At 42.5% G+C, this 72,089-nt stretch overlaps 2 protein-coding genes and 1 long non-coding RNA gene across 17 annotated transcripts; 1 reads left to right on the plus strand and 2 right to left on the minus strand.

Moving 5' to 3' along the window:
- Positions 1-1,299: 1,299 nt before the first annotated feature.
- LOC310709259 lies at positions 1,300-16,446 on the plus strand. Its single transcript, XR_014527430.1, has 3 exons — positions 1,300-1,422; positions 4,837-4,954; positions 16,379-16,446. It is a non-coding gene; the product is annotated as an uncharacterized lncRNA (long non-coding RNA).
- IGFN1 (immunoglobulin like and fibronectin type III domain containing 1) lies at positions 5,653-51,919 on the minus strand. 15 transcript variants are annotated; one of them, XM_083508502.1, is made up of 28 exons: positions 51,583-51,919; positions 36,926-36,995; positions 36,110-36,232; positions 35,398-35,537; positions 34,284-34,383; positions 33,243-33,290; positions 33,054-33,099; positions 31,848-32,025; positions 31,144-31,260; positions 29,124-29,295; positions 26,925-27,197; positions 25,190-26,158; positions 24,947-25,135; positions 23,141-24,886; positions 22,958-23,053; positions 21,917-22,777; positions 21,309-21,433; positions 20,880-21,021; positions 19,644-19,940; positions 18,157-18,456; positions 17,777-17,950; positions 16,398-16,526; positions 15,293-15,595; positions 13,863-13,951; positions 12,655-12,850; positions 11,267-11,566; positions 10,150-10,476; positions 5,653-9,023 (listed from the first exon to the last, which is right to left on the minus strand). In XM_083508502.1, exons 2-28 carry the CDS (start codon positions 36,942-36,944, stop codon positions 9,010-9,012), a joined length of 7,473 nt encoding a protein of 2,490 aa, XP_083364628.1. In that variant the 5' UTR covers positions 36,945-36,995; positions 51,583-51,919; the 3' UTR covers positions 5,653-9,009. The 15 variants fall into 15 exon arrangements, with proteins under 15 accessions (XP_083364628.1, XP_083364627.1, XP_083364621.1 ...); XM_083508501.1 differs by having other exon boundaries at positions 21,917-23,053; positions 23,126-24,883; positions 24,998-25,015; ... (1 more) ...; positions 25,220-26,158; positions 51,583-51,918; XM_083508495.1 differs by lacking the exon at positions 22,958-23,053 and having other exon boundaries at positions 21,917-22,687; positions 23,276-24,886; positions 51,583-51,918.
- A 5,089-nt stretch (positions 51,920-57,008) lies between these two features.
- On the minus strand, positions 57,009-70,511 carry LOC310709797 (uncharacterized protein; the record flags this gene model as incomplete). Its single annotated transcript, XM_083509837.1, has 7 exons — positions 57,009-57,402; positions 58,068-58,152; positions 59,340-59,501; positions 61,406-61,465; positions 64,564-64,681; positions 69,532-69,577; positions 70,502-70,511. The coding sequence occupies 7 exons, from the start codon at positions 70,509-70,511 to the stop codon at positions 57,146-57,148; spliced, it is 738 nt and encodes a 245-aa protein (XP_083365963.1). The 3' UTR covers positions 57,009-57,145.
- Positions 70,512-72,089: the final 1,578 nt, after the last annotated feature.

The following is a 72,089-nucleotide window of genomic DNA, read 5'->3' on the forward strand; positions in this document are numbered from 1 at the left end:
TGGGGGGAAATGGATGGATAGGTGAACAGACCGATAGATCTGCTATACAGAATAAAGGTAATGTAACATGAACAGAAAAGAAATAACAATAATCTATATTCACTTAATACAATTAATACTTAAAATATAAATGAGAAAAGGTACAGCAACAGCAACACAGAAAACAACATGGTTCATAGTATCAGGATATTATTCCAGAAGTTGATCAACAAAAAACATTTTCCTGTAAACTTACCTGAGACTTTCAGTAACTCCTTGTATAATATTGTCAGTAAGCTATCACCCTTATTTTTAAAGTCATTAGAAATCAGAGTGATTTGTGAAATTTTCCAGTGATAACAATAATAGATATTTATTTGACAAACGAATGTTTAAATCTCGCTCTGTAGGAGGCCAAACAATACCTTACCAATATATTCTTGTTCTTCTTCTACTGTTTGGTCAGCTTTATGCCAATCATAAAGAAAAGCCAATTTCACTAGTACATGATAATACCAGGTGATGTTTGGGAACTCAAAACCCTCCTCTTAAATGTTTATAAGAAAACATTCTAGCTGAGAGGCTTATTTAACTAATGACATTCATAATAATCTCTTGTCATTGATTCTGGAAGTGTTTGATCCACACCTAGGGGTGCCTGAAAGTTATAGTATTGACATTCTAGAGCCACATTTCCCCCTTGATAATAGCTATGAACCACAATATTATGAATTGTATTGAGGTAAGCTTTATTCAGAGGAGACCCATTGAAATGAATGGACCTAAGTTAATCATTTCAATGTGTCTACTCTAAGTAAAAGGGACGCGGGTGGCGCTGTGGGTAAAACCTCAGCGCCTAGGACCTGCCGATCGCATGGTCGGCGGTTTGAATCCCCGCGGCGGGGTGTGCTCCCGTCGCTTGGTCCCAGCGCCTGCCAACCTAGCAGTTTGAAAGCACCCCCGGGTGCAAGTAGATAAATAGGGACCGCTTACCAGCGGGAAGGTAAATGACGTTCCGTGTGCTGCGCTGGCTCGCCAGATGCAGCTTGTCACGCTGGCCACCTGACCCCAGAAGTGTCTGCGGACAGCGCTGGCTCCCGGCCTACAGAGTGAGATGAGCGCACAACCCTAGAGTCTGGCAAGACTGGCCCGTACGGGCAGGGGTACCTTTACCTTTTTACTCTAAGTAAAAGTTAGTAGACTACAACCCTATGTTACTGTTTTCTCGTTTGGTTATAACCCAGTTTCTCTGCTTGCTGCGAAGCAAGTGCCTGCATGTCTGGTTGTGCCTTGCATAATCTTGCAACAATGTGAGCAGCAGTCATTGCCATGAAAGATACCCTACGCTGGAATTCTTGCAGTGAGACTACTTGATACATTCCCCAGGGAATCTAAGGCCTTGCTCAGTCACCTCCTTTATTCCACTGGAACCAAGGCGTTCAGGTCTGTTATTTGATTCTTTTATGTTACATTTATGGGGAATCTCCTCACTTCCTTGCCCACAGCATTCTCTTCTCAAATCAAAGGCAGCTTGTCCTCTGCTTGCTGCAATTGAGCAATACAGTCCTCCTGGGAAATCTCTGTGGCTTTCAGGTATTATTAGACAAGTCATGTGAAAGCAGCTCCTCGGGAATTGCCACATCTGCGCTTGCATGTTATATTCTGCCCCGTCCATGTTCTGATCTCAGCTGCCTGTAAATTAGGCTTTGCTAATGGCTTTGTTCTCTTTGCCGTACAGGCAGTCAATGACTGCGAAAGCCACTCAATGCCACACTAAGCAACACGAGAGGAAAACTTTCGTCAGACTTAGGCGTGGCTGTGACATCCACCCAATTTGTCATGAGCTTGGTAGGAGCAGAGAGAGCAAGGAAATAGGATTTTGGTAGAAGGCCAATATGGGCCCCATCTGCACCATACATTTAAAGCAGTATCACACCACTTTGAACAGTCTATAGTTTGTGAAGGGTACTAAGAGTTGTTAGGAGACCCCTATCCACCTCACAGAGCTTTAGTTGTCAGAGTGGTTAACAGCCAATCCCTCTTCCCAGGGAACTCTGGGAATTGTGGCTCTGTAAGAGGAACAGGGGGCTTCCTAACAACTCTCAACCCCATTAGTAAACTATGGTTTCCAAGATTTGTTTGGTGGAAATCATGGCTATTTAAAGCGGTATGATACTGCTTTAATTGCACAGTCCAGATGAGGCCGTGCTGCTTCGGTTCAAGTTGGTTCCACACCAGCTCACAGTTTTTGTGGCACGCTGACTTCATACTACTGTGCAAGACAGATGATACCTTGGAGCTGACAACATTTGGGCCCTATCTTTATTGTCCAAAACCTGCACAACTTTGAGGACTCAGTTGTAGGATGTATTTAATTCCTAAAAAATCTGTAAATTCAAAAATGTATACCCCTTTCTCCTAGCTTATGGAAGACAACAAACCAATATTAATTATTACGCAGAGCAGTATCAGTGTTCTGGTGGTTGTGATGGTTGTTTACATGACCTACCCAAGTAGGGGACAGCACAATCATCTTGCCTAAATTGTATACACAATGCTTATTCCAAACTAGAACTGTGAAATGACTTGAAGTTGGGCAAGTTAGGCTTCCCCACCAAAAATGTGTCATTTTAAAGTAGGAAACCAAGAGCCACACATACGGGGCTAAAGAAAGGATAAGGAGCTGGACTGGCTTTTGCTCTTGATTAAGGTACCAATCCTGGTACTCTTGTTACTGACAGTGATGTTTCTTTTTAAGCTGGTGCTGCAAGATATTACACCATGTCTGGAATGTATCACCTTATTTGCAATACCCTTTCTCGGGAACTAATGACCAAGAGCACCAGGAGAAGAATGACCTTGGGGGAGCTTTGAGACAACCTGCGATTGAGCACGGCACACATTTCTCTATAACAAGGCATAAGTAAAAGCCAGAGGTTCTGAAGAGTGTTTTCTGATGTCAGCAAATATTTTAAGAAGATGCCAGGAAGACATTATACCAGCCTAAGCTCCTTGGTTTAGAGCAGCATCTGCAAATGTTCCCCGTAGGAAGCAACAAAACGAGGTAACTCCCATTGCAGCAAGGAATGCATGAGATGCCCCACCCCATGCTTTTATATAATCACCACTCATATCTTGCAGGAAGACTATCAGACTTTAACATTATGCTAACTTGATAATATATCACACCATATATTGTTATGGCATATAATATCACTGAGTGTTGAAAATATTTGAACAATAAACAAGCAGGCAGGCAGGGTGGACCCTTCATGTATAGCTTTGGTCCTTAGTATTCTAAAGCGGCATCTTGAGTCTCACATTGGTGGAAACAGGGGAGCTGGATCCTCCAATCAGGCATGGCCACTTGGGGCTGGGCACACTTCTAGAGGAAGAGTTTTGACCCCAGCCCCATGGCAGGTCAGTACGTGAGCAGAAGGCTACCGGCTCCTTTCAACAATCCAAGATGTTGTAAGCAAAAGGTCAGAACTGGGAGAGGTTTCCAATCTACTCCTGGTAGATAGAAAGGGGAGTGTTCTGTCTGGGAGCATGAAGAATATTTGAATGTGGCAGATAAAAAATGGAGAAGTTACATAGTATTTTTTAATTTTATTTTTTTGAATAAGATTATGAAGAAGAAGGTGCTTTATTCCCAGGCTTTTCTCCACACTAGTCTCCCAAGTCAAGGTAGTGACAGGCTGAAAGGTGTGGGGAGGGGCAGAGAAACAAGGCTGGGTTTGCAATAATGAGAGCCAACGCCCAGCTTCTGAGCTGGAATGTTGGCATGAATGCCAAGAGCAATATTTTCCCCTCTCCCATAGGAATAACACATTGGTCTCAATTTTGGGATGTGCTCCTTTTCAAAAGGAACTGGGGAAATTCCCAGAATGTGTTCACCTGCTTTCTGTAACTAGCCTCAGAGACCCAACCGTTTAGGGTGGAAGCTGAGCGCGAGAATTGTTCTGAGAACTGCTGCAACGATTGTTTTCCTCTCCGCCCAACCAAAGTGTTTGTAGGGAAGAGTTCTGTTGCTTCTCTCCTTGTGGCTGGCTTCCTCTTGCCTGGCTGAGCATGTCCTGATTCAGGGTGAAACAGAACTCACGTGGCTGCCTTGTGACACAACCTCTTGCCGATTTTATAGGATTGGCATTAGAACTTTAATTAGCTGTTTGCAAAGTGCTTGAGAATGGCCAGATGAAAGGGCAGTGTTCTGTATCCATCAAGCAGAGCATTTTGGCTGATGAGATCAAAGATGGGAAGGAAAGTGGTGTCAGAAGGGAGTTGCTCCTGAAGCAGGCTTTTGTCTTGCAGTGTTGCATGGATGGAAGAAACAAGAGGACTCATAGAGGCATCTTGGGTGGAGAATTAATTAGGAAGGATGAGGAAATTCTGCAGTCCAAGGTGGCTGTGCTGGATAACCAGCTAGCAACTGCCTAGTTCTATCCCTTGAAAATCCCCTCTTTTCTCAAATAAAAGCACTAACCCCAAGTCCAGCCTTTTACAACCTGGTGCCTTTTAGGTGTTTTGTACTATGGTTCCCACCCGCATTGGGCAGCATGGCTAATGATCAAGGGTGATGGGTCTTGTAGTAGTCCACAATCTGGAGGGCACCAGGATGGGGATAGCTGCCATAGTCCAAACACTGGGTTTAGCACATCATTTCCTGGCAGTCTTCACTTGCCCTTCAACATCACAGAGATGAGAAATTAGTGCACTGGTTTCATGTTATACAAACGAGAGAGTAAAAATAGAACAGAAAGCAAGCTGACTGCATGACTTGCTTGCAGGAGATCTAGTAGTATATCCTGAATTAAGACTTCTGGACTATTAAGACTTTTGGACTACTTGACTATGCAGGCAACCCCAGACCAAAGCAGCTGCTACCTTTCATGGCTTTTAAGAGCTGAAATGGCCATATGGTTGTGTGGAGGTTCTCCAGTATAAAGGGAAATGACCTGACATAGACCTGGAGCAGGTATGTTCTCTCTTTAAACCATAACTTTACAGATTTGCAAATGGGAATATTAAGATCATTTACTGAAAATTTTGTACAACATAGCAAATGTTACATTTGATCCAGCTTACATAGACTGAAGCTGGCGTAAAGGACCATTTTGCATATTCCATGGTGGCAAACCTGTCTTTGCCTCCTAAAGGCTCAGTTATTGGGAATCTGTGGTGAAACCCAACTGAATGCATAAGGGGGAATGCATAAAATACATGCATTTCTTAGTCAGGGTTCCTACTTCACTCCAGCAAGGCTATTTTTACAAAACTATTTGCCTTTCTAACTAAATGTTAAAAGTTGCAGTTTAATTGGCTGGATATATTCAGTGTATTTTGCAAATTGAGCCTATGCAGTCAGAAGTAAGCACCACTGAGTTTAACGGAGCTTACTCTCTTGGGAAACTTTGCACAGGGTTATAGATTTACTGAACCTTTTAAATTGGGTATTATGCTATATACTCCCCCTCCACTCTCTCTGTGGAATCCTCAAAGCTGTCTGCATTTTTGGACTCCCTTTTTGGCTATGGGAGCAGCTCCTGTACTTTAGAATTTACCGCTACTGCACTGGCCAGTCTGGATGAGTGATAAAAAGGGAGCTTTCCCCTTCCTCCTTGAAAGATGAGAAGGACCAAGTTCTGTCAGAGCAGGGTAAGTAATAAGCACAAACACATTTGGTTGATTTTTATTGCTGTGGCTCACTGCTGGTCAAGTTAAAATGGGTAAATTGTCATTTAATTAAATGAATTGACATGCAAACAACAGGCAACAAGTTAGCCAGCGTATAATCAACGGCTAAGGAATTTTAATTTTTCATCTGTGAGAAAGACAGTAGTTCTAGTACATAGCCATCACACTTTTAGCAAAAAATGACTGCTCCCTGTGGAACTGTGTGGATACTGCTGCCAGCAATGCAACCAATTTGCATGTACTTCTGCTACACCAAGCCCACCGAGACAGACATGATATAATGCAAATTTGCTTGTTAAGGGGTATTAATTTCTGATAGCATGCTCACCAATACTATCACAACAAAAAGAACACCTGCAGCTGCTCCAGAAGCATGATTGTGGTATTTTTATTAAACAAAATGGGTGGAAATGACTTCTACACGTGTGTGCCTGTGTTATGTTGTAGAAACACTAAACATGAAAAGCCACAGGCTTTAATGTAGTAGATGTGCAGATGTAGTCTGAGTTCATCCCTTCCTGTTTTTGCTAACTCCCTCACCAGCGTCCTTGCATTTTTCTCATTCACATCCACTGGTTAATAATTTAAAGACAAGAAAGCCTCAACGAGAAAAGACATTTGCTTATGATCTCAACCATATACTTTTTCTTCCCCACACCAAGTTTATTGAAGTCAGTTTTGACATTTCATGTTGATTCTAGTCTTACAAAAACTTTATTATGACCATCTAAAGTTGGTTACAGTGCACATCTGATTTTTTAAAAAAATAAATAAATGCCTTAGCTGAAGTTTTTCATCTGTTTATGCATCCAGGAACAGGCTTTCCGTTCCCACTAAAAAAAAAAATGAACAGGAGAAGCAAACCACTGTCATGACTTACTCATTTTTTCAGTAGAGAAAACAACTAACATCAGAAACGCCAGTTTCTGGCTGCTGCATATGGCCAGTATTACTGCACTTAGAATGAGTCCCCCTAGTGGGGAAATTTGGATTCTTTTCCTTCCTGGTTACATCTCTGCTAGGGATGCCAAAGGGTGGATGTTTTAACTTTTCAGATACGTGACTGCCTTTTAGTCAGTTTGAATTTACCGTATGTATTTTGCATACTTCTGTTGTACTGATGTGACACCTTGAGACCCTTATGGTGTAAGGAATCAAAATAATAACACAGCCTGGGTTACGTTTTGAAGCAGGAAGATTTATAATCAGTCCTACCTTTTCTAAAAAAACACTTGGGAGTCTGCATGTTTTTGTTCTGTTAGTGAAACTCAAGTGCTGAGATACAACAACGATGAGTTGATAAACTAATGTACTAATACCCTGAATGGGCATAATGGGCAGAGAAGCAGCACTGAAACACGCAGGCTTTGTTCAATACCATATTGACCCATATATAGCCCACACTGCTCCCTCCCCCCGCCCCCAAAACCTGGCTTGTATGAAATATGTGTGCAGCCTATATTTGCGTCAATATGGTAACTATTATTCAAGAAGGACCATAGCTCAGTGGTTTATAGGGTCCCAAGTTCACTCCTTGAGATCTCCAGTTAAAGGGTTTTAGGTAGTTGTGTTGGGAAAGATCCCTCCCTCCGTGAGGGCTGCTGCCAGTCCAAGTATTCAGTACAGGGCTAAAAAAGATGATCCAGCCGTTTGAGTTCCTGACGATGCTGGTTGTTTATTTAAGTCGTGTTTATTCAGGTTCAATATTAAGTTTTCACTTGCCTTTGGCCCATAAAGTGCAGTTCCTTGGTAGGGAAAATGCTGAAACAAATGAAAACCTTGCACACAGACTCTTGTGCACAAGACGGCAATAGTCTAAGGCCACAATAGCCCCCCCCACCTTCTCCCTGCCCCCACCCAGGCGATCCAATATTATCACTTAGCAATACAATTAGCATTAAGGATCCAATGTGATACCTGTGTATATTAATCACTTCATATCTGCTTTTCGAACATCAATCATTCAGTGTGCTTTCACTAGACTTTGGTGGTTCTGACATCTCATAGAAAATCCACTAAAATAATGGAAATTCTGTCTTGGAGAAATTCAGCAACAGATATGTCCTTGGTTAATTCTGAGTGCAGACAAAGATTTGGATATTATTCCCTAGAGATGTCTTGTGACATGTCAGTTAAATCTGTCACTACAATACTTTTGCTAAAGAGTCCATCTGCTACTGAACTTGCATTTGACTTATATTTGCATTTGACTTTTTCTGGACTTTCCTTATATTGCCTTACTAAACATCTTTTGCTGTTCTTGATTAGGAAACTGTTAACTGAATACTTTTTAAAAAATAATAATAGCAAGCTATTTTTCACAGCGTAAGTGAAAAACACAGAGGGCAGATATCTTTGGCAGAGGCCTCATTTCATTGAGACATTTTGAAAAGTATGAGGCTGAAACTCAGTGTTGAGCAAACACAAAAGTATAGTCTTGCTTTGATTCTTGTTGATGAGGCAATTGCTGTAGGCCCAGGAAAAAAACTTATCTTAAAACAAACTTTTCTGTTTCAAGGTTAAACTAATCTTGTTCAAGCTTCCATCTTCAATCCTATGAATACTGAATAGGTGGCATTGTCCCACTTCAATTCTTTGTTAAGCTTTCTAAAATTATAGTTGGTTAAAACCCAAATGATGCTTGAAATTAGTAAGACATCTCATACATAAAATTTGGTGTTCTTGACAGAAGGATCCCAACTAGTTATAAACTCTTCTACTCCCAATACATTAATAAAGCTCATGTTCTAATACAGCCACTGCGGGCACAGCCAAGCTATTTGAAATTCATTTGCCAAGGGGCTGGTTCCAAGTATTTTCTCTCACAATATCTTTATCCTACAAATAAACAATCTCAGCTACAGCCCAGTGGATATGAATATAAAATCCATCATTACTTCAGGACTATCTTTCCTTGTCATGAGGTTCAGAGGGGTAGCCATGTTAGCCAGATGCAGCAGAAACAAAACAGAAAGTCCTGTGGTACCTTAAAGACCAATAAATTCGTTGTGAGGATGATGACTGTGGTGGATCACAACAACTTTACTTCCATTAAAGTTATCATATTTCCATTAAAGTCTCAGATAAGTATACTGGGATTCTGCTCTTTGAAGGACCATTGGACAGAATTGCATACGTGTTTTCAAAGGGCTTTCCTGTTACGGAAAACTGTAAAGAAAAGAACAGTTGCTGTTTTGACCTCACTTGCCTCACCAGATAGAATCTTCAGGCTGCTTAACAGAACAGTAAATATGTATTTTTCAGTAATGGTGTCTGTTTTACAGGAAAACGTTGTCACGCCACAGACGGTGCAAAGCTGGTTCCATGCAGACCATTCTAAAAAGCAGGTTCTTCCACAGGAAAAAAGAGGAGAGAGAAAGAGACACATCACTTGACATTTCTAGATTTTATATGATTAAAAGTGGAAAGTGCACAGAAAGGAATTGCATAGATTAGTTAAAGTCCACTGATTTATTTTTTAAAAAATAGGATGTAGCCTATAAATTGCCTTAACATAAGACATGTACACTGATCATCCTAGGAATTAGGACACATACACAAGCAAATATGTTTGGTATGTATGGGGTTGGGGTGGGGGACAAGTATACGAAGACTATTCCATGTATTATTGACTTGCAGGTGCAGGAACTTTATCTTGTATTTTGCAGCTGTAAGCAACCAATAGAACAGTCTGCATTATTGGGGGAAGTCAAAAGGAACTATGAAGGCACAGAATGAAGAAAGAAAACATTGCATTGAATCCAATGAAGTCACTTTCCTTTCCTGAATGCAACCTCACCTTAAATGCTTTGGAGAGTTGGGGTAGCCTGAGCCTGAGCAGATTTACGGGGTAATTGGGGCATATGGGGGAGGAGAGGGAGGGGAAGTGCTGTTGCCTAGGTGGAGGTTGTTCTGCTCACACAATGGCTTCATTGGAATGGTGCCCATTGTGACCTTCATGTCTTGGTTTGAAAAATCTTCCAATTTCCTACTTATGTTCTCGTCCCAGCTGTCATCCACTCCCCGTCTTCTGCTATTATTGGGTGAAATCTAATTTCTGCAGGACTGTGGCACAATTCTCAGAAAGACTCATGATGAGGGAAGGTCACAGGCTCTCATCAAAGGACCTTTTGTCTCATGGGAAGTTTCACTGTGAGGCAATCAACCAAGCAGAGACAGAACAGCAATTGAACAAAACTAATTGCTGAAGCTGGATAGTTTCCTGTTGTTGGGTCAGGATTTGCCAGGGTGCTTTTAAACACCCTGTCCACACCTTAAAAAGTATTGCCACCATAGAATTAATAGCTGAAATCAGGGAAGGGCTCTAGTTTGGACCAATAATATACAGTACCAATATATAGGGTGGCAAAATGCCCCAAGGCCAGACATTAAATGCTTATTTGCTTCATAGAGGTATACCGAGTGACTGGGATATGGGCTAAGCATGCCACACCCCACCCACTCTTTAGTCCTTACCTTTTATGGTGACTTCAGCTTTGCTGACTGCTTGGCCTAGTTCATTGATGGCCACCACCTTGTACTGGCCTCCATCTGATGCTGTGACTCCTAGGATCACAAGAGAGCAGACCCCAAAGTCATTTTTGCTGAAGAAGGTAGGATCCTGAGAGATATTCTTGCCATCTTTATACCACATTACTTGAGGGACTGGATATCCAGTCACAGCACAACTCATGTGACAGTCAAATCCTAGAGTTACCACATGAGGTCTCAATGGGACAAGGAATCTTGGAGGCTGACATTGGTTGATCCCCTTGTATTTTGGGCTTCTGACTGCAAATTTACCTGTAAGATGCACAAAATGCTGAGTTAAGAGAATGACCATCACACAGTATACTTAACATTCATGTCTCATATGAAACTGGCAATATTGGCTAAAAACGGGGAGGATGCAGTAGTTTCTTTGGCAAAGTTCTGAGGTTCTACCAATAAAAAGCCAACAAGTTTGTTGACACTTTCTGCATGGTACGCAGAACACAATGACCAGAAACTTTCCCAAATGACCTCAGACACATGGAAATGCCATTATTTGACCGTGCCTACAGTTCAGGTCTGCACCTTTCCATTTGGCTTTAGTGTATACTGAGACAGGTCATTGTCCATCTAGTTCCATATTGTCTCCATTGCCATGCAGTAGCTCTCTAGGGCAGGAATAGCCAACTAGGTGCCCTCTAGGTATTGTGGTCTACAACTGCCATTATTCCTGGCCAGTGGACATGCTGGATGGGGCTGATGGGACTGAGAGTCTGAAACATCTGGAGTGAAAAATGCTGGCTAATGGGTTCTAGAGTTTCAGGCAAGAGTCTTTACCAGCCCTAATATGTCAGAGATTGAAACTGAGAGCTTCTGCCTTCAATGCAGGGCTTTTTTTTCATTGGGAACTCACTGGAACCAATTTCTGGCACCTCTCAGGTGAGTGCCATTGCCATTATAAGAAAACAAGGTGAGTTCTGGCACTTCTTTTTCTAGAAAAAGCTTCAAATGCTTCAAAGCATCACTTTATTTATCTATATGATACAGTGAATACACAGAGAGTGAACCAACAAGTACTGGTTTGCTTTCAAAGCCTGTTTACCCTTTTCCCTGTGAATGATCCAGGGTTGCACTGTTTCAGAGGGCTCGCTGATTCCCATGCAATTCTTTGCCTGAACTCTGAAGTAGTATTCCCGGCCTGGGACAAAATTTGAGACAGTGCACTTGTTGGTGTAAATCAGGTCAGACACCAGTTGCCAAGATCCTTTGTAGGAGTCACGTCTCATGACCATATAATTCAGGGTGCCCTCTCTCTTCTCTGTTGGTGAGGGCTCCCAAATCAGAGTCACCGTGTCAGGGACCTTCTCAATTAGCTGTATAGGACCAGGAGATTCTGGGACATCTGCAAAGTGAAAATAAATAAAATCAGAAGGCAGAGCCAGAATTTTAAGATGGTGCGGTATAATAAGGTACAAGATTATTGAAAAGAGGAAATCATGCCCATAGAATTTAGTCACTCGTGCTGATGGTCATCCCTGATACAGTTAAGTGAAGAAAAATGTGTATTGCAAACCTCATTTTAAGCTTGATATCTGCTGCAATTACACTGCTGAAATGGATAAAGTGGACTGAGATGGGTAACCAAGAGCTCGTTTTTGTATAGATGGCCTATGAAGTCCATTTAGTTCTGGTGCTCAAAACAAATTCCTGAGCTTAAAATTCTTTCCTTGAAGTATTGCAAGTCTTTTACACCAGGCTCTAGTTTGGATTCTAGTAAAAAAACAACAACCCGAAAGGAGATCCCGCAATCCTGAAGTCTGTCCAAATCTACCCTAGTTTTTTCCAGGCCAGTTTGCCTATGTAGTCTAGCTGACAAACTACTTTCAGATGACCTAAACTACTGGCTACAACCAGCTACTGTCATCATCTTCTTGTTGTTGTTAGTTAGTTAGTTAATGGTCAGCCTTGTTAAAAGTGAGGCATATAATTACCTCAAAGTTTTCACAATGCTATTGTTAGTCTTAATATGCTGCCCACCCTAAGCTGCAGAGGTAAGGAGGGCTCAGCATTTCATTTAAAAGGAATAAAAGCCAGGCAACACTAGCTTGGAGCTTGCTTGTGGAAGGAAGCCAGCTTTCACCCTCTTTGTCTCCCAGACAGAAATGCCCGTTGACAGTTGGTACAGCCATTTTTTGTAAACTGTAAATGGAGGGGCTGACAGACTGTGATGCTTGCAGCTGGTGTCTTATTCCATTGCTGACAGTTGCCCATGAAGGACTCCTATGACATGTGATCCATGGTCCTTTTTTGGCATTGCTAAATATGCTGACTTGTGACCTTTCAATGCCCCCATGGGCTGTATCTCCCCTCATGGACAATAGACACCTGTCTAGCTGAAGGATTATAGAGAGTATGGTATTGAACGAATTTTCCAAAAAAGGGAATTCGAATGCAGATTGCGCATTTGGAAACGCCTTGCATGGTCCTTACCTAGAACTTGGACTAGGAAGCTGAAAGTCTCTTTATTTCCACGCTCAGTTTGGAGGGTGATGCTATAATGGCCACTGTCAGAAAAGTCAGCTCCTGGGATGATGAGTTGGCTCAGGCCTTCTCTAGTAGCTATTGTGGCTTTTGCGGGCAGAGTAAGACCATCCTTTAGCCAAACCACTTCAAGAGGTGGGGAAGCCTGGTGAACAGAAAAGAGATAGTAAAACTTTTGTAACTGGGCTGTGGAAGAATTCAGTTTTTGCAAATTCTGGTATAAACTATCCAGACACAAACCTCCTGGACTAATGTGTAGGTCAGAACATAGTTATTTTTCAGATTTTGTGCTAAACTGAATTTTGCAATGCACTTTTTGGCTCAAAAATGTATCAAAATCCATTTGAAATGGATATTTTGAGATAAAATACATCTAGAAATGTGTATTGTGTGAGAAAATGCATTCAAATATACAATTTTAAATATATATTTAAGATGTGAATCTTCATGTAGATTTAAAAAAAAAAAATCAATGGGAGAATGGGAGGAAACAGATTTATGAACAAACACATGCAAACATGACATAGATGAGAATCAGCCTGAGCCATTATCCCTATTTTTCAGCTTCTGTTTTGACTTGAAATGTTCATTTTGGGCTTCTCAGAAGTACGTAAAGAAAAGAAGTGCTGGGGGGGGGGGGATGAAAAGTGTCGGAACTGTATTCCAGCTGAAAAAAGAAGAAGCACTAAGTAACAAATACTGTGTACATAGGACAGCGATGGACAACTTCTGTATTTCCAGAGACTACTTTATTTGCCATACAAAGATCTGAGGGCTGCACAAACTCATCATTTCATAATGAAGCTACTGTCCATCCAGTAGTAAGAATCTCAAAGCAGTGGACAACACATAGACATAGAATATATTATACAGTGCTATATTACATATTTCTGGCACACAAAATCAAAAAGAAAGATGCAATATTAAACTGTATCTCTTGTTTCTTACAACTTGAACACTACCCTCCTTGAATGAATCTGTAAGCTATATATTTATGAAAAGATGAATGTAAAGTCACACACACACACACACACAAAATGGTCCATGTTTGTTTAGCAAAATCTAGAATGCATCTTGTGCTCTTAGGTTTTTGACCAAAAAAAAAGCATGGGAATGAATTTTGTGAATGCTGCACTTCTCAGAAAGGCTATACTTACTTCAAAGGGAATGCGCACACGGATGGCATCCCCTGCTTTTACAATCATGAAGCTTTTGGTGGTGTCCTTTACCAAGAGTTTGGGAGGAACTAAAATGGGGGAAAATACATAAGTTAAAGACTTCACCTTGGATTATGAAATATGTTTGGCACTTTGCAAAAATATTGAATGCCTAGTAACACCATCCACTGCAAGTACTTTCAAGAAGCCCTGCTCAACCTGAGAATTTTGTTTCTATGACAGCAGGATCAGCTTCTACAAGTGATTTAACAACTGATTCTTGAGTTACTTTTAAGGTATGATTTATTGTAGAAGAACTGCAACTAAATAGATGGGACTTTTGCGCCTGCCAATTATTGGAGGGTTGTGTCTTTTCGCCACAGTTTGATTCAGCCATCTGCAATGGACTCCTTAGGCATGAAGCTCAATCCAAGCTTTCTCAGGTAGTCTCCTTCAGTTTCTCTTTTCATGAAATGCAGGAAGAGCTGTAGTTCAGGAGCAGAGCTTCTGCTTTGCATACAGAAGGTCCCAGGTTCAGTCCCCAGCATCTCCAGATAGTACTGGGAGAGCAACCTGTCCCAAACTGCCAATCAGTGGAGACAATACTGAGCTAGATAGATCCATGGTCTGAGACAGTATAAAGTAGCTTCCTATGTCCCTATGAACTGTCACTCCCCAGTCCTCACCACACCAGATTGGATGCAATAACATATTCTGGTACTCAGCTTTCTTTTTTCTTTGGGCTTCGTTTTCATTCTGATAATCTCAGCAGTTCCTCAGTATGTCCCCACCCCTATTACAGCTTTTGGTTTCTGTTTATAGTACAGTGGTACCTCGGTTTTCGAACATAATCCATTCCGGAAGACCATTCGACTCCCAAAACGTTTGAAAACTGAAGCATGCATTTCCAGAAGCATTTCCATCTAGAAAACTCAATACAGAAGCCGTGTGGCATGTTTGGCTTCCGATAATGGTTCAAAAACCAAAGCAGTTACTTCCAGGATTTTGGCATTCAGAAGGCGAAATGTTCGACTTCCGAGACATTTGAAAACTGAGGTACCACTGTATACCCTCTCAAGTTGCTGCTAGGGTCATTTCCTCAAATACATACGCCCTGAGAGATTACAAACACAAGACAACCAGCAATCACAACAGTGAATAGCACAATTCAATTATGTTTTTCTCTCCCCTCACCCTTTCATTTTTGTTTGTTTCTGAATTCCATTCATCGCCTTTTATTGCTTCCCTGGCCATCCCTCTAGTATTTCACTATGCAACTCTTCCTATGCAAGATCTGCCATCTATTCCCTATGGTTCATTCTCTACTGCTTTTCCCTGTCCCTAGTCTTCTACTCCTTGGGGAAGTCCAACAGATTTTAGTCTCTGTATACCATCAATCACCAAAGCAAAAGCTGGACATTATGACTCACCTGTGGGAGGTACAGCTTGGACACAAGTGTCCAGTTCGACGGGCTCGCCAAAACCACCATCATTGACTGCTCTCACTCGTAGGAAGTACATCTCCCTGGCTTTTAGCCCTCTAACTGTGTATGTAGTCATTGGGATTGGGAGGGAATTGCACTGGGTCCACTTCAGAGTGTCAGTGTGCCGCATCTCTATAATGTAGCCTTTGGCATGACTTTCTTCCTCTGCTTCTGGCTTCGTCCATGACAAAGAGATGCTGCAGTAGTCAGTACTGATCACTTTAAGATCTCTCACTGCACCTGGTGGTTCTGGAAAGGGGGTGATTCAAAATTCCAATCAGTTTATTTTGTCCTTGTTGTTCAGTTCTGCCTCCCTTGGTTTATCTTTGCTCCCTTACTTTTTGTAATGTGTTAGTGCAGAAGCATAATGTCATGACAAACCCCAGCCCTCTTTCTGGTAACTCTGGCAATCATTCCCTACCCTGTACCCAGTTCACTGGAAATTCTATACCATGCACTCTATAACAGACAGTAGAATTTGTGTATCAAATATATATTTATATACCGGCATCAAGAGTGGCTTGTTCTCCCTGCAGCGGTACTGCTGCTTATCTTGAGAAGGGGCAAGGTGGTGGCAAGATTGGGGCAAGTGCACCAGCAGAAATGCTAGGTCTTGGCTGCATTGTTGCTGTCCTGGCCCCATCATAGGGAGCAATAGTGACATCACTGCCTCACCCTGCTGGCGATGCCTGATTGGAACCCATACAGTTTTTATAGAATAACAACTAGAAATGTCATTATTTGGCCTGTTGTGTCCACCCTCCATGCATTTACTCATGGCCATTTCCTAGTGAATGTGGAGCTAGTGATTACTGCTGTCATTTGGGCTTTTCTCAAGCAAAGGGGACATTTTCCATTACTGAGAGGGGTAATTGAGTACCGCTGCCTGAAACCCATATCCCAATTTAAATGTGAATGATGGCACTCGGCAAACGATTTGTTGAGTGGATGAACACATCGAAACATTTTGTGCAACTTCTCTCTCTCCCCCCACCCTCCCCGCCTCTGGTTTTCCTGTGCCATGCCCAGTAGGATAGACTGAATCACTTACTCATGGGATCCCGAGCAAAAGCAGCTTCCGATGGGGCACTAACGTCACCTGCCCCTGCAGCATTAATGGCAGCCACCCGGAATTCATACAGCAGACCCTCCTTCAGGTCAGTCACTGTGTACTTCCTGTCTGCGGGATTTAATAACATAATGAGAAAGAATTATCCTGCTTTGAGTTTTGTAGTCAACAGATACAGGAGACAAATGAAACTGAATGTTATTCCTATTCAAAGTGGTCCCACTGAAATTAATGGCCACGACTAACTTCAAGCCGTTAATTTCAGCGTGTGAGAAAAACAAAGTTGACTATATCCCAATGAGCGTTGACATGCACACTTTCTTTTTTTTTAACAGAATGTAGTCCTCTATTAGAAAGATACTTCTGTTTAAAGGGCTATCTGCTCTAAGTCCCACTTAAGATAAAGAAGAGAGGTCATAGAACTGGAAGGGACTACGAGGGTCATCTAGTCCAACCGCCTAGGATGCAGGGATCTTTTCCCCTATGTGGGGCTCGAACCCAAAATCCTGAAATAAAGTTGCATTATGTACTGACTGAGCTGTCCTGCACTTAGGGGGCAATGAAGCTGCCAACAACAGTCATCTATGGGGTGTTTTTTTTAACTGTGTGTTAAGAGAGTGGGATTGTTTTTGTTTGTTACTATGGTATGCATTCTTGTGTTTTTATATTGTAAACTGCCCTGTGATCCTTGGATGGAGACATATAAATTTAAAAAAATAAATAATGATCCCAAATCCATTCAGGAAATCATATAGTGAGCATGGTGATGCCACAGTATGGAGTCAGTCAACCTTGGCTTTGTGTTTGCATTACTGAGAGCAAGGATAATAAAGAGACCTTAACACATAGTACATTCTTCTAACTAATTTACCTAATTATTTCCCCTACTATGGAGGGGGGGAATAGGTATAGGGATTGATGAGAACATTTGTGGTTAAGTTCAGAAGGGAATTCTAATCAACAAAACTATCCGGTGAGCAAGGTTACTTAATTTAGTAACGTATTTTAGGCAGGAGGTTAAAAGCCTTCACAAGGCAGCGAACAAAACATTTAAAATGCAAAACAGTTCATAAAATTAGAATAAAACCAAGCAGCTATTTGAAACACCATAAATTGTCAGCAGAAAAGGGCTTATTATAACCCTGCAAATATATTTTAAAATAGTTTCTACAGCATCATCCTAAAAGCATGAAGACCAGTGCCTTATTTTCCATTACACATATACTCATTTTTACTTATTCATCGCTTTTATAACACATCATTATACTTTACCAGAGCTAAATTGGCAACCTAAGAATACATCTCAATATTCCAGTTCCTGTCGTAATGCCCTTTATCCACTTTGCTCTATGACTGCTTACCTGTAATGGGCACATCAGTGACAGGTGTCCAGCTGTTGCTGCCCTTCTTGCACTTCTCAATCCTGTAGCCCAAGATGCGGGAGTTGCCGGTCTTATGTGGTGCTGCCCATGAGAGTGTGACGGCACCCTTGCTGGTACTGACAATTTTGGGAGGAGCAGGAGGACCAGGAAATGCTGGGGGGGGGGAAATGCAGTTGCTCATTATTTAAACATCTATACTGCCTGTTAAAACAAGAATAATTTCTAATCATAATTTCTAATTCACAAGTACCACTAGCAGATGTCCATGCAATTTACTTACACATCATTGGGGGTCTGATAGGATGTTGAATGTTGGCATGGCAAGCTGACAAACAAACATGCAGAAGGGTCCCTGTTACCTTTGGTAGCAGCCATCACTTCATCAGACTCCAGTGCCTCACTGGTACCTTCGGCATTCACTGCTCTCACTTTGAAGTAGTAACTTTTGTCATGTTCCACTTTGTTGGTGGTGAAGACAGTGCTGCTTCCATCGGTCTTCCCCAAGGTCACCCAGGTCTTTCTGCCAACCTGCTGCCTCTCGATAATATAACTCTGGATTGGTTTGCCACCATCATCTTTGGGGGGCTTCCACTGGATAGTTATACTATTTGTGGAGCAGTCTACAACTTCAATGGGCCCCATTGGTGGTTGAGGCTTATCTGCATGGAGGAACAAAACAGAGCTTATGGAAAAAGGTCTTTTGTGTCTGCTTGGTATTGGAATGGTTGCCATATCTTTTGAGTTAAGTGGACAAGATCAATGCAAGGATTCACGTATTGTGGATAGAAGTTTTAGGTTGAAGACAGACGCAATATCAAAAGAGAGCTCACAATGACTTCTAGTTCTCGTGATGGCTATATCTTACTTCCGGGATGATAGGTAGCATGCCTCTGAATACCAGTTCCTGGGGAACAAAAGTAGGTAAGATCCTCCCTCTATTGTGTGGGCAGGTAGTCCCTCCCCTACATGGCCTGGTCTCCTTGGCAACACTTCCCCCAGGCGTGATTGGACAACTGACTGAGGTAGGCGGAGACCACCAGGTATCCCACCTGGGGGAAGGCGAAGCCAAGCCTGTGTTGATGGAGCCACTCAAGATCCAGGGGCTGTGCACGTTCACGCAGAGGTCGCCCCGTTTTATGTGGGGAGCGGTCATTGCCCTCATGTCCTACTTCTGAGTTTCCCAGAGGTACCTGACGCTAGTTGGCCACTGTGGGAAGTGGGATAACAAATCTGATCCAGCAAGGCTCTTCTTATCCAGTGCTGGAAAAATGATCTGTCAGCACTTTTTCTTAGACTATTTATCAGTAGCATACTAATGTTAATATATCGTTCTTGTCCCTGTCCACACACCACTGCTGCTACTGCTTCGGGTTTCACATGGGAAATGGAGTGCTCTGCAGCCAAGGTGCTTGAATGGGAGGATGCTGGGCTGCTTCCATTTCAACGATCCTGCAGTAGGCACTGTGATTTCCAACAGGAGGATGCAGCAGTAATGATCAAGCAAGAGAGCAAGCAGGGAGGGGCAAAAATGTTTTATTTTCTGATATGCTAGAGACAAGCATTATTATCAAAAGGCACTTTCTGTGCTATGAGCAACTTCTCTCTCTCTCTCTCTCTCTCTCTCTCTGTGTGTGTGTGTGTGTGTGTGTGTGTCTGCCTGCCTGTCTTCAATGTTAATCAGAATTGGTGCATGCTCTGCGCTGCAACTACCTGCTTATAGGCACCATGTACCAATAAATATGCTCTCTATGCTTCAGCTTCCAAATGTGTGACACCTCATGCAGGCCTTAAAGCCCCCCATAAAGTTGTCTTATAACTTATTGCTAAAATACTTGGGGTCTCTCACCTAGAACTACCAGCTTGAGAGTAGCTTCAGTGCTTCCACTCTCATTCTTCAGTTTCACTTTATAATCACCACAGTCCTTCCGATTAGCACTGGATATGGAGAGCCGGGTGAAGTTGTCTGAATAGTCAGTGCTGATCCTGGCATCATCCAGAAGTTCCCCTTCATCCTTTAGCCAAGTTGATCTGACTGGCTTCCGGCCTTCAAATGGGATCTTCACTATGGCATTCTTTCCTGCCTTTACTACTATAGGTTCCTTCTTCAGTTTTTCCAGAAGAGCAGAGTCAACATTTGGAGGGTCTGCACATAGAAATAAGAGGAACATGAATTAGTCCCAATATATGAATGTTCTGTGCTTATTATTCTTTTAAATAACCCACAAGCCCACAGGAAATAGTGATGCCTAATATTTAGCCAATAGTTGCCAGAACCTCAGAGTTCACAGAATTCTTAAACTCTTTCAAAGTGCACCTCACTGAAAACTCACTGGCAACGAAAGTCCTTTGTCACTAATCCAAGTATTTGATGTTGTTTTACTGCTGATAGTGTGCTTAGTACAAGTGATGCAGTCTTCACTCAGAGGATATACAAACAAACTGTAATAGATCCCAGGGATGGGGAACAGGGTCAGAAGCGAAGTGGTAGCTAAGGTAGCAGGAAGCACTGCAACTGTAATGTAGGGAGTAAAGAAACAGAGGAATAGCAAGCAACAAGCCTAATATGATTATTATTTTTAAGTGTTAAAAATGTGAATTCTCAGAAGGTATCTAAGTGAGTCAAGATTACAGAGCTGCTGCAAGTGCTGTACAACAATGTGGAAGAAGGTACAGAGGTCAATGAGGGAAAGAGAAATAAAAAAGGAAGGGAAAGTAAACATTTGGACAGCAGGTGGCATGGGAAGAGGTGCCATAGAAATGATGGAAAAGTCATGGGAGAAAAAGGGCAAGAACTAGATGTGATAGAGAGGGAAGATGTGATAGGTAGGGAAGTAAGGAGGAAGGGTAATTCGCAATCAAAGCAACTGGGGAGGATTAGTTTAGCAGAGCCATTCTGAAATGACCAAAGTTCTCTCTCTCTGCTTTTGAGACAATGAGATCTGGTTTATGTGGATTGTTAATTCAGTGACTTCATCATGCTTTCCAGCACCATGTGTCCCACAAAATCATATAATACTAAGAGCATAATTCAACCAGTAGCAATTTTAGCACCATTTTCTCTACTAGGCTTGACTAGACTTGCCTTCAACAAAAATAGATGCCTCTGTTCGGACTCCTCCAGCTTCGAATTTGTATTTTCCAGCATGACTATCTTGTACTTCATCTATTAATAGTTTGTGGACTGGGCCCTCCTTCTCAATGGAGATTCCATCCTGGCCTGTTATCTTGCAGGGAGGTAGACAGAAGTTAAAGAAATATTCTCTCTCAGAAATTACATGGAACATTACAGCAAACAGATAGAGAGAGTCATAAAGACAGCTATTTTCTCTAAACTGGTTTTAGACATGTCCCATCTTTGGTTGATAACAACAAGAGACAAAGTTAGGCATTCTGTTCCTCCTGCTTGTTGTCTGCGTTATGGAAGCTTTATTTCAAGATAAAAAATTAAAGTGAAAAAGATGAGTATAAGACTAAAAAGACATTCTTGAGATGTTTACTGCTTTCAAGTTACCTTGAACCCATCTTTAAACCAAGTTCCCTCAAGCTGGTCATTGTTGAGGCTGCAAGTTAACACAGCTGGTTTTCCTTTTGGTGCATGGAGGTCAAATAAACCTTGGTTGAAACGGGGATGTGATTCTGTGCAAACAAAAGAGATAGAAGAGACTATTAAAGAAAACATCTTTAAAAAACATGAAAGATGTTATAAACACAAATAAATGAAACAGGGACACAATAAATTACAGTAAGCCCGCAACTTACATGAAGGTTTGGCAAAAACACGTAAAGCCAGGAATTCTCAGATGACCCGCCCCTCACTCTCAGACTACCTTTGCTTGCTCTCTGTGCCATATCTCATTATCTGGTTCTCTGACTCCAACTCTCTAAAGACGCTTGAACACTCTCCCAGGCTGAGTACAAAAGCTGATGGGATTGCCAACTATTGTTTCCTGCTCCCTTGCTTTTTTCTGACTTTTTTTTTAAAAGCGTATTTGAATTTCCCCCCCAAAATCTTCCAATTCACATATATATTTTTGATCACCTGGATACGGTTGTGGTCGCGTAAAAAAAGAAAAGTGAGCATAAGTTGTGGGCTTACTGTGCTCATAAATATATAAATACCTCTCACATCCTCTTCAAGAAGACTTCCTCCTCTCCCTTTCCTGTCCCTGGTTCTTGAAATATCAGATGGAGTAAGTTGACTGGCATCTAAGTCAGACAGCTGTCTTCTTCTGTCACCAGCATGGGTTCCAGCGTCAGAAAGGCCAGAAGACTGTCCATAGCCTAGGAATTCTTCACCAGGAATGCCTGACATGTTCTCATACAGGGATCCATCAACACCTCTAACTCCTGGACCAACACCAAATCCACCTAGCCTACCATCCCTACCATCCAACCATCCTTCACCACTAAGACCACCAGCACCAGTTCCACTAACCCTGCCATCCTTACCTATCCCCCCTTCACCATAACCCTCACCTGATACACCATACTTGGTGCCAGCTCCTCCAGTTTGATCCATCATGCTACCCATGTCTCCTAATCCAGTGCCAGGACGACCAGCCTCAGTTCCATGTAAAGTACCTGTCTGACCATAAAGGTCACCGGTGCTCCCTACACCTCTTAACCCAACACCACCAGCCCCAGGAAGCACACCATCCTTACCATAATGACCTCTCATACCTTCTGCACCAGAAACAACAATACTGTCAAGCAGACTGTCTGTGCCACCAGCACCACCAAGTCCACCAATGCCTGGTCTACTTGGCATTCCATCCTTACCATAGAGCCCACCAATGCCACCAGCACCACCAGTTCCGCCAGCACCAGCTCCATCTAACATACCATCCTTGCCATAAAGTCCACCTACTCCACCAGCACCACCTACTCCACCTACTCCACCAGCACCACCAAGTCCGCCAGCACCAGCTCCACCTAGCATCCCATCCTTGCCATAAAGTCCCCCTACTCCACCAGCACCACCTACTCCACCAGCACCGCCAGGTCCGCCAGCACCAGTTCCAGCTAACATACCATCCTTACCATAAAGTCCACCTACTCCCCCAGCACTGCCAGCTCCCCCAGCACCAGCTCCACCTAGCATCCCATCCTTGCCATAAAGTCCACCTACTCCACCAGCACCGCCAGCTCCACCAGCACCACCAGGTCCACCAGCACCAGTTCCAGCTAACATACCATCCTTACCATAAAGTCTACCTACTCCCCCAGCACTGCCAGCTCCCCCAGCACCAGCTCCACCTAACACACCATCCTGACCATAAAATCCACCTACTCCACCAGCACCGCCAGCTCCACCAGCACCAGCTCCACCAGCACCAGCTCCACCTAGCATTCCATCCTTCCCATAAAGTCCCCCTACTCCACCAGCACCACCAGGTCCGCCAGCACCAGCTCCACCTAGCATTCCATCCTTCCCATAAAGTCCACCTACTCCACCAGTACCACCAGGTCCGCCAGCACCAGGTCCACCAGCACCAGCTCCACCTAACACACCATCCTTGCCATAAAGTCCACCGACTCCACCAGTACCGCCAGCTCCACCAGCACCAGCTCCACCTAACACACCATCCTGACCATAAAATCCACCTACTCCACCAGCACCGCCAGCTCCACCAGCACCAGCTCCACCAGCACCAGCTCCACCTAGCATTCCATCCTTCCCATAAAGTCCCCCTACTCCACCAGCACCACCAGGTCCGCCAGCACCAGCTCCACCTAGCATTCCATCCTTCCCATAAAGTCCTCCTACTCCACCAGCACCACCAGGTCCGCCAATACCAGCTCCACATAGCATCCCATCCTTGCCATAGAGTCCGCCTACTCCACCAGCTCCACCTAGCATCCCATCCTTGCCATAAAGTCCCCCTACTCCACCAGCACCACCTACTCCACCAGCAGCACCAGCTCCACCAGCACCAGTAGCAGCACCACCTAACATACCATCCTTACCATAAAGTCCACCTACACCAGCACCACCAGCTCCCCCAGCTCCAGCTGCACCTAGCATTCCATCCTTCCCATAAAGTCCTCCTACTCCACCAGCACCACCAGGTCCACCAGCGCCAGCTCCAGCTAACATACCATCCTTGCAATAAAGTCCACCTACTCCACCACCACCACCTACTCCACCTATTCCACCAACACCACCAGGTCCGCCAGCTCCAGCTCCACCTAGCATCCCATCCTTGCCGTAGAGTCCCCCTACTCCACCAGCACCACCAGGTCCACCAGCACCAACTCTGCCTAGCATTCCATCCTTCCCATAAGGTCCTCCTACACCACCAGCATCACCCATTCCACCAGCACCACCACTGCCTAACAAACCATCCTTCCCATACAGTCCACCTACTCCACCAGCACCACCAAGTTGACCAGCTCCAATTGGCAGACCGTCTTTGCCACAAAGTCCACCTACTCCACCAGCACCATCAAGTCCACCAGCTCCACCTAGAAAACCATCTTTGCCATAAAGTCCACCCACTCCACCAGCACCCTCAGTGTCAGCTCCACCTAGCATCCCATCCTTGCCATAAAGTCCCCCTGCTCCACCAGCACCGGTGGCTCCACCAGCACCAGCTCCACCTAACATACCATCCTTGCCATAAAGTCCCCCAAATCCACCAGCTCCACCAGCACCACCGGCACCAGCTCCACCTAACATACCATCCTTACCATAAAGTCCACCTACTCCACCAGCACTGCCAGGTCCACCAGCACCACCCAACATACCATCCTGGCCATAAAGTCCCCCACATCCACCAGGACCACCAGCTCCACCAGCCCCAGCTCCACCTAGCAATCCATCCTTCCCATAAAGCCCCCCTACTCCACCAGCACCACCAGGTCCGCCAATACCAGCTCCACCTAGCATCCCACCCTTGCCATAAAGTCCCCCTACTCCACCAGCACCACCAGCTCCACCAGCACCAGTACCAGCACCACCTAACATACCATCCTTACCATAAAGTCCACCTACACCAGCACCACCAGCTCCCCCAGCTCCAGCTCCACCTAGCATCCCATCCTTGCCATAGAGTCCACCTACTCCACCTACTCCACCAGCACCACCTGCTCCACCTAGCATCCCATCCTTGCCATAGAGCCCACCTACTCCACCTACTCCACCCGCACCACCTGCTCCACCTAGCATCCCATCCTTGCCGTAGAGTCCACCTGCTCCACCAGCACCACCAGCTCCACCTAACATACCATCCTTCCCATAAAGTCCACCTACTCCCCCAGCACCGCCAGCTCCCCCAGCACCAGCTGCACCTAGTATCACATCCTTGCCGTAGAGTCCACCTACTCCACCAGCACCAGCTCCCCCTAGCATCCCATCCTTGCCATAAAGTCCCCCTACTCCACCAGCACCACCAGCCCCACCAGCACCAGTACCAGCACCACCTAACATACCATCCTTACCATAAAGTCCACCTACACCAGCACCACCAGCTCCCCCAGCACCAGCTCCACCTAGCATCCCATCCTTGCCATAGAGTCCACCTACTCCACCTACTCCACCAGCACCACCAGCTCCACCAGCACCAGTACCAGCACCACCTAACATACCATCCTTACCATAAAGTCCACCTACACCAGCACCACCAGCTCCCCCAGCACCAGCTGCACCTAGCATCCCATCCTTGCCATAGAGTCCACCTACTCCACCCGCACCACCTGCTCCACCTAGCATCCCATCCTTGCCATAGAGTCCACCTGCTCCACCCGCACCACCTGCTCCACCTAGCATCCCATCCTTACCATAAAGTCCACCTTCTCTGCCAGCACCACCAGCTCCCCCAGCACCAGCTCCACCTAGCATCCCATCCTTGCCGTAGAGTCCACCTACTCCACCAGCACCACCAAACCCAGCTCCTGGCCCACCTGCTCCATTAAGTGTGGAACCATCTGAAGTTTGCAGTCCACCTGCACCTCCAGGTCCAGTTCCTGTGCCACCTAACATAGCATCTTTACCATGCAGTGAACCCATGCCACCCAAACCACCCATTCCCCCACTAACACCATATCCAGTATGTCCCATATGTTCACTACTACCACCAGCAAATCCAGAGAACTCATGCCCTTCTCCCATGTCTGTCCCCACCCCAGAAAACTGTCCCATCTTCCCATCTCTGTTGGCTCCTCCTCTTCCCAAAGATCCATCTTTTCCTAAGGAACCATAAGATTCTCCTTCTCCAGCTTGGCCATTCTTATACTGGCCATCCTGCTCATCACGGCCTTGTCCTTGACGAAGTTTCTTTGCGCGGTCTTCATCTAGCTGTTTCTTCCGCCATCCAGTTATATCATCACTATCTCCTTCAGTCTGCTTTCTCTTTCCTTTAGCTGCATTGTAAACATATTGCTAGTCAGCTTAAACTAGTTCACAGCCATGTGCAAGAAATAAATGGGAAAACAAGGGGGAAACTAATGTAGTGCAAAATAATTCTGTTTTAATCAGAACCATATTAAGGAAATAGATGTGATGCCACCCACGGTGTGTGTGGCCTTTTATTCTACATCATGTTAGTTAGTTTGTTTTAAGTGAAGGAAATCGCCTCTTATTTCCAAATGGTTACTGGCATGAACAAAAACAACCAAAATGGCATTATAGGCCACAAATCAAAGTCATGCCCACTAGATTGACTCATATCTTTAACAATGGTATGGACAACTGAATAAAGGTTAGGACTATCAATGAATATTGGCTATGGCAACTAAAATGGGTCCTTTATATCTCTTTCTGCTAGTGTTGGAGACAGTGTGCTGGTATAGATGAACTGCTGGCGTTTTTACAATTTAACAAAGTTTTCTATAGAACTCCTTTCCTTTAAAACAATGATATTTCTAATACATGTTAAACATGCTAGACAGTAAAGCACAAGCACAATTAAAGGATTGCTATTTAAAGTTACTGGTGTAAGAAATAGTGACAATAGGCCCTAAGGTTTCTTCCAATATCTATCCCATTTAAATCAGCCTGCACTCTATAATTGGGCGCTTAACAATCAGTCCTTGGATGTAGAACCCTGAAGTGCTGCTATGAGGGAATGGGGCACCCCACTTCACAATAGATTATAGTGTGAGAAATCAAGATTAGATCACCACTCACATTCAACCTCAAGCCAGGCACTTGAAGAGCGGTCTCCAATATCAATGGTGTAAGTCCCCTTGTCAGAGGCCTGGGTGTTTTTGATGATTAGGCGATGAGTGAGGCCATCTTCCGAGACCGAAATTTCATACTTGTCATTGGACTCTAGAATACAGTCTCTGTGCAGCCACGTAGCGTTGGAGCAGGGTTCGTAGAGAGTGCACTGAAAGACAGCATTTCCTTGCTCGTGGCATCTCACCTCACCAAGAGGATAGCGAAAACTTACTGGGATGGCTGCAATACCAAATTGATGTTAAACAGACATGCAACAGATTCTGACCACAGGGCAGCTTTGGAAGAGCAGTGAGATAGATGGAACGTGGGGAAACCCAGTTCCATTCAGCAGCGAGTGAGCGCTTAGTATCTGCCTTCCAAAATTACCCAAACAAATGCTAAAACCCGAACAGAACTTCTAGCCCTGATTTGGCAACAAAGCACCCTTGATAGCCTGATATGGACTGCATGTGAAAACCTCTGAGAAATTTATCTGCCCTTATTTATGCAGCAATTTTTAACCCTCAGAGTTTACATTAAAGCTTGTGAGATGCTCTAATGTCAGCTGGGGCTCCATATCTAGACTGTAGCTAGGTGCTATCATGTTTTTGTTTTTTGGTAAAATGAGGTCTTAAAACCTCATGTTCGATAAAATATGCACAATTATGCAATTAGAAACCAGCCCCTTCTGCCTTCTAATCAAGTTCTCAGCCTACACAGCATCTTTCTATTAATGCTGAGCTCAGTCACAAAAGTGAGAGCTGCTTCACATCTTATGAGACATTTGATCCAACATGGGTATAAATCCCTGGCGTGTGTGTTTATGTACTATGTGCATCAAAAAGACATAACTGATACATGAGGTTACGGTTATAGCCTTAAAAAGAATAACGCATGAAGAAGCCCTGAGGCCTTAGTTTGAACATTTGTTTTCATTGTTAATTTTTGTGGTTAATTTTTGACACTAGTCAGGTGACAATCCTATGCATCCTGCAACCCTGAGGGTGAACACAGGACTTGCTTCTGAGAGACCATGCATAGGATTGAGCTGTAACTTTGAGAATTAATTACAGCTGAGACTAGGGGTGTGCAAGAATCCCCCCAGTAGTTATTTCGCTTTTGTTATTAAACCCTCATTCATTTAGTGATTCATTAATTAATAACCACATTCATTTTCATTATTATTTAATTCATTGTCATTATTCTCATTTGTTCTTGGTTTCCCCCTGCCTTCTATGGGACATCCAGTGGCACTTCTTCTCCTTGTTACTCTGTGTTTTCCAGTTGGTATGAAAATATTAAGCATTTCATTCCCTTTCTAAGGAATCAGACCTTAGAATCAGGCCCGCTAAATTTCAGACAGATAGGAAAAAGGTCCCCTGTTTCATGCTCAGACTATGTATCAACTAATCTCTCCAGTGGTACCTTGGTTCTTGAACTTAATCCATTCTGGGAGTCCGTTCAACTCACAAAACTGTTTGAAAACTAAGGCACGGCTTCCAATTGCCTGCAGGAGCTTCTTGCACTTAATCGGAAGCCACATCAGACATTCAGCTTCTGAAAAACGTTTGCAAACCAGAACACTTACTTCTGGGTTTGCGGTGTTTGGGAGCTGATTGGTTGGACAACTAAGCCATTCAGGAACCAAGGTACCACTGTACAAATCATTAACTCATCCACACTCTTGCTTCTCCCATGCCCGGAAAGCATGGGTCTGGGTGGTTTTCTGCTTCTCCTTCACTTTCTAAGCATGGGTCTGAGCGGTTTTGCCCTTGTCCATTCTTTAGCGATAAATCGGAGAAAACATGATTGGCATTTGCTCCAATTTAGCAGTAAAGACATTGTGTTTTTCCAGGGGAAAGCAAGTCTGGATGAGCCCTTTGGAAATGTGGAAGTTAGGAAAACTACCGCAGCTCAACCAGTAATCTTCATCTGATCTATACCTGCTGTTAGTAGGAGATGAATGGTTCCAAACAAGTCATAAATGAGCAATGAACGAATATATGACATTTGGAATTCATCTAGAACTCTGGCATTTGTTTCTTCACTAGTAATATCAAATGAAATGAGTGGCCCCCATTCATTTCAATTTTTTTCCATAGGTTATGAAACAAATGCACACCCCCTCTAGGTTCTCTGCACAACCCCATGGTCACGAAGCCTTACATTCTGCTTCCAGCTCAGTTGAGAAAACATCTACATCTTCTACTTTGATCTGGTACACGCCAGCATCTTCTGGCTGCAGATCGTTGATGATAAAATTGTACTTTTTGCCAACCTGTCGCAGGCAGTGCTTTGTGTTTTCACTGTCAAATCCAAAGTTGATCATCTGGCCATCCTGAAAGGAGGAAGGAAAGAGAATAAATTCACAGGAAGGTCGGAATCATCTTGCAAACAAAATAAACCAAAGTCCAAGCAAAATGATCCTTGCAAATTTCCATTTGCAACAAATTGACAGGTGACAAAGATTTGAAGCCACTATAATTGGGAATCATTGGTGGCCCCACCAAAAAAACAAGCTAACCAGGGATTTAAAATGAACACGGATATGTAAATATTCGTAAATACTGAGTTTTGAGAATTTGGGCTGTCAGCATCAGGAATAGGTATTCATAAGAACATAAGAAGAGCCTGTTGGATCAGGCCCATGGCCCATCTAGTGCAGCATCTTGTCCTCAAAGTGGCCAACCAGTTGCCTGTGGGAAAGCAGCAAGCAGGACCCACCCAAGCTGTTAGTTTCTGTTTTGCCACTGAGCAGCTGCTTGGAGTCACAGGACTCTGTTTACATTCCAGAGACCTTCCAGTCTCACGGGAAAGGAGACGGGATGTGACATTAGTGGTTTCCTGTTTCCTTTGTTCCTTTGTCCGGTTGCTCTCTGCTTCCATAGAGAGAGGATGTCTTTTCTGTCTGTGTAGCATAGAAATAAACTCTTTACAATGTAGCCCAAACCGCTCGTCTCTTTCCTGTGCTGGAAGCTCTGCTGAAGAATGTGCCTTGGAGCCTCATCAAAGGCTCAGGTCATTAAACACATCGGGAGGTGATTCTGAAGACTCGGGGGAAGAAAATGAGCTTTATCAGCTTTGCCGAGTGGAGATCCCGACAAGCACAACAGCACTTTCTTCTGCTGTTTCCAGCAACTGCTATTATTGCCTCTGACCATGGAGGTAGAGCAAACCCATTGATAGATCCTCCATCAATTTATCTAATCCTCTTTTTTTGGGTTAAATCGTTTTTATTAATTTTCCAATAAAAAAAATCCAATTAATATATCAAGTAATAATCCAATAAAAATAAACTAAAATAAAAAGAGCAAATTATCATCCAAATTATAATTATTAATTTTTTGGGGCTTCCCATAGTCTGGACCTTGAAGCATATCTCCAAATCTCAATCCTGCCTCTCCTCGTTGCTTCCATATTTTCCACATCTCAATTTTAACGCTATAATAAGCAGCCAAGCACAACAAGCACTTTCTTCTGCTGTTTCCAGCAACTGCTATTATTGCCTCTGACCATGGAGGTAGAACAAACCCATTGATAGATCCTCCATCAATTTATCTAATCCTCTTTTAAAACCACCCCAGCTGGGGGCCACCACCACCTCCTTTGGGTGAGAGTCTCATTGTTTAACTATTTGTACCCCATCCATCTGACCAAGCCACTCTGGGTGGCTGTGTGCTACATGCAAAAGTACTTTCTCTTATCTGTCCTAAATCTTTCAACATTCAAGTTCACTGGATGTCCAATGAGGACTAGTATTATGAGAGGGGGAGAAAAACCTTTCACTATCCAGTTTCAACATACCAGGCGTAACTTCTGTCATGTCACCTCTTACCTTTGCTCTAAACTAAAAGGCCCAAACACTATCTCTCACCATGGGAAAGTTGTCCCATCCCCTGATCCTTTTGACTGCCCCTTTCTGAACCTTTTCCTACTCTGCAATATCCTTTTGGAAGATTATTGTGTCATTGTTACTCCTCCTAAAGAGGAAGATGTGCTTTCACTTTAACACATTCCCTTCTGATTTTTTTTTATACTGTAGGACTATATATATACTGTATAGTATACCATGGAGTCAGGCAGTGCTGCTATACATTTCTCGGTTTCTCTCCTGAGCTACTTAGCTCCAGTTCAGCCCAGATGTCTGATATTGTACAACTTCGTGACTTGACTTAACCTTCCTTACCTTGTATAGGTAAATTCTACTTTCTGGATTTTTCAGTTCCATCTCTAGGTCAAATGAAGCATTTCCTTGCACCTCATTGACTCTGACATGCCTCAGGTTTCTGAGGTTGAGTAGATACTGTAAAGAGCAAAGACGAGATATAATAGGGGATTTCAAGGACTATTAACGCTGCTTAAATGGGGTACCGCCTGTTCTGGGGACAACCAAGGCAATTATTTCAACAGCAGTAAGCAAGATTACCGTTTCGATGCTTTTTAGATAAATTTGGGTGCTCTCCTTTCTAAGGAGAATGTGCTGTGAAAAACAAGCCCAAGCCTTGTGGCAAGTTCACTATACTACTCAGAGCCTTTATTGGCAATAAAGTTTTATATTTCATCTGTGACTGGGTTATTTAATCCATATGGGACTTTCAGAAAAACTTACTCAATTCTGAATTTGTGACACAGGTAACGTCATAATTCAACGGTAAAGCATCTACTTTGCAGGCAGAATTTCCCAACAACAGTCCTCAGGCATCTCTAGATAGGACTGTGAGAGATCCCTGCTTTCAATCTTGAGGAGCTGCTGGCAGTCAGTGTAGAAATTATTGAGCCTGGTGAACCAATGGCCTCACTCAGTATAAGACAGTTTCTTCTTCTTTCTATGAAATGCAACAAGATGAGGATTTGCCTCCCTAGATTCTGGCATTAAAGAAATAGCCTTACCTGTGCCTGCTTGTCCTCTCTCTCCTTCTTCATCTCCTGAAGCTTCCTCAGCATCCCACGGAAGTCAACAATGCCATACTTCAGGCAGATCCTTTCATAATCTTTCTTATCTGCATTCAGCAGTAACTGCCAGATCTGTTCCATATCAATTTCCTTCTTTGGAGCACTTGAAGGTGTTCTGAGAGAGTTAAGTACCAGGAAGAGAAACCCTGATTATATGTGAATAGCAGGAGACATCTTTCTCAATATGTATATGTGGTGGGGTGTTTTTAGGGGTGGGGTGGGGGGTTGCTTTTCATTCCAAACCCTCTTCAGAATCTGAGGCAAATCCACTAGGAACATACTAGTAGGACTCCATTTGTTTTCTTTAATGACACCATATACAGCCTCCTCTGTTTATGATGGGGATGTTTGCAGCTAATGGCAGAATTGCACTCAGCAGGTGGCATTATTAAGTACAATACATTATTTCTACAAGCTAAAATAACTCTGCATTGGAACATCTTACCTGGGGAGATGTTGAGCCTCCCACCATTTGGAATCATGAAACAGTAATTTATCAAGAAGATGTTTTAAGCCTCTCTGTACACACAGCATTTATTATTCACTTATTACATTTATAGTTCCCTTTTCTTCCATGGAGCTCACACAGTTTACCCCTTCCTCATTTTATCCTCACACAACCCTGTGAGGTAGGTTAAGATGAGAGACTGCCACTGGCCCAAGGTCACCCCATGAACTCCAGGGCTGAGTGGAGATTCCAACTCTGGTCTCCTAGGTCCTAGTCCAGCACACTAACCAATGCACCCCACTGGCTCTCCCCTTAATATTTACAATCTTAAACAAATGGTAAAACCAGAAGACCACATTGATGTCCTACCCTCCCACCCCCGAATTTACTTAAGCAAAAAGGTTATAACTTCAGGAGAAAGAGATACAAAAAAACTGCAAAGCAAGACCCAATTGTATAAGGAATCATACACTATTGACTGCAACATCTATTGGGGACTGATCCCTATTACTGTCAGAAGCAAGATATCTGCTTATTATATACTGATGTTCATGAACATTTTCTGCAGAATATCTGTTTATATAATTCCCTCTGCAAGTGGGACTTGGGCCTTTGTCAGCCATATCATATTTTTTGGAAGACAGGGACCCTCTCCCCCCTGCTTTATAAAACAGCCTGTTCTTCGAAACACTCACCGTTTCTTTAATGTTTTTCTGAAGTCCTGGAGCTCCTTCTTCAGGTCTGTAATATTTTTTAAAAAAGAATTGGCATGAAATGAAAATGGGGCTTCCTTAACCCAGAGCTTAATAAGAGCGTTGATGTGGTCAATGTATTATCAAGTGGCAAAGTCTTGGCTTGGAAGCCTCCAGACCACTGCAGCTTACCTGTCTGTGGTGCAGAAGAAGTCTGCTTCGCTTTCTTCTTGAAGCCGACTGATCAGTTACGGCAAGAGAAGCAAGGTGAGGAGGGAGAGAAATCAAGAGGGAAGGAGAATTCCTTAATTAGCAATGTAGTTGCAGGAATGCCTCCTCTAAGCATTGACAGTTGTTACAATTTAGATGTTAAGCACACTCAAGCCTCACAGAATTCTTAGGGCTTAAGTGTACAGTTCATACTTATACCGACTTCAGTGAGACAAGCATGGTTCGCTTTGTATTTGTCGAACTGGGAAATGCATCATCTATGATTCTCATTTAAATATTCTATTAAAACATGACATTCAAATGCCTAATGGCAAGTACAGTAATAGAGAAAGCCCTTTGTTGGCCTGTAGATTTTAATGGGTATCTTTCATGAATAAGAATACCTATATTCCTGATCCTTTAAACTAGAGGTGCCTGAGGCTGAACCTGAGAACTTCTCCATGCAAAGTTATGTGCTCTACCATTAAGTTATTGTCTCTCCCATACTTATCATTTGCATTAATAACACCATCCTATGCATACCACAGAGCCTAGGGCTTGCTAATCAGAAGGTTGGCAGTTCGAATCCCCATGACGGAATGAGCTCCTGTTGCTTGGTCCCAGCTCCTGCCAACCTAGCAGTTCAAAAGCACGTCAAGTGCAAGTAGATAAATAGGTACCGCTCTGGTGGGAAGATAAATGGTATTTCCATGCGCTGCTCTGGTTCGCCAGAAGCGGCTTAGTCATGCTGGCCACATGACCCGGAAGCTGTACACCGGCTCCCTCGGCCAGTAAAGCGAGATGAGTGCTGCAACCCCAGAGTCGTCCGCGACTGGACCTAATGGTAGGGATCCCTTTACCTTTTTATGCATACATACTTAGAAGTAAGTCTCATTGTACTCAGCAGTGCTTTCTCCCCTGGTAAATGTGTTTAGGATTGCAGCTTAAGTAATAGTTGGTCCTCAGTGCCAAAGCATTATTATTGTTTAGGCTGACAGCAGCATGCTACCTTGACTAACCTACCCTGTATAATCTTGAGACCAGCAGTGCAGGTGGCTTCCCCATACTCATTCGCAGCGGTGCAACGGTACAAGTCAGCATCATCTGCAGTGATTTTGTTTACCTTTAAAGAGAAATGGAAATCAGTGCAGAAAATTTATTATTGTTGTGTGCACTCAGGTCCTGCTTGCCGGTTTCCCACAGGTGTTTGGTTGGCCAATATGAGAACAGAATGCTGGACAAGGTGGGCTATTGGTCTGATCCAGCAGGCTCTTCTTCTTCTTCTAAGATGCTCCATATTTTAGGGAGAAGATTCACCAGTCCTTGACATTTTACTGCGTTAAGGTTTAACAGTATATTCACAGGAAGCTGTGTATATACCATACATTAAAGCACACGTCTCCCCTCTCCCAAAGCATCCTGGGAACTTCAGTTTACCCATCGCAGAGCTAAAATTCCCAGCATGCTTAACTGCAGTTCCCAGAATTCTTTGAGGGAAGCACATTTAAATCATAGAATCATAGAGTTGGAATGGGGCCAAAGAGTCATCTAGTCCAACCCCCTGCAATGCAGGAATCTCAACTAAAGCATCCATGACAGATGGCCATCCAACCTCTGCTTAAAAACCTCCAAAAAAGGAGAGTTCACCACCTCTCGTGGGAGCACATTCTGCTGTCAAACAGCTCTTACTGTCAGAAAGTTTTTCCTGATGTTTAGTTGGAATCTCCTTTCTTGCAACTCGAAGCCAATGTTTTGAGTCCTAGCCTCCAGAACAGGAGAAAACAAGCTTGCTCCCTCTTTCATGTGACAGCCTTTAAGTTATTTGAAAATGGCTATCATATCTCCTCTCAGTCTCCTCTTATCCAGCCTAAACACACCCAACTTCCTCAACCGTTCCTCATAAGGCTTGGTTTCCAGACTCTTGTGGTTCTTGGTCATCCTTCTCTGCACACGTTCCAGCTTGTCAACATCCTTCTTAAATTGTGGTGCCCAGAATTAGACACAGTATTCCAGGCGGGGTCTCACCAAGTCAGAATAGAGTGGGACTATTACTTCCCTTGACCTGGACACTATACTTCTGTTGATGAAGTCTAAATGTATAGTGTGTACATAACCATAGATAGCAGTTAATCCTCACCTGCAGGATAAACTCATTTGTGGCTGGATTGAATGATATCTGGTATTTCTGAGGATCATCCACTGCCTCATTATTGCGTTTCCAGAACACCTCTGGTTGTGGTTCACCCTTGACCACAGCTCTGAAAATGGCATTTTTACCTTGGAGGAAAAAAGAAGGGAAATGTTTCAGTAGGAAGCAGAAATCCACAATAAAAACGGATGATGTAAAGGAATTCCCCTTTGAAATATTTGCCATGTGTTTTCTAGTTCCCTCCTAATAAGATATAAAGCGTTCCAGCATATGCCTTAGAAAGGCCAAAAATAGTTGGTTATTAAGCTGAGGCTCCAATACTTTGGCCACCTCATGAGAAGAGAAGACTCCCTGGGAAAGACCCTGATGTTGGGAAAGATTGAGGGCACATGGAGAAGGGGACGACAGAGGACGAGATGGTTGGACAGTGTTCTCAAAGCTACCAGCATGAGTTTGACCAAACTGCGGGAGGCAGTGGAAGACAGAAGTGCCTGGCGTGCTCTGGTCCATGGGGTCACGAAGAGTCAGACATGACTAAATGACTAAACAACAACAAACTGTTTAGTTTGCTTGCATTGTACTTTCATTTGCATTTGTTCACATAAAAATCCCAGGAATTTAAAGGAAGAGACTATCTCCACACAGCCCCCCCCCCCGATATACAACAGGGCTAGTTCTCAGTTCTTAGGCGATGCCTCACCTTCCTGTAATGTTAAGGTAATTGGCTTCCGCTCAAAGTCAGGTGTGCTGCACCCTTTCGGAATGTCCTCCACAAACTGTGTGATAGTCACTCCAGGGACGGCCGATCTCTTCAGAGTTTTAACTGCAAAGTAATAAATATTGACCGGAGGTGGGGCAAGAGGACATTTATTAACTGAAACTTCTCTAATAGCTCAAATCCCATTATGCTAATTACTACAAGGCAGCAAGCTTGAAAGATAATTAGACTGTAAATGTCCCTGCACCAAAAAATGTGGTGTTTTGTTCTGACCCCTTTTTGAGAAAACATTTACTGAGCACCTGAGAGAAATAAAAATCTAGCCAACTTTAGGTGTTTCCAGATGCCTGCTTATTATGAGACTGCGGCTCCTCTTCCATGCAAGATGTTGCTGTTGATTGTTACTGCACTGTTTACACAATATTGTTGGCTTCAACATGCCAACCCATCATCTCCTCACCCTTTAATCCAGATTTATTCTTTTGAGGAGAAATCCATTAAGAAAAAGAAAAAAATGCTGCCTGTGACCCATTTGCAAATTAAGCCCCATTCTGGAAACACACTTTGTATCTTCCATTCCAAGGCCGAGAAGAGATCCCCTAGAAGTAATTTTGGGTATCGTAAATTACAAACATTACTCCCATTCTAGAACATAGCTGTCAACTTCTCCCTTTTCTTATGAGGAATCCTATTTGGAATAAGGGAATTTCCCTTTAAAAAAGGGAAACGTGGACAGCTGTGTTCTAGAATGTCTGTGTAGTTGAGGCTCTGGTCTGCCATGTTGCTTGCCTCTCTCACCTCCCCTCCGGCCTGCCATTCCTCTTCTGGCAGCAACTGGAGCTCAGCAGGAAAACCTGATGAATTCCTCCTGCAGATAAATGGCAATCACCTATTAGTCTACATGGCTGGAGGACACACTAGCAATAACAATAACAGCAATAATTTTAGTTACAGATAGGTAGCCGTGTTGGTCTGCCATAGTCAAAATAAAAAAATTCCTTCCAGTAGCACCTTAAAGACCAACTAAGTTAGTTCTTGGTATGAGCTTTCGTGTGCATGCACACTTCTTCAGATACACAGTATCTGATACACGTGTATCTGAAGAAGTGTGCATGCACACAAAAGCTCATACCAAGAACTAACTTAGTTGGTCTTTAAGGTGCTACTGGAAGGAATTTTTTTATTTTAGCAATAATTTTATTATTTATAAGATGTTGTTCTCGAAGTGTGTGCACCCAGGAAGGCTGCAGAATGCAGACCATTCGTATAATAAAAGGGCACTTGTGATAACATGGGTCTAGTGCCTCAAAACTTCTGCACCCCACGCATGAGAATTTCACACACACACAAATTCTCCTCTATGATAGTTTTTAGATCCAATTTTGTTTCTCCCTAGATGGAGAATAATTGCTGGGGCCGTAGGAACCACAGGAGAAATCAGTACTGTCCTATTTGAGACTAGTAGTCTGGTCTCAGAGAAACTCATAAGGCTCCCAAATGGACAAATGAGGATCATTTTACTCTTTTGGATGAAGTACAATAAAATAAACCAGGAACAAAGGAATAGGCTCTTTGAATGTTTGGCTTTGGTTGTCTTTGTCTGCCTGCTGTTGGCTGCCTGCTGTTCCAGGCAGATTTTTAACTGAAGAAATGCCTATCGCTGCTTGGAAATAAAAGCACTAGGTGGTGCTAGAGAGATCGTTCAGAATCAGAAAATGACGAGAAAGTTCTTTGTTGTGCCAACACCATCTCAAAATGAGGGTGCATGGCAGATGTTTGCGTACCCTTCCGATGTTGTTCACATAGTCTGCCTTACAAATTAAGGATCATAGAAATATATTTACAAATTTCTATCGGAGAAAAAAGAGAGGCAGATGCTGACATTTCAGAGGAAACCATCAAAATATTTATATTTCACCAATCTGCTGACATTCCAAAGTCATCACACCACTTTTTCAAAACGTTTTTAGAAAGTAATGTGCTCAATCAGAAATTGAGGGACTTCTAAGCAATAACTTGCATACCCTATGAAAGAGAGCATCTTGCTGACTTTCTATGGAAAAGTGTACCCAAAATGCCACTTATCGTGGGACCATTCGGATAGGAGTAGTAGTAGTAGTAATAATAATAATAACAACAACAACAACAACAATAATAATCTGTTATTTATACCCCTCCCATCTGACTGGATTTCCCCAGCCACTCTGGGCGGCTTCCAACAAAATATTAAAATACAATAGTCCGTAAAACACTAAAATCTTCAGATGACTTCTAAAAGTCCGGTAGTTGTTTTTCTCTTTGACATCTGATGGGAGGGCGTTCCACAGGGTGGGCACCACCACCGAGAAGGCCCTCTGCCTGGTTCCCTGTAACTTGGCTTCTCGCAGCGAGGGAACCACTAGAAGGCCCTCGGCACTGGACCTCAGTGTCCGGGTGGAATGATGGGGGTGAAGATGCTCCTTCAGGTATACTGGACCGAGGCCATTTAGGGCTTTAAAGGTCAGCACAAACACTTTGAATTGTGTCCAGAAACGTACTGGGAGCCAATGTAGGTCTTTCAAGTGGTCTCGGCGGCCACTTCCAGTTACCAGTCTAGCTGCTGCATTCTGGATTAGTTGTAGTTTCTGGGTCACCTTCAAAGGTAGCCCCACATAGAGCGCATTGCAGTAGTCCAAGCGAGAGATAACTAGAGCATGTACCACTCTGGTGAGGCAGTCCGCGGGCAGATAGGGTCTCAGCCTGCATACCAGATGGAGCTGGTAAACAGACACAGAATTGACCTGCGCCTCCATGATCAGCTGAGAGTCCAAAATGACTCCAAGGCTGCGCACCTGGTCCTTCAGGGGCACAGTTACCCCATTCAGTCACCAGTATGACTGCTTCTTAATTGCTAAGATCACTAGCAGCAAGCAGCAAGTATAGCCTCTCTCCTAACAGTGTATCTGACTGCATTCCTCTTCATCCCAGGTGGCCCAGCCCTTATTAGACATTGAAGCCATAGGGTGTACTCTCAGACTCTCTAAACCAAAATCTACTATACCTCCACAGGGTTCTTTACATGCCATCTGTCATTGGATGGGCATCTTGCTAGTTTGAAATAACTGCTTTGGTCACACCATATACCTCTCTGTGAATGGGTTTCAGAGAGCAGATCTTGGGGGGAAAAACCTTGACTCTCTAATGTCATTTCAATTGTAAACTTGGGACTCAGCTACATTGTCAAAGAAAAAGCTGTTTATATGCATTGTTTATGCATTATAACACTGTGACACCAGATGGCACTGTGGAGTTCCGTTTTTTGCCAACCCGATTTCTCATACAACACATTTAACTCAAACGTTTCTTTGATATGTCTAGATCCAGCCCAGATTTAATTCCCACTGAATGCAATGATAATGGAGTTAAGGGGGAAGGAATCAAATGCAAGTAACTTGTTAGAAAGACATATTGCTGGAAATGCTTCATGTACCCCAACTGACCGGTGTCATAAAATCAGCAATTTGAGGCAAGGGGGAAAAGCCAGAATAAAATCAGAAATAATGACGAGACCAAAGGATTTGGGGGATTTGCAGTTCCAGATTTAAGAAGATACCTTGAAGCTGCATGCTGGAGCTGGTTGAAAGAGTGGATGCTATTAAAAAATACTGAAATCTTGGAATTAGAGGGCTGGGATAAAATTTATGGTTGGCATGGCTATTTAATCTACGGGAAAATACAAATGCATAAAGGATTCACGAATCATTTAGTGAGAAAGGCCCTATTCGAGGTATGAGAGAGAACAAAAGAGAGAATTACAGAAAGAACCCTATGGTGGACCTCTCCAATAGAGGCAACCTCAACATTAAAAAATAATACAAGAAATGCTTGGGCATCTTATAAAGATCTGGTAGAAGGAGCGAATGAAAATACCAAATTAAAGGAATATGAAGAACTTTAAAAATTGAGAATAAATTGGCTGGAATATTTCCAATTTAAGGCTACATATGAGAAAGATATAAAGACCAGAGGATTTGGGAATAAAATATCAAAATTAGAAAAAGAGGTTTTACAGAATAACCAAAAAATACTCACCAAAATGTATAGATTATTAGACAACGTTCATCTAGATCAAGAAACCAAAGAAAAGAATATGCAAAAGTGGGAACGAGATTTAGTCTATACATTTGAATATAAAGATTGGGGGGGGGGGGATTGGACAAAAAATATAAATTTCACGGCCTGCTACTCATTAAGAGAGAACTATACGAAGATGCATCACAGGTAGTACCTGGCACCAGACAGATTGGCAAAAATGAATAAAACAAGTAGCAATAAATGCTGGAGATGTAATAGAATGATTGGTACCCTATATCATATGTGGTGGACATGCCCAAAGATTAAAAAATTCTGGGACATGATTCACGAAGAGATTAAAAAATTGACAAAAATATCATATATTAAAAGGGCAGAAGCATATCTATTAGAAATTTTGAATAATGATATCCCCAAGGACAAAATCAACATCTTTCTGTATGCAACAAAGGCAGCGAGAATGTTAGTAGCAAGTCATTGGAAAGGAAATCATATCCCAACAAAGGGGGAATGGTTGAGTAAACTATGTGAGTACATGGAGTTAGCAAAATTGACTGATTTAATAAGGCAAAAACCAAAGATTATAATCCAAAAACAATGAGAATGTCTAAATGATTATCTATGTAAATGGCTCGAGTGCAAATGTTTGGTTGGTAGATTAACCTGGTGAAGAGTACAGAGAACCTAAAGATTTGATTTGAAATTTGAAAGAACTTAAGGAAGGAAAATTATTGAATGACAGATGTAATTTCGATCATGATAATTAAGGGATGTGTGGTGAATGCAGTGGAAATCTTTTATTAATATTTCAAATAAGATCCATATATTGAAGTGTTTGAAGTATGAATTTGGTAAAATCTTTGGTTATGAAAAGTAACTTTTTTCTTTCTTTCTTTTCTTCTTCTTCCTTTCCCCCCCCCCTTTATATTCCTCTCTCTTCCCTTTTTCTCTCTTATCTTCTTTTTTTCTTTCTTTTCTGGCTTTTATTGTGGAAAATATGTATATAAGTTTGTCTGCAGTGTTATGTTTTCTGTTCTTTTTTCTTTGTAACAAATAAATACATTAATAAAATAAAATAAAAAAAATTAAAATCAGCAACTTGAAATGAAGCCCAGTTTTATTTTTAGTCAGAAGAACCAATGCCCCATTTGTGCTACAAACGCTCGTGGCTTCCCCAAAGAATCTTGGAAAGTAAAGCTTGTTATAAAGGTATTTTGAGAGTTGTTAGGAGACCACATTCCCCCTGCAGAGCTAGGGCTCTCCGAGTTCAATGGGAAGAGGGATTGATTGTTAAACCACTCTGGAAATTATTGCTCTGTGCGGGGAATAGAGCTCTCCTAACAACTCCGAGGATGCTTAACAAATTAGAGTTCCCAGGACTCTTTGGGGAAACTATGATACTGCTTTAAATGTATGGTGTGAATGAGCCCTAATTCAGGGATGGGGAACCTGTGCCTCCTGCAGACGTGCTGGACTGCAACACCCAACATCCCTGACCATAGGAGCCCAATGAAGAAGAAGAAGAAGAAGAAGAAGAAGAAGAAGAAGAAGAAGAAGAGGAGTTGTTTGGATTTGATATCCCGCCTTTCACTTCCTTTAAGGAGTCTCAAAGCGGCTAACATTCTCCTTTCCCTTCCTCCCCCACAACAAACACTCTGTGAGGTGAGTGGGGCTGAGAGACTTCAGAGAAGTGTGACTGGCCCAAGGTCACCCAGCAGCTGCATGTGGAGGAGCGGAGACGCGAACCCGGTTCCCCAGATTACGAGACTACCGCTCTTAACCACTACACCACACTGGAGGGCCACTATCTCCCCATCCCTGAAGTACTATGATTTCCATTTTGTCTAACACACAGGAATATGTTCACAGGGTTACACATGCATTTTAGACACATATGACTATGCCTATTGAATAATATGATAAACAAAGTTAGCTGCCTGTATACTTCTATAGTCCCATCTAAACTGGTCAGATAGAATCCTGGACTTGATGATGACTATTTCAATAAGTCTGTCACAAGGTATTAGCCCAGAGAGTTAAATGGACCCTCCAATCTCAGAGGTTGTGGGAGCTAACAGTAGAGGAGTGGGATGCCTTTCACGACCTTCGTGGTCTTGGTAACAATATGGGAAATTCACCAAATACATAAACGCTCAAGGTTGTTGCAAAAAAATTGCGAATGAAATTACAAAGCTAAATCATTTGGTGTGTGTGCCAACAGGAAATAACAACCAGTTATTTTTTAAGGAAATGGGAATTACTCATTAGAGAGTGGAAATAATTTGTGAATTAGTAACAATTAGTAGGTAAAAACTCCCCCCCTGCATTATGAAACTCACCATCATTTTGCTTTTCAGGGGCGTGTGTAGTTGTGAATAGTTGTTTATTATTATTATTATTGTTGTTGTTGTTGTTATTATTAAACTTTATCTAGAATCTGCTGCTTTTAAGTGAGCCATTTGGGTTGAATTCTATTGGTGGAAGGCCTTTTCATACAGCGGACACCTCTGCTAATGGATGAGGAGCAGAGATTATTTTTGTATAGGTGAAATTTTGATTCCACCCCCCTCCCCACTATGCATCACTTTGCACTTGTTTACACTAAATTGCATTTGGCATTTTACCACCCATTCACTCAGTTTGGATAGGTCCTTTTAGAGCTCTTTGCAATCTCTTTTCGTTAGTATAATCAGCAAAATTGGTCACCTCACTGCCCACTCCTAACTCTAGAGCATTACTTTTCAAGTTAAAAAAGCACAGTTCCCAATACCAATCTTTGGGGGATTCCACTTTCTACATCCCTCCATTTGGAGAACCGTCAATTTCTTCCTATTCTCTGTTTCCTGCTACTTAAACAAATCCTGCTTCACAAGAGGACTTTGTTGTACCCTCACCTGGCCAAGCCCATCACTTAGGAGCAAGAATCACAAATCCCCTTTTGCTTGTTAAAGGTTATCTTTCTCTCTCACACCCAGTTTCCATTTGCCATATAGGAAATACAGCTCTGGGATTCCAATACCTCCTAAACGCTGATATTTTGCTGTCACCATATGAACACGAATATCTATAACTTTCTCACAGCCTGGAGGCATGTGAGAATATGAGGCATGGTTTGAAAGAGCAAATCTTTATTACTATAGTAAAAGCTAGGTCATGTATTATTTGTTCTTAATAACAGTGTTTGGATACTTTGTATTTTATAACATGTGTTATAAAATAGTCACATACAAAATTAATGCAAAGTTACTAATATATGTAAATCAATATCAATTCATTTTCCTTCTGACAAACCCTCCCTCTCAGCCTCTGGGTTCTCACCCAGGGTCTAAACAAACTCTCATCCACAAAAATCTCACAACGAGAAGAGAAACAGCAGGCATCAACCTAGTCTCTCACTCTAGACTTGCTCTTTCTCCTTCACCGAGAGAGGATTTACTATTCGGCAACCCTTAAAACAGGGGTCAGCAAACTTTTTCAGCAGGGGGCCGGTCCACTGGGATTTGCTGGAAAAGCCAAGCGCTGCCAAGCAGAGCTGGAGGGAAAGGTCCCTCAGACTTTTGGGGGGGCCACAAATGCCCCACAAATAACCCAGAGATGCATTTTAAATAAAAGCACACATTTTACACATGTAAAAACACCAGGCAGCCCCACAAATAACCCAGAGATGCATTTTAAATAAAAGGACACATTCTGCTCATATAAAAACATGCTGATTCCCAGTCTGTCCATGGGCCGGATTGAGAAGGTGATTGGCCCCTGGGCCAATCTGGCCCCTGGGCCTTAGTTTGCCTACCCATGCCTTAAAACTTGTCATTTCCATGATCTGCTTGCATGAATGTGAGCTCTGCATGCAGATTTGAGCTGATCCTCACACAGATCCATAGCCATAATAGTATTAGAAAATATTGTGCCTCACAACTGCCACTAAGAACTATGAAGTGATGAGCATTAGTAATCGAGGCTCACATGCAACACAGATCTGAGTTTCATTGTTATCAGAATAATCCTGGGTCCAGCTTTTCTGCTTTCTTTGGTTTACTGATTATCTGTGGTGACCTGAATCCACGAATAGATGCTGAATGGTCTAGCGAAGGACCACATAACTACATTCGGTTCAGTTTGCTTTTCTCTTAAGTGTGAGCTGACCTAACTCGTACTTCCCGAAACAATGTGCAAACCAAAATGAGGCTATTCTTTGAAATTTGCACTTCTCCAAATTTTGTGATGCAGTTCTTCAACCAAATAATGGGGGGGTGTATATTAGGGGAAAGTGTGAATAAAAATAGTAGAAATCAGAAAACATGCAAAAATGTTTTCTGTTATGGAAATTTGCTTTGCAAAAATGCTGTACAGCATCAGGCAAAATTGTATGCAAAAATAGGTATATTAGGAGAAATGTGCAGCGGCAAGACTCAGTCTAAAATCACATAAAAACAAACAGAGCAGGGTAATCAAAACAGGTAATCTTTGGTTCCTGACTCAAGGAAAAGCCTAATAGACAGAAGACCTGATATCAAGAAGGCTAATTACTGTCTATCATCACATCATAGCATCTCAGCCTCATACTTTTCGTTCTTACATTTGCCTGATTTGTATACATATTTGAGAATGCAGAGATGGAATAATTGTCTGGGACTATTAGCTCACCATACCTTCCAATTTCCACTACCAAACAGCTTTCACATGTTAAACAACAAAATGTGTGTTTGGGGTGTGCGCGCATGGTGATAAAATCCAGATATAATGTTCTTTTTCTATGCATCAGCCAGTAAGCCTTCCTCTATGTCCAAAAACAATGAAGATTCTTATGGTGCCTTAAATACTAACAAATTTATTATGGCATAAACATTTGTAGAAGACCAGAGTCCGGTTACATGTCCTTGTTTATAAAAAGAGGTAGAGGGTACGGAGAACAGGAATTAACAAGAAGCCTATTGGAATAGTTGTCAAAGGGGAAATCTCTCAGTTTTCTGATCTTTCAGGACCAGACTGTTTAAATCGATAGTCAGTCCGCCTGAATTAATGGAGCTCAGCTGGTCCATGTGAAAAGCTAGACTAGACCTCCTTTCTAATGCTCTACCATAAATTCTTGAGTATTGTGTTCCAGATGCTAATCCTATGGCCATTTTGTATATACTGTATTCAACAAATAAATATAAATTTAATAAATCAGATAACCCTTTGGGAGAATAACAATGAAATATACTCTTCTGACAATTTCCTTGGCCATAGGAACATAGGCAGCCTAACGCCAATGTTGTTTGGATCTTTGTTTACAAGCAGAATATTATACTACCTCTCAGTGACATACAAATATCCTATTGAAGCCACGACTGGTTTACACAAGCAGCAGAACTTGTGTACTCCTAAGCAAGAGCCAAGTTATGTCTGATGCAGGAAATCTGACCGCACTTCTCCCAGTGATTTCATTTTTACTTTAAGCAGCTATGGAGGAGAGGGCAGAGGGCTCTGATTTTTATCAGAATAGTGGCACTAGAGGAGGATGGGTTAATTCTGTCACGGTTTCCCTGATTTAAGTCACACATGTGACACTAAACACTGTTAAACAGTTGTGAAACCCTTGACAGAAGTTCCTGGAAAACAATTATTATTATCCCCAGCAAGCAGCATTGCTGCACTTAGTTCATGATGCCATAACATGTCATGCATGATGTGACAAGTCCCTTATCATGTCTTTATGAATTTCCCATTCCCATAGTGTCACTGCGGGGTTTTTATTATTATTATTCTCGCTTACTTTTCCCGTATTTTTGCCTCTGCAGAAGCCACACACACTCGGCCACTGACAACGATGGGGTACATCACTCCTAGAGTTATTTGTTTGCTTTGTTTGTTTGTTTTTAAGGACATTTATGTGCCATTTGATCCTTAGCATTTCTGAGTGGTGTACGTAAAATTGAGCCATACAGAAAATACAATAATAAAAAGTTGCAATAAAACCAATTTTTCAAAAAAACAAAACAAAACCCCTCCCACTCTAACAATACTATCATTGGGCAGCAAGGCTTAGCCCTGCTCATTTTCACGAAGTTGGGAGGGGGATATTGTTGCCCATGGCTTTGGTAGCGTTACTGTCATAAAAGTTGCAACCAGTCGGGAACGCTTAAATTTTTCTTTTCTTTTCACAGTGATTCACATTAGGCACCAGAAAACAGGTCCATCCCATTTCAGCCCTGAGACACAAAATGGAACCAGCATCTCCTACAAATGGTCTGATAAATTAAAACCGTCTGTGAGGAAGCCAAACTCTCTGAGAAACTGACCTTCTTCCATTTCACTGCTTGTCTGTCTTGCTCCTCCCAACCAAGTGCCATTAATTCGTGCGCCACTGAAACCCGAAAAGCAATGGAATATCTGGATGGTGTTGTACACATTTAGCAGCGGTCATGGATTTCAACGCGTTTCTTTCATGTGACCAAACGCACTCTGCCAGAGTCAGTGTAAAAGGATCGGGGGAAACAACTGCCGCAAAGAGCGGTCCTCTCGTCCTCCATCATCTCAGGATTAAATTTAACTGCGCTCTTGGTGAGGAGGTAAGCTTCTCCGCATCCTCCATTTTCTCTGACTCACAGACTTTGAGAGTAATAAACACAGTCCTTCGTTGTGTGCTCAAAACATCTCTGTGGCAAGAAATGGGTAGGAATCTTCCCAGGTTGTTCAAGTACCGCTGGCCTGAAGCAATGCATTCACTCAGGCTACTGATATTTCTTATACACCTACTAAATTGCTGCGGTTTGTAGAACAGTTTCCCCTACATGTTCCAAAGGCCTCAGAAGCCCTCTCCACTGTAACACAGAGCAGGGCTTTTAGTGTGGCTTCCCTTGTTCTGTGGAATAGCATTCCTGCCAAGATGCAACAGGCAACAACTATCTGCAACTTATGGAAACATCTGGAATAATTTTTGTTCCAATATGCTTTCCTAGCTGGATAAATATGTATTTACATTAAATGTCTACTGCATTAGGGTTTTAGTCTTTTTTTAAAAAAAGGTAATTGCTGTTTTTGTATTTTTAATGTTTTTTAATTATCTTACATGTAAATTGTCTAGAGATGGTTGTTTAGAAACTGATTATTATATTATATTATATTATATTATATTATATTATATTATATTATATTATATTATATTATATTATATTATATTATATGATGCATCTCAAAGGGTCTTTGTCCCCTCTTAGTCTGAAGAATATAAAGTCAGGGTCAAAGTCTAATTTTTTTTCAGTCAACTGGCTCATAGGCATGTACTTTGACAAAAGTGTCAGATATGACCAAATTCCATGCCCGATGGAGCTCTAGTGGGAGATGACAGCTTGGAACATTTCAGCATAAACTATTCAGAACGGGAAAAGGATCGTTAAAAACATTCACGAGGCCATCAATGGGACTTAAAAGGGTTTTGAAACCATAACCAGCTTTACAAAGTCTTCCGGCGAATTCTATACATTACATTTTTACTGCAGCAATACACACATCATTTGAATGAGCACAGGATTTATATTAGACATTTTTAGGGGCAGATGGGCATTTTCCTGAGAGTATATTTCCACTTAAAATTGATTCCCATGGCCACCCTCTGTTTCTCTTTAGGGGGTGGGAGTGGCAGCTCACTATGACTTGCAATCATTAGTGGTGTGAACAGATGCAGTTATGTCTGGGGGACAGCAAGACCCTCAGAGTTGACTTTGTGGATGAACTCAAAATTCTGATTGCATGTGCCATTGGTTTGGATGTAACTACCTTTGCTGCAAAAGTTTCTGAACTGTGAGCTTTTCTGAGAATCAACCCTAAGGGATTGAGAAATATAAATGCTTCAATTTTAGTGAAGGTCTTTGGCTGTACGGTTTGATGACTATTACTCAAGTTACTTTTAAAACACAGAAGTGTTGTCTCATGCATTGTTCCTTAAGATTCATGGTTTTCTGTGCATGGCACTGTGTGGATTTCAGATAGACCAAGGGTGCAGAACTTGTGGACCTCCCAAAGTTGCTGGATTCCAGCTCCCATCAATTCCTGTGAGGATGATCAGTGGTCAGAATTGCAACAAAACAATAACTGAAGCCCTATAGATTAATTATCATTCCCCACCTCTGAGACAGAAAACACCTAAAATAGATCTTCCTATGAAACAGATTTATGTGATAGCCTACCAGCATCGTACCAGTTCATGTACTTTAAGAGATGTCACTGAAAAATGCACATTTGTCTTTTACAAGTAGCATGAGTAGTGATTATCCAAGAAGGATTGTTACATCCTGTCCTTTGAGTCACACTATGGCCATCATATGATTACAGACATCCTGTAACACATTCCGATGCACACTTACTTGAAAGCGAGCCCCATTTTCTTCAGCATGACCTATTCCCAAGCATGCATGCATAGGGCTATAGCCATGGTCAATTAATTATACTCGTTTTTAACTAAAGAAGATCTTACACATTACCTCCTCTATTGCCCCATCTACTCGGGCTTTAGAGACGCATTGCTGCAAATTATACCCAACTCTATAACCAATCCTGAAGATAGAGTAAAATTCTTGTTAGTTGATGCAAACCCACGTATTACCCATGTGGTAGCGGTTTTTGTGATGAAGGCCATGAAAGCCAGGGAAAGATTTATGGATGACAATGTAAAGACCCCTTCATTGTCTGTTTAACTCGTTGCTTGTTTTCCCTCTCTTTCTATTTTGTGGGATGAAGGTATTTGTTGGCATAGTATCTAATGAATTTTAATATTTTTAACTATTGTTGTGTTGATGTTTGTGTACAGGCATGGTCCTCACAATAAACGGATTTGTTGTTGTACTCGTTTTTAATTAAGCAATTACATCTGATTCCTTACACCTACATAGGAATACATATAACTGATCAAAAGTTTTTAATTTGTTAATATAAGCAATGAATGAACACAATGCTACAGCACTTGTTCATACTTTTAGTTCTGGAGTCAGTGAGAAGGACCATAGCTCAGTGGTAGAGCTTCTGTTTTTTCATGAAGAAGGTCCCATTCAGTGTAAACAGCACTGAGCCAAACAGACCAACGGTCTGACTCAGTGTTAGGCAGCTTCCTATGTTCCCATGCTCCCTTTAATTTTTATACGGGGAGCTGTTTATATGAGGACAGCTAGTTTTTCTTCTGACAGGGCATGTTTTCAGTTTTCTTATGGGAATCATTCTGTAAAGACAACCGTATGGTGTGGCCCTGTTGCACTGGTTTTACCACTGCCGAAATGTTCATGTTAATCAACTCCTGGCAGCAACGGAAAACCCTGACCTAATTTGTGGCCACATTTTGACTGAAGTGAGAATACTTCGTAGGCTTCCCCACCCCCAGCCACTTCCAGTTTGGTGGTGAAGGAAGCTACCAATTAATGCTCAAAAGCATAAGCTTTTGAGATGAAATGTCCCCATAGGTCTGACCCCAAACCCACTGGCCAAAATGAGCTGTGAATAACAAACCGGCATTCATTCTGTACATTGTTTGCACAAAGAGAACAAGTTCATAGGTGGACATCTGTCAAATGTAATAGCTTTAAATTAGGCCTTCATATTTAGATGGTCCACATTGGGTCTTCTAAATAACAGTTTGAATGCATTTGACACTGACTGTTCGCAGGCTTTCAGAAGCGCTTCTAAAAAAACAGGTGGCCAACTTGCAGCTTCTATGTCATACATGAGCTGCATATTTGAAGAGTTCTAAAACTGTAGCATGCCTCTTGCACGGCGAGACCTTTCCTCCAGCAAGCAATGGCTGTCATTCTGATGTCTTTGCACACTTAAGTGGTATATGAGTGTGCCTGTATGCCAGTCAGCGGGAGGTAAGGATTAAAATCTAACCTCACAAATGTAGAATGCGTCAACATGCAGCCTCCAAGCTATAAATTAGACCCTTCCTTCCCCCTGACGTACAGAATCTTTGCTATTCCCTCACTTAAAACTGATTTAAATGGCTGTCCAGTGCTGTTTGTCAACTTGACGTCTGATTTAGATGAGGCATTGCTTGCTTTTAAATCTGACACTCACACTTCTTCCCTGACCGTCCTGCTTTTATAGCTTCCAGTCTCCTGGCACTCCTGTTCCGGAGAAAACAACAGAGGTAGAAGTGTTGTTTGGCCCTGTTACCTAGGCAGGAAGTCAGAAGGCCTGCTAGACGCATCATCCTATCTTCCTTTGCTAGAATGTGTCAAAATGCTTTTCTGTGCCTGAATATTAACAGGCGCAGAAAGTATGCTCTGCGCTACAGCTCCATATAGCCTTATATGGCTGGCGCGTCTCATCAGATGGTTTCTCGCTCCGGCTAAAATTAACAGCGGGTGTTCCAAAAGTTTCGTGTGTGGTGCCGTCTGGCACATAGGGGTTAATAAAATAATCACATTGTTTTAAACATGTAAATATAGCAGAAAATATTTGGGTTTGAAGATTAATATTTTTCATATTCCCTGGAATCTGAGGATAGTGATACTATTGAGATACTATTGAAAAAGTTGTAAGCCTACTCGGTTTTTATGTGCTTCAGTTCAATGGAATTTAAAAGCACATAACTGCATGCAAGATTATCGCCATGTTCACAGTATTTATTTTATTTTTTTGGAGGAGCGAAATCTCCAATTTACAGCTTCTTGTCTTAACTTGTTAGCCTTCTACACGTGAAATAATGGGTAGAAGTTATGCAGAGTATGCCTGTTGGAATTACTAGACCTATGTTACTCATGATCATTAATTTCAATGGGTCTACTCTGAGTAGGCCGAGTGTTGAATTCTACCCATATTTCAGAATTCCATACAAAAAGAGAATAGCTCCTATAATTTATCTTGCGTTTTGGGTTAAAGTTGGGTTTGCTGCGATGTCTGACCAAATGTTATTTTCCGTTTAATTCAAGTAGCTGCATCGGCCAGTTTTATAGCCTCAGCTATGAAGAGCCAATATTTGATAAGGACAATTGCATATCAGAAGAATACAGCCAATTAGAATCCACGTCCTGGTTTGTACTTTCTCAGAGAAACTCCTCTTTAATCAGCAGTCCTGAGGGGGGAAGGAGGGAACCCTAGGTGAACCTATAGAGCTGCCCCAAATGCTTCTAATACATTAAAAATTATACCAAGAAACCAGCCAGAAGGGAGCTCCCTCATCCCTCTCTGCACACCTCTGTTACCCCATAACACTTCATAACCATGTGGTGGTTTCGGTAGCTTTAAAGAGGCTATTTTGGAACTCATGCATTTCCCCTTTCTAGTCCTTCGAGAAGTATCACACTGGCTGCTTACCCAGCTGTCAGATGAAGAGTATCGGCTAAAGGACGCCTCTGTCATGCAAGTACAATCTAATACAAGATGCTCCTGAGCTTCAGGAATTTGTGACTCACCTGTCCGTGAGGATACTCCCTGCCTTCTCTGCCCTTGTCACAGCTTCCTCTTTGCTGCTTCCCACAAGGGTCTACGTTGTAGTCAATACTCTTGCAAGTGAACAGCTAACTTAGAATTAGGTCATCGAGAGCCCTCTGCTCCTCTCCCTCAGTCCGTCTCGCTTTCCCCCTCTCGCTCTCTTAATCCCTCTCTTGCCCTCTCCCTTTCATAAGGTGAAAGCTTGTCAGAGAGCTGTTAGCCTGTAATAAATCCAAATGATTTTTTTATTGGAAACTTATGGCATCTGCCTTGTAGCCACTATACTATTCCAGTACATGCCAGAGACGGCACTGCACAAATTTGAGATTAACTCTAATTCTTTGGCATTTCATAAATCAATTCTGAAGTGTTAATTTTCTGCGGATCTGATTTCCTCTTCAAACTGAAACCTTCAAAGCTCCCCCCTTCTGGTAAAACCTTTAAATATTTCCATGAGGGGCACAACTATGTTTGTATACAGCGGCGAGACTTCCACATTTTCAGAAGTGGTGAGCACCCACAATTTTTTCTGAACCAATAGCTAAGCACTTTCCGATTTGTTTCTTTTTTAAAACCTTAATTATTCTAACTAATCTTCGAAGATTAGTTAGAACAATTAATGTTCTTATTACATACATTAGAGGGGGCATTTTTAAAAGCCAATTGTTGAAATCCAGTGTTAGTAGACCCACTGAAATCAAGAGAAAAGCAGCTTCTTGTGATTTGTATAATTCTATGCTTTGCCTTGATCCTTCTATGGCAGTGTGGTGTAGTGGTTAGAGTCTCAGAATAGGACCTGGGAGACCAGGATTCATATCCCCACTCAGACATGAAGTTCACTGGGTGACCTTGGGCCAGTCACTGCCTCTCAGCCTAACCCACCTCACAGGGTTGTTGTGAGGGTTGAATGAGGATGGGGAGAGCCATACATGCCATCTTAAGTTCCTGGAAGGATAAGGTGGAATATAAATACAAAAAACAATAACATAGAACTCTCTTATGGCTTTCCCGGTCACTTGAATAAAGTGACTGGATTTGCATATGCAATAGGCAACACTCGTCCTTCCACTGACATGAATGGAGCAGCCTGTATTTGCAGTAGATCTCTCTCTATGTGCATCTCAACACTGAAGTGCCAAAGTTTATTTTTAGTCTTTCAGATATCATCTGCCCTGGATCTTTAGGATAAGGATGTGATATAAACGGAAAATAAAATGTGTTTGCTCCAAGATGTTCTCTATAAGTGAGTGTACACAAAACAACAACAAGAAACCCCCTGCTGACTGCCAACATTAACACACAAATGTTGACAATCCCAAAAAAGTTTCGCGAACACCTTAAAATAGATTATCTGTCTCCCTGCTTTCCAAAACATAAACAAGTAAGTGCAGGTAATCACATGCAGGTGACTGTCGGCATTATTCACCACATCTCTGAGTTTTCAGACGTTCATAAAACTTTGCTGAGATTGTTATATGTGAAACGCTGTTACAAAATTTCAAACATCCCTTGTAACAAATCACTAGGGAAAGGACAATACACAGCAAAGCAGGCATATATGTACTCCTTACTGGTTCATAGCAGCCAGGTTGTTATAGAATACACATACAACTTTTATGAACATTTAGCGAACTACCATAGAATTTCTCTTATCGAAACATCTGCCTCAAAGGTATAGCAATTACTCCCCATTACCCCATATAAACACCACTTAACTGCTTTTCTTTCATTAAGCATTAGCAATGGTGTAAATGAAGGCAAATCAAATTGCCTACTCCACTACCCCAACTCCAGGCTATTTTAGGGTTGCCATATTTCAAAAAGTGAAAATCTGGACACAAAAGTTGTTGAGCTATTTTTAAGGAAATTCGCCAAAAAAGCAACACTTCCAACATGGGTTTCCCAGATATTTTTTACTGATTTTTGGAAATTCTGCTCAGATGCTATTTCTGATGGACAAATCCCAGATATGTCCAGGGAATCCCAGATGTTGGCAGCCCTTGGCTAGTTCCATAGCCTTTCTTCGGGGCCACAATCAGCACCTGGCAACCCTGCAGCAGCTGGGGCCCAAGTGCCTTGGCAGGAGCCATCAATGCTGAGGCATACTCTGCCCACTACTCCAACATTAGCACTGCCAAACAAAACTTCACCAATCTCCCCCTCTCCTCTAGGGGCTTACCTAGTGGTGGGTTTCCAGTGAGACTAAAACACCCCCTGAGCTGCACTTCGCTGTTTATCAAATAGCAATGCCACAAAGCACTCAATGGATCTGCTGCTTGGCTCTCACCACTGGGCAAGGAGTGGGGAAGACCTACCCATCCTTGGTTTGGGTCCTGTCTTTCTTCTCTTTGAAATGCGTCGCTAGCAGTAATGGTTGAAGAGGACACCAAAACCCTTAATTGTGTGAAGTTGAAAGCCTGCTATTTAGATGGGCAATTTGGTCCTTTGGCTTAGAACACCAAATTTCTCCATGTGGCACAATTGACATCGGTGTGCCCATAGCCTCTACCATGTTAGACGCATACCAAGCAAGTGGAGCCTGATGGCATCTTATCATATTTCTATATCATAAATCTACAAACCTCTCCAAAAATCAGAATGTTCAAAGCACACAAGTGTGAATGATCTAACTGTTGACTAAAAATGGAACAGTTGTTCATTTAGGGCTCCACTGGAGGGGCTACACCAGTGTGGTGTAGTGGTTAAGAGCTGTAGACTCATAATCTGGTGAACCGGGTTTGCTTCCCCGCTCCTCCACATGCAGCTGCTGGGTGACCTTGGGCTAGTCACACTTCTTTGAAGTCTCTCAGCCCCAATCACCTCACAGAGTGTTTGTTGTGGGGGAGAAAGGGAAAGGAGAATGTTAGCCGCTTTGAGACTCCTTCGGGTAGTGATAAAGCGGGATATCAAATCCAAACTCTTCTTCTTCTTCTACACTGCTTCTGCACAGCGGTTTAACACCACATCTTCAATCTAACCAACACAAGCCTTATTGCCCAACTAACTTGAAATTGGCCCTCTCTGGGTTGTGCATCTTAATGGGCTGATGACTCCACAGTAACTGTCCTATAGTGCACGTGGTGCTTGACATCACACGTTTTGAAGAACTAATTGTACACGGCTATTTCTGTTTCTTCTGGATTTGGGGAAACAGTGGCACTACCGGTTCCAAAAGGAAACATGGCAACATCTGAAAGTAATAACATGCTTCATAAAAGCAATTTGAAACCATATCCTTTACTTTTCCTGTGCCGTTTGGCCTTATTGGTATAGTACAAAGCAAATTTGTCTCAATCCAGGGCTGGCATCTCTCAGAATGGCAACTGAGCATTTCTTTGCATAGAAATTAATTTTGCCAGAACTGTATCCAAAGAGAATGTTATTGACCGGAAAGTAGGATTTCACCATTGAATACCATTTCCCACAAGAAAGAACTTGTGTGATCTTTAAATGCAAAACCTGCTAGCACTTAAGTTTAATTTTGTCACCTTCTGTGATCAGCTATAAATAGTAGAGCCAGAGCTGTCTGAGATAACTCTTGCTTGCACCAGCATCCTCTTGGCTGCTGACCTGGCCAAGACACTCGCAATTCTCACACAACGAAATCCAGATCTTGTGCAAGCTCTCTTAGGGTGTGTCTAGGCCAACAGCATTTCACACAATCTGGTGTGTGAAACTGCATGACGGGGGTAATGCAGGTCTCACCACATGGTCAGGTCTGCCCCCATTTAGCACTCCCCATTTAGAGATACAAACCTATTCTATAGAGTTGTTTTGTACTGTCCCTCCCCTTAGCCTTGCCTTGTTCTTCTTTCTTTCTTAGAATCTCTATCTATGTTTATATTTCAAAAGCGAATTCAGTATTTATTCAGGCGTGGGGGAAATTATGTGCTAGCCTGCAATATCTAGGAAAAGGAACCACACAGAGATTTGATTCTGGGTTAGGGCGGGTCAACACTGAAGTGAAATGTCAACAGGGTGCTGCAATAAGAGTACACGGAAAAGTGACTTGGCATGTCAGTCACTCAATCCCTCCTTCCTCATCCACTTCTCAGAGATTCTGTTCTGAGGCCTGTAGTTCCTTCAGCTGATCTGTCCTGACTGTCTCAGCTTCTCTGCATTCTACTGCCAGTGGGACTGCGGCAGAAGCAGCACTATGTAGAAATGGCATTTTGCCTGAGGTACAGAGAAGTATAAATCCCTGCTAAACTGTAGCACTTCCTCAAAGTGTGTGTGTAGATATAGATATAAGATTTATATACTGCCCTTCATTAAATATCTCAGGACTGTTCACCAGCCCATACTTTCTGGTTGCAAACCCAAGTCCCACCTTTCAGACTGAAAATATGCCCAACTTCACTTCCAACTTATTATTCTATTTGTCTGTTAAAATATTGATATCTCACATTTTTGAACCAAAAGGTTTACAGTATTTTTTATTTTATTTTTAAAGCAGAACCCTATATACATGTATTGTATTAGCAGCAGTTGTATTAGCAACTGTCCAGGTTTATCCAAACGTACATGAAAGTCTGCTGCTTGATCTCAGGCACCATCATGAATTGGGGGGTGGGGTGGGTAAAAATCAGTATAATTTTGATAGATGCAGTCTGCTGTCTTGAATAAGTTTTATTCAAACATACCGTATTTTTCGCTCTATAAGAAACACTTTTCCCCTCCTAAAAGTAAGGGGAAACGTGTGTGCGTCTTATGGAGTGAATGCAGGTTGCGCAGCTTTCGCTGAAGCCAGGAGAGCAAGAGGGATCGGTGCGCACCAATCCCTCTTGCTCTCCTGGCTTCAGGGATAGCTGGCCGAAGCCTCCTGAGCGCAGTGGAAGCGTTCCCACTGCGCTCAGGAGGCTTCGGGCGGCTATCCCTGAAGCCAGGAGAGCAACAGGGATATTGATATAGGAATGTATTAGATAAAATGTAAAGAAATATACAATAATAAGAGTACATTCATTTGTAAAAAAGGAATATACAACGGGATAGACAGGAAGTCCAAAGTTTTGGTATATATATGATTTTGGAATAGTTTTTGTCTTTGTTTTTTTCCCCTTTTTCTTTTAGTATATAAACTTTGTATACATGTTGAAAATTATAGTATAATAAGCCTTGTGTTGTAATATGAGAAATTGGGCAACAACCCCAATTTCTAACATCCCTTTCACACTGTAGTACCTTCTGCTGTGAACAAGAGTGAGTGCAACACGGCAGTATATAGGTACTGAAGTGTGTCAGAAATGGCTAAAACTAACACAGTGAATACAATTTCTGAGTGTAACCTAAGTCCACCGAGGCTTGTGCAGTCACATAGTTGTAAACCATTTTGAACACTGAGGTCACTGATGCAGAAAACAATATTTCGCCACAGTAGAAGATGGTGCCATCATTCAATGCTAATACATTATCAGTGGACCACAGATTTAATTTAAGATATCTGGCATCGACGATGACAAGTACAACAAATAGATCCTGAAGTCCAATGGTAGCACCTCAGTTAAATTCTTCTCCACCTCATTTACGGCTCATGCAGAGACGTCTTCATGATTCTGCGAAGGAAAATGTTGTGCCTTCGCCTTGCTTCAGCTCCCCAGTCAAACAAGCCCTTTCAGCCGCTTCACTGTCCAGTTTGCAGATCAGAACTGGAATGGTTCCGTGACTCTGGGAAACGATATTTACAGCAGTTTGCAGCTTCAAGGACACACCTCCAGTAGTATCATGTGGCAGAATAGAGCTAAGCACAGGTGGCTCCATATTTCCATCAGGGCCGACGACAATGGAATCCACAAGCCTAGCGCCTGTTCCAAAATAAACACATGGTTCAGAATTGCTACCAGAAGGATATATGTCTCAAAACACAACATGAAAAAGTCAACCCCAAAGCATAAAGACGCTGCAACATGGAAACAGTTAGTTTAATCCATGTGTCATTTCCCTGTGCCAAAGGAGGAAGCCTGGATGACATAATGGCATAATGACATAATGGTTAGGAAGATCACACAGAAATTTGGAGGTCCAAATTTCCCCAGCTTTCTTTAATGACTCTGCACATCACTTAAGGTACCATATTGTTACTCTATAAGGGCATGATTGTACTCTCTCAAGTCACACATCTGTCTAAAGACATGTGTAAATATGGTGCCTATTATATATGTTTCCTGGATTTTGCTTCAATATTCCCACTGCCCTTTCAAAACACCACAGAAAATACCCTCTTTCTCACAACCCTTCTATATGCCTATGCTCGGAAAGAGCATGTCAAATCTGCTGAAAGATATATGTAGAACATAAATATGTCAAGACAAGATTGCATGAATAATTATGGTTATGCTTATTACAAATTGCATAGTTCAACCACTAGTTCTTCATGCTGGTCTGGATACTGGCTAGATTTGCCCCTCATGCCAATACTTCACACCTGTGCAAAATAAATTGTCCTATTTTATACATGTGTATTCTGTACCTGGGGTATCAGGTGGACAGCTGTAAATTCCACTGACATCTGTGAGAAACACAACTCGCCTAGGAGAGAATTTCTTAGCGAGAACCTGCAAGAGGAAAAATTGAACAGGACCATGTAAATCTGCTTTGTGTTGAATCAGGCCAATCTTGCTCAGCTGGATTCTGCTCTCACTGGCAGCATCTCTCAGTAACTCAAAAAGTGGCCTTTCTCAGTCCTCAGATGACAGACAGGAAACCAGGGACCTTCTGTATTCAAAGCATGTGATCTACCATGGAACTATGGTTCTGTTCTAATTGTGCAACTTAAAATCTGAGGGCCACCTCTTATATTAACCTTGTATTTGAAAATGCAGAAAACGTACTATGAGAATTTGTTTACTTAGAGGAAGAGAGAGAATAATAACAGCAAAACCTCCCTGCAGCTTAGGCAATAATTTCTTTAAAACTATTTGCTGGTGTTCATACAAAATATTTATGCACAGTTACAAAAGTGCCATGGAAAATTATATACAACTTGTAGAATGTAAATGATCAGTTTAGGGGTGCTTATTAATGAAAACAAGAAAGAGACTCCTGTGCCACATTAAGGACTAACCAATGTATTGTGGCATAGGTTTTGGAGGACCACAGTTTGCTGCATTTAGTGCAGTGGACCATAGTCCACAGAAGCTTATGCCATAATAAATTTATATGTAATTTTGCATACTATGCACATTTTTATTCCCCCAAGGCAATGCATTTGTATGTTATTTTCACAAATATGGGCTTTTTGGCATATGTTACTTTAGCAGTGAATTTTTGTGTACATTCCTTGGCTGGAGAACTGGATTGCAAATTTCAGAGAAGTACAAATTTCAGAGGATGGCTGTGTTTCTGTTTGCATATGGTTTTGGAAAGTGATAGGTTCACCATTAGAAGCACATTGAATCAAATGTCTTTCCCATCCCTAGCTGCCAGCTGAAGTACCTGACAAAGATGGGAATGACCTATTAAGGATAAATAAAAAAATTCCTTCCAGTAGCACCTTAAAGACCAACTAAGTTAGTTCTTGGTATGAGCTTTCGTGTGCATGCACACTTCTTCAGATACAGAAGTGTGCATGCACACGAAAGCTCATACCAAGAACTAACTTAGTTGGTCTTTAAGGTGCTACTGGAAGGGATTTTTTTATTTTGACTATGGCAGACCAACACGGCTACCTATCTGTAACTATTAAGGATAAACACAGTGCTATTTACATATTGGTATGCGTGAAATTGAACTCATCTCTCACCTCAATGATTTTATCTCCAGATAAGATGCAGCAGTGCTGCTCCGAGTCCAGAGCACAATCACCATGTAAAACTGGGACATAGCCCGAGTCTAAAACATCCTTCACTGTATCGAAACCAGCCTCGATGACATTCTTGCATGATGTTTTCCAGGTTCCAAAAGGCTGTGGGAGAAAGAGAACAAAGGCAAACAATGCTGCTTGTCTCTGTCATTCAAGACAGTCATTTACCCAAAAGCTGTTTCCTATGATCCAGCACTTCAGGTGCCAATCAATATATAATACAATGATTAGATTAACTGCATCTAACAATAAGACTTCCATCAAACTGTTACAAATGTAATGGAAAAGTTGTTTTGCAATGCCAATACTGCTGACTACTTATGAATCAAGGAATATGAAAACTTGCTAATTAAGGCTACATGTTAATGCACTTTGGGGTGGTACGCAATGGCTTGTGTAACAGACATTGCCTTATGCCACAGAAATTCTGGTTTCTCTTTTCTCCTCCTGCTCCCAAGTCCTCAAAATTTGCTCCATAGGTTCTTCAACTTTCCAAAGAATTTGGAACGGAGGGTAGGGGGGCTGCTAGCTGCAGGCATTAACTGACACCAGCTCATGGTACGTTATATCTTACCCTTTGCTTTTGGGGCTGCTTTGATTCCTGTGTGTTTCCATAACAGGGCATGAAAAGGGATTTTTTAAATAAATTCTCTTGTTTTCTAACACTGAATGGTGCTGTAATGATCTCTGGCAGGCAAGCAGTCTGATAAACAATAACAACTCTCTGTCAGTCCCCTTGCTCGCTTAGCTCAATTTCTGATACTACACTTGATCTTAGCCAAAAGGCCAAGAAGCGATCGCTTAGCTCAATTTCTGAGGCTGACCAGAGCTGTGCTCTGGGGGGCCATGTTCCTGACTGGTAGCACTTGTTTATTAAATTGTAAATTGTCTTAATACATGGATATCTCAAAAGACAAGTATATAGAGATATCAGTAAGATACAAATATATTTAAATTTAATTAATTAATGAGTTAAAAATGATTACATTCAATTAAGTTCTTTAATAGGTTCAACATGCATTGTGAAAAGTCAGCAGTTGATGTACAGCAGACCTGTACATGACCATAAACTCTCCTCAGTCTAGGACAACCTCCCAATTCCTCCCATCCACTCAAATGTCCTTGCCATTCTTTTCTTTTGCTCAACCTCAACCTCATTTTATGAGGTCCCTGGAACTGGAGGCTGCCATCTCATTGGAGTTCAGTCCCTTTTTGTTCATCCCCCCCCTTTTGGCGTTTAGAAATATTCCCTCCCAATTTCTAAGTAACAGTATTTCATTGGATAAAAATGATTTGATTTTTATTACCTTTTTCTTGAAAGTATGGCTTTGGGAAGCTGGGCTGTAGCCAATGAACTTATTCTGTCAGCAAAAGGGTTTCCACTTGCACAACACAACTTTCCCCTCTCTTCTCTCCTCTTGTGCACCCCACCAAATCTGCTCCAGAGGTTTGGGGAACCCTCTAGAAAATAGTTAGGGAGTACCAGGGGAGGGGGTGAGGCAGGAAGCTCCATTGCACAAGTGGAAATACTTACACTGACAGAACGAGTTAGTTGGATAGCACCCAAAATGTTCTTTGCCCTGTTGTTCAAGAACAAATTGGTAGACTTCTGTCGTGTGTGTGTGTGTGTGTGTGTGGCACACGAAAGTCAGAAAGTAATTGCTTCTGCTTGTTTTTCAGAATAGTAGCTGTATTTGTCTATTGTACTAATTATAGCTGCATACTTACTCAAGAGAAACCTCACCAAACCCAGAAGTGTAGGCATGCATAGGATTGGGAATTCTAATAGGAGGTAGCTATCGTTAAAACTGAAGCAGGGCAGTGTTTATTCCAGATTAATTAATTAATTTCAAACACTTTTGTCTCTGGCTCCAAAAGGGGATGCACCTCTCAACAGGTTAGACTGAGATAATTCACCTCTGGACCATTTTATTATTATTATTTGCCCACTCTTGCCCTAGAAAAACAGAATAACCTAAAAAAGGAGAAACAACAGGTGCCCTTACCGAAATGCCCACAGCTGGAATTCCATGGCTTACCAGTTCTTCTGTCACCAGATGGTTTAACTGTGAGAAGCAAAAGAGTGACTTTGAAACCCCCAAAGCTTTCCTATCTCAGTTTCCTGTACTCAATTTACAAAATGAGTTCTGTAACAGTATTCTTGGATAACAAAGGCTGGGCCGGCTAAGGAGGTGGTGGCAGCGGTGGGAAGCAGGAAAGCAAAAAGTATGTTTCTTAGGCCTTGCTTCAGATCCTTCACACAGAACACCATATCACCTTACCTGGTATGCAGTGCTGTTCTTAAACTGTTCTCACACCTGGACATGCAGGAGATTGTTCTAATAGCCAATAGCAGGGATATCCAATAACTGCGGATATCCTGGTTTTAATTTAGCATTTTCTTTTCTTTGAGCACAAAGGACGTTTTTTGGCACCAATGACATCACATACTTTTTCTAAGCGTGTCGAAAGGCAAAAACGCTACAGTAATTAGGCACATATTCACAATGCATTGGGGGGAGGGGGTTGCCTTTAGATTTCTGACTAGAGGGGCACACCACAGCATTGCTCTGATTCTGTGCTAGTCCCATGGGTTAGCCGAGAGGTGAGGTCCAAGTCCGGTCTGTGGTCAAAGGTGCAATGTGGAGCTGAACCTGGGTGCAGGTCAGAGAGTCGGGTGAAGGCATGCAAGCAGGGAGCCAGGGTGGGTCTGGAGCTCAGGCAGGAAAGCAGGACAGGATTCCGGCAGGAACTAGTAACCAGCAATGTTGCTCCCACAACTTGGGACTGGGGCTGGCCAGCTTTTATCTGCCCCGAGGCATAGAGAGGCCCCGATCCTCTGGTGACTCGCCTCTCCTGGCCTGGAGGCAAGCACTCCTTCTGCGGGAATTTAGTTCCCTCCACCTCTCTGCCCTGAGCCTCTGCAGCTCAGGAGAGGCTGGAGGGTTACCGGACCCAGAGGCAACCTCAGCTTTCTCTGACGAGGCTGAGAGTGGAGCACCTGCAGGGAATGGGTCCTCCATCACCCCAGGAGCCAGAGCAGACTCAGCTGGTGTCTGCACCTGAGGATCCAGCACAGGTGAGGACCCTTCGGGCTCATGCCCCAGCCCCGGCTCAGCTGGTTCTGGAGGCGGGGAATCCTGTGCAGGCTGGGATCCCTTAGGTTCAGCATCCGAGTCCGAATCCCAGGCCATCAGAGATTCTGTGCCAGGTCTATGGGACCCCCTGCCCCTGTCCAGAAGTGGCACCAACAACCACAGTTAGTGCCAGAAGGACCCGTGCTTCAGGACCTATGTTTGGATGCTCTAGTTTCCAACACAATTAGAATTGCCTTTTGTTACATTACATATCAAAGAAACCACATAATGCCTGCAGGCAGGTTTCAGGGAAGCAGGGAGCTTGTTCTCTAGCCTTTGTCTGAAAGTAAATAGACTTCAAGATGGCTTAGCGATCTCTGATATCCTGCACACATGCTAAGCCAATTTGGGGCTTGGATGGATGAGGTTTCAGCCCTGCTCTTTAATGCTAGCTTGAATGTAATGTAACCATTTATGGCACGGGAGGAGCCATGCCAGGTACAGGCATTAGATTCCCCTGGAATGTTTGTCTGAGGCTGGACAGTGAGCAATTGCTCCAGGCTGCAGACACCTTGGACTCCAGTCAAAGTAGCATCACTGCTATGATATGATGCAATGGTTCCGAATGGAGTTATCATTCAGCACCACCCTTGACATCTTTTCCTGCTTGTTGGAGCTGGAAATGTGTTTGTTTTTGCAGTCCATAAAAGGACAATGATGAAACTCTACACAGAACCAGGATTTCTGGAATCTGCTAAATTTCAGTGTTCCTTCTCTATTATTTGAGGGTAAGGGACAAAGTACTTTGCAAGCAGGGAAGGGGAATTCTACCCATTTTAGTTTCTTTCCATTTCTCAGTTTCCCAGTCTTAAGTTCAGTTCCACACATTTTCACTTCAATTTGTAATTTTTTTTTAAAGTCTTCATGAAAATTCATTAGTATTGTGGTATAAATTTCTCACAATATGCACACTTCTGTATGCAGTTTTGCCCCAAACACATATTTTTGCAGAGCAATTTCCGCTAATATAATGCATTTTTGTATGCCATTTTCACTAATACATGCATTTTTATGCACATTTCATTGCAAAATTGTACTGCAAAATCTGGAGAAGTGCAAATTTTGAAGGATGGCTGTGTTTTTATTTGCATATTGATTTGGAAAGTGTGAATTGGTTAGGTTCACCATTAAATGTAAACTGAATCCCCATCATCATTTGTATGTATTATTAAAGTGATCTTTGTTAGTCCTGGACAGTGAGTTGTACAACACTACTATTTGTTTATTGAACGTTAATCTCCTTTAACTGCACAAACCTAAAGTGCCAAGATGTGCAGGAATCCCACCTGCAAAATACAGGAGGCACCCCAAGAGAAGTGGCCTGGTATCGCTATTACTCTCCATGCATTTGAAAGGCAGAAACATACTGGAAGAGATGGACTTGCACCACAAAGGCGTAATAGGGTAGGAATTACTTCTGAATAAGAGGCTGGCTTGAATTTGCAATCCACAGGTCATAGAGCTGAGTTCAAATTAGCCCAGGAAGGGAACAACAGATCAACTTTGCAGTAAAGTCATAGACTCCCCATTAGCACAGAGCTTCAGATTCAGATTTCTCTCTCTTAGTTTAAGTACACTTTGATCCAGAGAGCACTGGGCTATTAACGGAACAGTGGGAGAACAGGTAGATTTCACCCTCTGTTGTTCCTTGTAAGAGATTAGTAGAAAAGTTTGGGAGAAGAGAGCAAGAGCTGTTTATCTCTATGAGAATGAGAAGATCTGTTCTGCATTAAAGAAACTAGCTATCAGCCATGTGCACGATACTCTGGTTTCTCTTCAGATCGCACTCAGCTATGTGCACCGAAAGTTGAAACATACTCCTAGCAGCACATTTGACAGTAACTGATTTCATTTGCTTTGTGAAATCTTATCTCGTTTTACAACTTGACTACCACACGATCTCGTCTCGTCCATTTGCCTCAGGGCCCCAGCAGGAGCTGCAGCATAGCACAGGGGTGGACAGGCGATCTGAGAACATTTACAAGGCTGCTGAATGAAGCTGCTGAATGATACCGGTTGCAGATTACCTTGGTGACAGAAAGCCTGGTCAGACACAGCCCACATCTCAAATTGTCATCATCAGCTGATCTTGCTGATGTCCCCGAGGCAATGCTGTGTTCCTTTGCTTGGAAATGGCCAAAGGAGCTGGAATGTAAAAGAAAAAGTTGGAGAACGATGTTGTCTCTTTTCATCTATGAGGCTACTGGATGGCTAAATGTATAGTCTGCTCCTCTAAGGCACTCAGAGAATAAGGAAAGGTCTTGTCCCATGAGGGAAGAAACTGAATTAATGAAAGGCATGCTCACACTCGTTGTTTATGACAAGTCTCTGCTGATCTGAGGCATCTGTAATCTCTTTCTCATCCGCTTTTGTCAGAAACTATGAAATATAGCTGAAGTGTGTGACCCATCTATGTGTAGGATTAAATGTCTTAAAAGGTAGGTAAAGGTAAAGGACCCCTGGATAGTTAAGTCCAGTCAAATGTGACTATGGGGTTGTGGCACTCATCTTGCTTTCAGGCTGAGGGAGCCGGTGTTTGTCTGCAAACAGCTTTTGGAACACCGTGACGGAAACCAGAGCACACGGAAACACCGTTTACCTTCCAGTCGCAGCGGTACCTATTTATCTACTTGCACAGGCATGCTTTCGAACTGCTAGGTTGGCAGAAGCTGGGACAGAACAATGGGAGCTCACCCCGTGGCGGGGATTCGAACCGCCAACCTTATGATCAGCAAGCCCAAGGGGCTCAGTGGTTTAGAACACAGTGCCACCTGTGTCCCACTTAAATGTCTTGAACACAACAGCAAACCCTCAAAAGATATCTAAAATGGTGATGTGAAAGCTTAATCATGTATACCAGGCAGCATCTGAGCCACAGGCAAAACCAATATTTTGTAATCTCATGTCTAATGGCTGTATGAATTGGCTCTTAATCTGTTGCACTTGGCATAGTTTACTATTATTTGTCCCAACAGGCATTGTCATAACTATGTAAGCAGTCATCACAGCACAACAATGCAAATTCCAGAGAGAGAGAAAGGCGGCCGTGACTAGGGATGGATGAGAAATACAATTTAGTTTACATTTAAAGGGCATGGGAGCTCTCGCTGCTGCCATGCTACCCTGCTCAAGAGCTATTGGGCGGGAAGTTGAATGTACTGCAGCGGGCTCCCCACTTACACATGTTTTACTTATGTGCGTGGGGGCCTGGAACACAAGTGGGAGTCACCTGTATAGCTAAACAGCTACTATGAACTGACCACCGTAAGACAACCAGTGGTCTAAGAATCCTGAGCTGGCGTATCATTTCAGACTGCTGGTGAATTCAACCTTTTAAATATAAAAGCCTCCCCACAATGAATAAACTAGCAGAGCAAGAAGTAAAATGGGCTAGTATCTCCCTGTTGTGCTAGTATTTTATTTGTAAGGATTTTAAAACAACAACAACATGGGAAAACATTATAAAAATTGTGACTCCTCCTGCAACCTAGAATAGTTCACTCCAGTCTTTCACCTTTTAATTACTGGACCACTTTCATTCTTCTCCATATGTAGATCAGGTATGAGCTGAAGTCCTTAGAAATCCATGTTCAGGCAACACAGTATTACATTTTATTTCATATTTATTCTCTGCCCCCCCCCAGTAATAAATAAACAAATGATTTCTTAACTGCTCCGGTTGTCAAAAATAAAAATGCAGTATTCCTTACACAACATGTTCTGTATGGCTTTTTATAGCTGGGAGGGAGAAAGAAAGAATACAACGTAACAGGAAATTATTGTCCACTGGGATTCTTCCAGGAAGTATTTTATTCTAATCTAGCCCAAACCTGACTGCAGAATCCGCTCCCATGTGTGAATGTAAAGAAACACTTTCCCAACTACTGTGGTCTAAGAAATCTTAGACTGATAGGAAGAGAAGCTGCTTCACCTTTTGGAGCTTGCCAGGAGACAGCGATTAAGAGTAAAGGCTATCTGGTATGTACATGTAGCTTGGCCTTTTGCCAGTGGAAGCAGTTGACTCAGGCCTGTCCAATTTAATAATAATAAAATAAAGAAAACCAATCTTAAACACAACCTGGATGAACTAATTTGCAACCTACTCTGTTGGCCCGAACAACATCCTGACCACAAGACCACATCCTAGGGACACACACAAAAAACAAGTAGTGTGCAGGGATCTGACAGCAATATAGATATGAAGCAGAGTAGAAATTAGGATGGAACAGGTACTAGAACAAATAATTATTTGTTTGGCAGGGTACAAAGTACAGATGGCTTCAGTAAATGTGTGGAGGCTGTGGTGGATGCTTAAGATGTCGAAGTTGATTAATAGGCCAGGAGGTATAAATCAACCCATGAGAAAGACAAAAGAGGAGAATAATGTTGGTCTCCATTTTGTTGTCCATTTTTGACTGGTGCAAATCCACGCCTTTGAAGCGAAGATAATGGGCAGCAAACAGTTTTCCGCCTTGGGCATTAATGAAGCCCAGCAGGCTCCTGTCAATCTCTTTTATTGGCAGATCAGGTGTCCCCAGATGGTCCAAAGGACCGTCTGTGACATGTTTATCTTCATGACAGTGAATGGATAATCTCCCATTCCTTAGGCCAAGTCATGTGCTTTTTAGATTCATTCAGCATAATTTTTCCCAGGCATATCTCATTTTACACTCTCCATCCTTGAACTTCCATCTTTCCATCTAGCAACTGTTTTCTACTTTGAGGGGAACATGCCCAATTTGCAGCCCAGTCGCCTATTCCTGATGGGACCAGGAAAGGAAAAGGTGCAAGAATTGCAGAAGGAGGCACGGCTGATGACACATTTATGTTCAAGCGAGGCCTATCCTGTATCCAGAGAGTCCATGAAAATCTTGGACAGCGCCCTTCAGTCCCTGAGGGGTCTCAAGGTTCAGCTCACTCTTCATGAAATGAATCCCTTGCCACATTAAAAAGGTGCTTCATTTGGATGATGTCATTAGCCACAGGAAGAGATAAAAATTGACAAGAGGCAGCATTCTCATTCCCCCACTCCCTGTTTTAAACTCAGTCCTCCACACTTCCATATCAGTGTGCACTTATAAAAAGTCCTCATGAGAACTCAGCAGCATTTTAGTGTGAATTTCTTGTAACAGACACTTTGGGGTATGTAGTTTTGCTTAATGCACACAATTTTGCAAAGCAATTTTCCAAAATATAAAGCATTTTGTATGTTACTCTCATTAATATATGCACTTATATGCACAGTTTGGTGTATGCATTTTTGTACACTTCACTTGGCTAGAGAACGGCATTGCAAAATTCGGAGAAGTGCAAATTTCAAAAACATGGGTGTATTTCAATTTGCACATTGTTTCAGAAAGTGTAATCAAATTTTGTCTCCATCCCTACCAACCGGTACTTAGCTCCTCACCCTCAACAGGATTTTGTGCTTATGCTTCATGCTTTTGAAACTGAGGCACCACTAAGGGAAGCCTAAATCATGGGCATATCTAAAATAGCCATATGGATCCCCAGGGCTTTTTTTCTCAGCTGTTTATGGTTTTTTTTAAAGCCATAAAGTTTGCACTGGTTTCTAAGGTGTTCTTAAGGTAGAACAAACCTAGATAAACCTAGACAGCATCTTAAAAGGCAGAGACATCACCTTGCCGACAAAGGTCCGTATAGTTAAAGCTATGGTTTTCCCAGTAGTGATGTATGGAAGTGAGAGCTAGACCATAAAGAAGACTGATCGCCGAAGAATTGATGCTTTTGAATTATGGTGCTGGAGGAGACTCTTGAGAGTCCCATGGACTGCAAGAAGATCAAACCTATCCATTCTTAAGGAAATCAGCCCTGAGTGCTCACTGAAAGGACAGATCGTGAACCTGAGGCTCCAATACTTTGGCCACCTCATGAGAAGAGAAGACTCCCTGGAAAAGACCCTGATGTTGGGAAAGATGGAGGGCACAAGGAGAAGGGGACGACAGAGAACGAGATGGTTGGACAGTGTTCTCGAAGCTACTAGCATGACTTTGACCAAACTGCAGGAGGCAGTGGAAGACAGGAGTGCCTGGCGTGCTCTGGTCCTTGGGGTCATGAAGAGTCAGAAACGACTAAACAACAACAACAAAGGTAGAACATAGCAAGAAGAGACTGCAATTGTAATAGATTAGGCTTTCCTACACAGCTTTCAGGTCACTCCTAGGGATGCTGTGATGACCACTGGGGGGTATAGGGCGGTATACAAATTTAATAAATAATGATAATAATAATAGTAAGTAGGCTGTCTTAGCCCTTTCCCTTCTGTCACACAACTTCTACATACAGCTGGTGAAGTAGACTCCATCTCTGCAGAGCTGCCAACAAGGCCATAGTTTTTTAATGCAAGATTAGACAATTGTAGATTCCAAACCTCACTACGGCAGAAAGGGGACAAAATAAGGTCCTGCCTGTTTTTGCTTTTTTGTGTGTTTTTTAAAAAAACCCTCTGTAAAACAGATTCTCAAATTTGGTTTAGACTTGATGATAACATGGAGCCACATCAACTCAAGAGACAGAAGTCCCATAGTGTAAAGGCTGCAAAGGGAAAAGTGAGCTCAGAATAGGGGAGGCGCTGAAGCAATTCGTCAGCAGAATGCTGAATTCCTAACCCCTGCTGGTATAGATAATCCACACAGCACTTGGCATTCCTGAGGGAGCAATCCCACAGAAGCTGCCCTTTCACACTGCCAGCAGTAGTATTTGTTTACTGTCAACATCCATACCCTTTCCATGGTGCCAGCTCTAGTAAAAATTCTTTCACTTCAGGCTTTGGGTCTATGAACAATTTTTATTGGGAAACATATCGTGACCTGTGAGATCAGGCCCACGACCCACCGTACATAAACAGAAGTGGAGAAGCCAAGGGTGCGTGTGTTTGACATTGCCAACATCAGAGGTGCTAGTTTCTGTGCAATGGCACTTTTGAAGGGTGAATTGGGTGAACAGTGTAAATTACCCCAATGAATGTTTCTCACCTCTTTACATAGTTATTTATAAAAGAGCCTTCAGGCCCTGTAGCTTCTGGTTAATAACTGCTTGGTACATAGTCTTGGGAGGCTTCCTTTCCTAGAAAGGGAACATCAGGAATAATAATATATCTGGAATTTGTTGTTCAGACTCAGACATGTTCTCTCATTCTTCAGAGAGAAGGTAACAAAATGGGTTACAGGATGTCACTGACAGACCTCCAAACAACACTGAGGAAAAATGATAAAGGTACATCTCCAAAGTGAACTCCTGCTTCTATTATTTCTATAGCAGTAACTGGGATTTTACTATTTCTATAGCAGTACACTGTCAAGCGTCGCTGAGCTATTTCTCAAAATGTCTTGTTGTCTGATATATGGAATAAAAATGAAGAATTTTACCAGCACCTTTTGTATTTTCCTCTCCCCTTCACAGTATTACCATGGAAATCTGCAAACCTAAATTACATGAGTGATTAGAGACAGAGTATTTTTCCCCCAGGAAGTTGAACTGATAATAGCATCATTATTGGGCACAATACTCCTCTTCAGGCATTCACTATCTGGGTTGAGTAAATACATGAAGCGCATGGTATCTCCACCCCCACTGCCATTCCAGTTACTTTCCATGAGTCTGAAGGCAACAATCTGTAGCATGTCTCAGAGCCCTGATTTTCCAGAGTTCAAAACGTACAAGGAGCCTCCACAGGTACAGGACTCTCCTCATTGCAATCTGCCAGATTCCAACTTGTGTGGGGCAACCAGAATAGTGACAAGGCGTGGAGCTAGTAGCATGCTTGTCCCCCCCACAGTCCTCTGTTTTACAATCATGCATCAGAACAGCATAAAAGGTCTGAATTCTGGTGCTCAGGTGATGTGAGCACATATACTGAAAATATTATAACATAGATAAATATCTAGATGAACCATATCTGGAGTCGAACCACTTATATAAAACACAATTTACATCATCACTAACCATTGACCATGTTGGCAACATCTGGAGGGCCACAAGTTTATTGCATTTATTAATTAAATGTACACCCCCTCCCTTCCTCTCAAAGAAGCCCAGGACATAAAATAACAAGTGATAAAATGATAAAAGCGTATTAAAAACCATTCCAGTGCAGATACAGACTGAGAAAGAGCTCGTCTTAAAAGGCTTATTGAAACAGGAAGGACTTCAGTAGCCACCATAAAGACAACAGAGACAACACATCTGCTCCCTGCTGCACAGGATCATTGATCCTTAAGCACTAATATTGAAGTTGTGTTCCTATGTTTGCCTGAACATGGAAATGCAGTACTCGTGGTTGGGAGCAGGAGTGTGCGCACAAATTCCACCCCCACCATGCCTATGCACATCACTCTGTGCGCTTAGTCCCCAATCTTCTCTACATTGAGTTGGAAAGGTCTGCAGGGGATTTCTACTCATGTTTGCGTGAACACAAGTAGAACCTACTACATGATTAGGGATCCTGATAAGCTCAAGCCAACGTGAGTAGAAGCCCCCTTGCAAATCTTCCCTGTACAATGTGGGGAAGGGAAGGTACTGTGGGTGAGTGTGTAATTTGCACCGAGACACGGAGGGGAGCTCTGGATACAGAGTTCATGTGTTGAACCAAACACCTGAATTCACCTAAAGTTGGAAAGGATCCAGAATTCGGTGGCTTCAGCAAGGAAAAAAATAGTGCCATCACTCCAGAACTCCACATCCCCTTCACTGAATGCGGAAATTCATGTGCACACTGCCCTACAAACAGAGCAACTGATGTAGCTTATTCAATTACGAACGCAAGACTCCCATTCCACAGAAAACATAGAGTTCTATGCAAGTAGGGAAGTTATATCTGGAATGCCTGCAGTTTCATTGGATTGCTGGCAAGGAAATTTTTGACCAATCTAAGATAAGGACTAGAGCTGGAGTCAGCATCCTTTTTCAGCCGTGGGCTGGTCCACCGTCCCTCAGACCATGTGGTGGGCTGGACTATATTTTGAAGAGGAAAAAAAATGAACGAATTCCTATGCCCCACAAATAACCCAAAGATGCATTTTAAATAAAAGCACACATTGTACTCATATAAAAACACCAGGCAGCCCCCACAAATAACCCAGAGATGCATTTTAAATAAAAGGACACATTCCACTCATGTAAAAACATGCTGATTCCTGGACCATCAGCGGGCTGGTTTGAGAAGGCGATTGGGCCACATCTGGCCCATGGGTCTTAGTTTGCCTACCCCTGAACTAGAGGGTCTCAACTCTTGTGGCTGATGTCCTACTGTTTTTGTTTACTTGACTGGGGGGGGCTGTGCAGATTCTATTGACTGTAACAAACCAACATTCAGCTTAATAGTTTCTTTCTGAATAAACAGTCACAGAAGAGCTGATTGCTTCATCCTGCAAGGACATCTCCAATTCAGCTGCTAATCTCCAGACCCCTCTATCCAATCAACTGCAGCCAATCCAAGAGTACATCTGTGCCAACATTTTCCCTTGAGAAGGCTTCCACAAAGAGGCCTTCAGATAGCTCCAGACAACTGATTCTCACGTTGGCAGGGATTTTC

This window comes from Podarcis liolepis, assembly GCF_965112155.1.
Source record: "Podarcis liolepis genome assembly, chromosome: 6".
In the NCBI taxonomy this organism is placed as follows: Eukaryota; Metazoa; Chordata; class Lepidosauria; order Squamata; family Lacertidae; genus Podarcis; species Podarcis liolepis.

Excerpts from the sequence above, each read along its gene's own strand:
- IGFN1 (XM_083508494.1), bottom strand. Across the intron at positions 34,384-35,397 it reads CAAATGAGTTTATCCTGCAG|GTAAACAAAATCACTGCAGA; the intron begins GTGAGGATTAAC and ends TTCTCTTTAAAG. Across the intron at positions 10,477-11,266 it reads GATCATTCACAGGGAAAAGG|GTAAATTTGCAGTCAGAAGC; the intron begins GTAAACAGGCTT and ends TGCATCTTACAG.